The sequence below is a fragment of the Macaca mulatta genome, chromosome 3, assembly GCF_049350105.2.
Source record: "Macaca mulatta isolate MMU2019108-1 chromosome 3, T2T-MMU8v2.0, whole genome shotgun sequence".
NCBI classification, from domain to species: domain Eukaryota; kingdom Metazoa; phylum Chordata; class Mammalia; order Primates; family Cercopithecidae; genus Macaca; species Macaca mulatta.
Window position 1 is genome coordinate 182,565,834 of NC_133408.1, and position 60,948 is coordinate 182,626,781.

Consider the following 60,948-nt stretch of genomic DNA (forward strand, 5'->3'; position numbering starts at 1 on the left):
AAATATAAAAGATACAAAACTGAAAAGAAAATAGATCCTTTATCCAAGGAGCTAAGAGTTTAGCAAGAAAGTAATTACAATAGAATGGAAAATACAATATATATTACTATAATCCGAAGTCATTTGGGAGCTTAAGGGAGGACATGTGCAATTCTGTCTGATTGAATCAGAAAAAGCAAAGAGGAAGTCACATTAGAACTTCACCAGATAGACCTGGTTCTGAATAGGGCATTCTGGGCAAAGAGAACAACTTTTGCAAAGGCATATTAAAGAGTGTGACACTTTGGGGAACAGTTTACAAAGAGAAACAAGATGATCAATTTACATGAATCAAAAGAAATGGAATACATTTGAGGAAGTAGACAGAAAGGAGTTTTTGAAAAAGTTGAATTCTTGGTTCCATGAATATAATAAGTATGAAAGTCCTTTGTAGGCTGTTGCTCAAAAGAGAGAGCTGAAACTTGATTGTCATCAGCAGACAAGCAAACGATACAATTTTTCAGTTTTCCTCATATAACTGTGATCATTTACAAAGGGCACAATTTCAAACAATATGAAATCATGTTAGCAGTGGCAGTTCCCATTTGGGGTAATAGGGTTCAACTGTCTATGAAACAATGAGATAAAAACTAGAAGTAGGCAACTGCATAGACAAGACGTGAAATTGAGAAACCATAAAGCTGGACTAGAGGTTGAGATTCTGCAGATTTCAGCATGTAAATAATTGAAGTATGGGGACAGAAAATTCCACCAAAATATAGATTTAGATCACAGAGATAAAATGCATGGAAATTAAGACTGTGGTATTCTGGTTCCTTATGGAGATTAAAGAAGCCTGAGAGTGAGGAGTGATTAGAACATGGGATGTAAAAACAGAAGAGGGAGAGAGTGAGGGTTTTGTTTTGTCTAGTATTTGACATTTCTAAGAAAATTAGGGAAAAAAATAAAGGTAACCCAGGCAGAAGAAGCCACAAACACTTCTTGGGTAACAGGGAATAGTCAGTAAAATGTTGTATGTTAGTTTACTGAGGTGAACAGAACCTTTTCCATTGAAGTTCCTTTTGGGAAGACATAAGACTTAGCTAAGATTCCAAGAAATCACCAAAGTAGGAAATGAAAAGCCTCCATGAATGAAGTTGCATGAGTCTGCCTACCAGTGGATAAAGGACAGGATAAAAGAATAGCTGCAAAGGATAAAAGAATAGCTGAGGCACTGAAGTAGAAGCTTCAAGTGAGAGGACTAAATATAACAAACATGAAGAATTATTACAAAACCACAATAATAAAAGTGGTGTAATATAGGGGAACTGATATATAAATAGATCCAAGGGAAAAAATACACATGCATAAACACACAGCAATGGTACTGCAATAATCAAAGAATATATCTTTCAACAAATGCTGATGGGAAAATTGGGTATCTATACAAAGAAAAACAAGTGCAATCGGACACATCTCAATACATAGCCAAAATCAATCCCAGCTCTATTAAAAGCATAATTGTAATAAAGTCACAAGGCTTCTAGAATACTGTATAATATAAGAGCACATCTTCATGGTCTTAAAGAAGGGAAAGATTTCTTATTCCCTCAATCAGTAGGGAACAGATTGATAAAAATCACTATATACAAATTAAGATATTGAATTTATCAAAGTTAATTATATAAGAGTGACAGGATTGACTGTATAGTGACATATCATTAAATATATATATATATTTACAACAAATTAATATCTCTATCTATATTTATATATTCAAGAAAAGCTAATATATATAATTTATTTTTTAAAAACCTACAAACTAATTTTTCTACAGATCAATGAGAAAAAGGTAAGTGTCAACAGAAAAAGTGAGTGAAAACCATAAGCACCTAGCAAAATCTCACTGGTCATTAAACATGTAAATGTTGCTAAATTTAATAATCAGGGAAATAGAAATTGAGTCCTATGAAATATATATCCACAAGAATGGCTACGATGATAAAAATAGTAATCTATTGAGTGTTGGCAAGGCAAAGTGTCAACAAGAACTCTCTGCATCACTGGCTAGAGTGTATACAGGTGGATCCATGTTGGAAAACAATTTGGCATTATCTAGTAAAGTTCAACGTGTATGTACCCACTATCCATCAATTCCACCCTTGAGAAAGGCTTTTCTAGAGAAACCCTTCTACAAAAATCAGGACAAGAATATTCACTGTAATACATCTGTAATAGCAAAAAATGTATAAAATATCCAAATGTAACTTAACAGAAGAATAAATCCCGGTCATTATAAAGAAATTACTCAGTAGTGAAAATTCATGAACTAAAATTAAACCCACAAACATGAATGAATTTCACAAATTGGAATGAAAAATTACACTGCAGAAGAAAAGTACAGCATTGTCTCATTTGTGTAAAGTTTGAAAACGTGTAAAACTAAACACTATTTTGTTTGCTTTTGTGGCTATGTATTAAAATATAAAAGAGAAGCAAATAATTACAAAAACAAACACCTCAATAGAGTTAGAGAACAGAGGCATGGAATCTGGGAAGAGAAATAAGAGCTTTCAAATGTTCTGGTAATATTTTATTTCCTGTGCCAAGTTGTTTTTGTAAGTGATCATTCTTTGGTATGTTATCAAGTTATTATCTATATATTCAAAGTCAATTTTGTAATGTGGAGAAAACAACCTCACTGAACAATTAAACAAATAAGGAGAAATCTATGGAAAGATATACATTAAGCTGTTAACATTACTTACCTGAAATGAGGATGAGATGGAGGAAGAAAAAAGTGAAAAAAAAAAATCATCAAAAAATACACTATTTAAAATAAATAGTTACAGAGAGAAAAAGCAAAAAAGGGAGGTTATCTAAAAGAAACATTAGTAAATGAACAAGCTAAAATACACCAGAAAGAGCTAGAAAGTGAAGTATTTTTCAAAGCAGTGCCTAGTTTCAGTATCATAAAGATAGTAATTACAACATAGGTATGTATTATACAAAAAGATAATTAGATAATTAATAGCCAGAAGGAATGCCCAGTCTTGAGTTAGAAACTGATGCTCAAATTAATGGCAAAGGACATTTTTGAAACAACTGTGAAACTTTGCATAAAAACTAAATAGTAGATAAGATGAAAATGCATTGATGAGAAAGGATGATGATCATTAACTGAAAAAAGCTTATCAAACAGAATTTCAAGAATATTGTTTATAAAAAATAATGTGTCTATATATCTGCACATTTATATATGGAGGGAGAGAGGGATCTAGAAAGACCCGCACTAAGGTGTTAACAGTGATAATTGCTTTCCGGCAGTGGCATCACACTTTTATTTTGTTATTTTATTTTCTAACGTTCTAAAATATCAGTGCATTGCTTATATTAGCAAAAACAGACATAAAGTATTTTTAAATGAATACAAAACAATTTAGTTATGTTTACTGAGTTAGGATAAAAGCTTTTTTCCCCGATACCATAAAGTGTTTTTGCTCAGGAACATGAAGCAATAACATGATGATTATAAGTCTGTGGAGGGATCACGTCAAGAAGGTGCAGAGAGGGCATCAAAAGCCTCATCCCTTTGCGATGTCAGTGTGACCATGGGCACCAGGCTCCTCGGCTGTGCAGCCCTGTGTCTCCTGGCAGCAGGTGCGCCCCGAGCACAAAAGAAAAATCCTTGTCCTTGGTTTGCCAACCCCCAAATCCAAGCTTTTGTTTTGTTTTGTTTTGTTTTTTAAGCTCTTTCCTGGACTCTTTCTACAGCATCTGTTTCTTTCTCTTACAGGCTCTTTTCATGCCGAAGTCACACAGACTCCAGGATATTTGGTCAAAGGAAAAGGACAGAAAACAAAGATGGATTGTACCCCCGAAAAAGGACATACTTATGTTTATTGGTATCAACAGAATCAGAATAAAGAGTTTACATTTTTGATTTCCTTTCAGAATGAACAAGTTCTTCAAGAAACGGAGCTGCACAAGAAGCGGTTCTCATCTCAGTGCCCCAAGAACCTACCTTGCAGCCTGGAGATCCCGTCCTCGGAACCAGGAGACACCGCACTCTATCTCTGTGCCAGCAGCCAATCCACAGCATTGAAATGTCAGTTCCTCTTAGCACACAAACTTGTCACAGGCCCAGCTCAGGAAGCGGGTGATGTATTAGGTTGGAACGGAGTAATAGAAAGTAACTGTAGCCAGTTTAAGCCACAGTGGAATTTAACACAAGGATAAAGCGTGTTTAGCAACAGTCAAGAGGCGAGGGACAGACAGTTCTGAAAAGGCACCCTAGGGCTGGGCTCTAGAATGACTCTCTCTCCAGCTCTGATTTTTCTTCAATTTTGGCTGCTGCATGCTTTTATCTCCCGTACACCACCTCTTTCTCTCCAGGCCTCATGGTGAGAATGAGATGGTCACTAAAGATTACAAATTCAGTTGCCATCATTTCCCTACGCTGATAAACACCAGCCCAGCTCTTTCTAAGCCTGAGTTCAAAATCCCAGGAGAAAAAACCAGATCGGTCGTGATCCAGCCATGAACCTTCTCATAGAGCACTCAGCAGTAGGCATGTATGTATGTATTTAAAATCACATAAATGTTACTTTTCCACTCAGCTCAAGCAAGGGAACTGCTCGGTTTTTCGATATGTACATTCGGTCTGTTGCTTCTATATGATAGAGAGTACTCATATCCATATCTTCAGAAACACCCAGATTTTCTCCAGTTTCCTGCCAGAATTGAAAATTCTTTCACAAATACCTTCATAGACTTGTATGATTGCTTATAGGATTATATGCCCAGAGCAAGTCATGATTGCTGAGACATGGAATTCTATGCATATTTTATCTATTTAAATACCACCATGGGTTCTTCAGGATCACTGTACACATCTGCAATCCCACATAAAAGTAAATGGGGTGTTTTCCTACATCCTAATATCTCCTATAATCCTTATCCAGTAATCTAGATTGTTCTCAGTCTAGCAATGTAAAGAGATTCCAATCTCTTTCTCTCTCCACCCACCCCCATCCCCGCCCCACTCACCCACTGCCAGAATATCATCAGAGTTTACCGTAAAGATACAGGTGACAATTTTTTTTAAACTAAATAAACCAATAATTTAAAGGAATTAAGAGATTAGTTTATACCACTATAATAATAACTGGCAACAATCTAGAAAGCTGAATAATGTTCTCTCCCTCCTTTTCTTTCTCTTGCATTTTTCTAATTACTAATGAGTTTGAGCACTTCTTCATGTGATAGTGGTCCTGGATTTCTGTTCTCAAAATGGTCTATCCATATCCTCAGGCAAATTCTCTATTGAGAGTTCTATATTTTCCTCAACAATTTGTAGGAGGTCCTGAGATATACAAGATAATAGTCTCCTTTTTTGAAATGTTAGGCACTGGAAATACCACCACCCAATATGGCACCACTCCTGTCCCAGACTTCAAAGAATCAGTAGATGTGGGAGGAACCAGGTGGTCTCTTACCTTAGCAGGTGCATGCATGTTATCTCCATTATGTGAATGATACTTCTATCTTTCACTTCCACTCTGCTGAATGCTCAACATTCTGTCTCTTCCATTATTACTCATGTCTTTAAGCAGCATAGAAAAGTTACCAGCCATGCCTGTCCCCAAACCACTATCACCCACCAATAACCCTTTCCATCCAGAACTTCTGAAAAAGTGCTTCACTCCATTTTGCTGTGCTTTTTCACAATCTGGGGTAAATTTGATTCAAATTAATTCGTATTGCTCTTTTCTAAGTGGGTTATGCTGTCTGGTTATAGCAAAGGACAGAAAAATTTCACACATCTTTTTGGAAGGCTTAATACTTGCTCACACATTATCTCTTTTAGGGCCAAATTCCAGCCACTGCAAACACCAATCTCCTTGAGCTCTTGATATGACAGCTAATCCATTTTGATTCCACAAATGTTTGCAGAGCAACTCCCATTCACTGAGACATAAAGGCATTGAGAAACTATCAGCTACACTACATGGAATTTTGGTCTCTGGGGAAAGAGAGTAGAGTAAAAAGAACCATAAAAATGTATTTCAAATAATGTGTATAAGGATGACAAAACATAGATTACTTTCATGGAAAACATTAGAATATTATATTCTCTTTGGGAGTGATTTATCAGTGGATAAATTAAAACAAATTCTTGAGGAAGTTTGGGAAAAAAATAAATTTAAGGAAAACAAATTTTAAATGATATCCTGAAAACCATCAGGGTTTACCATAAAGATAACAATCTAAAAAAATCAAACAAACAATTTAATAGTGAATGAGAATATGAATACAGAAAATTCATATGAATATGGAATGAAATATTAGTAAAAATATGTTTGAGAACACTTACAAATGAATTTTGTTGTCCAATTTGATTACGAGTCTAGTCAAAGTGTTAGTCTTTTAAACTACTTATAATAGTGTCAGTTTGAGAATATACAACAAAACTTTTCAAATGTTTATTTTGGGAATTTGGCTTTAAATAAAAATAGTTATTATGTACTTGTTCTATTGCCTTACACCACTATAAAACTTGACAAAAATTGTAAGACAACTATTTTCAGACATCAGACAACAGGCAGTACAGGGTCGCCATCACTGGGAAAGAAGAAACCTAGAAGGGGAATTTCACTATTGTCCTGAGACTGCTTGACATGATTTCTGGGCTGCAGCACAAGGACGTAAAGCCCAAGCAGGGGGCAGGGGTCTGTCCAGCAGAGGGAGGCAGAGATTGAGTTCAGAGCTATGGCCATGGCTGATAGTGATAGGGATGAGCTACTGAAGAGAAGGAAGCTATGCAGAATAAGACCTCCAAATGTTGTATGAGGTCCCCTCAAGTCTTTAGTCAAAAACTAAGCAGAAAATGCATGGGAAACACCTCCATAAGACCTGGCAGAGAGCAGTTGCTGGGTAGCTGTGAGAGAAATAGAGATTCTGACAGTTATATGAACATGGGAGACATGAATCCTGACCGGGCAGAGCTGAGAGGGCTTGCTGAAACCCCTGGGAATGCAGCTGGCACCACATAGGGGTCACATCTCAAGAGAAGGACTACCAAAGTCCTAGAGTAAACCACTCCAGAACTGCCCTAACAAAGCTCAGCAAGTCTCAAAAGGATCTCGTTGATCTGCCAATAAGTTCACTGCCTTTTGAAGAAAAATATCTCAGCACTCTCTAAATAAAAGCAAATATATACATATATAAATATATACTTATATATTTTATATATAAATATATAAAATCTGTAGATATACGTGTCTATGGAGAGATATGTATCTCTAGAGTGTCAACAATGTAGCATCTACAATTTCGATCTTGAAATGAAAAATATATTAAACATGGGAAGAACTAGGAAATGTTACACATGGGGAAAAAATAAACAATAAAAACTAAAATCCAACCCTGAAATAACACAAATGTTGGACATTTCAAATGAGAATTTTTGAGCAGTTATTATAGAAATATGTTCAAGAATTTGGAGGAAAATATGGTCATGATTTAATCAACTGATGAAATTGATTAACCCATAGCAATCAAGACAAAAAGGTGAAAGACACAAATTACCATATCAATGATGAAGGAAATCATATGTCTATAGATACAAAAGACATTAAAATAGTGACAGAATATTGTAAGTATATGCAATACATTATTCAACTTAGATGGAATGAAGTTACTTGAATAACACCACCTACCAAAATGATTCAAAATGAAATAAGAAATGTAAAGAACTTCAAATGAAGGAAGCTAAATTTTTTATCAAAAACCCTCTCTCAAAGGAAACTCCAGACGCAAATTATTTCTTCATGAATTCCATTTTAAAATTAAGGAAAAAAGACTATCAATCTTACATAAACTTTTTCAGAAAATAGAAGAGGAAGAAACACTTCACAACACTTTTATAAACCCAGCAAAACCCTAATGCCAAAATCTGTCAAATGCATCTTTGCAGTATCTTTTATGTCTGTACATGAAAGAAAACTTTTCACAATATATTAACAAATTAAATCCAAATATGTCTCAATAAAATACTGGCAAACTGAATCCAGCAGCACATCAAAAAGCTTATCCACCATGATCAAGTTGGCTTCACTCCCGGGAGGCAAGGCTGGTTCAACGTATGCAAATCAATAAACATAATTCATCACATTAACAGATCTAAAGACAAAAACCACATGATTATCTCAATAGATGCAGACAAGGCCTCCAATAAAATCCAACATCATGTTAAAATCTCTCAATAAACTAGATATTGAGGAACATACCTCAAAATAATAAGAGCTATTTATGACAAACCCACAGCCAATATCATACTGAATGGGCAAAAGTTAGAAGCATTCCCCTTGAAAATGAACATAAGACAAGGATGCACTCTCTCATTACTCCTATTCAACATTACTATTGGAAGTTCTGGCCAGAGCAATCAGGCAGGAGAAAGAAATAAAAGGTATTCAAATAGGAAGGGAGAAAGTCAGATTGTCTTTGTTCGCAGATGACATAATCCTATATCTAGAAAATCCCATTGTCTCAGCTCAAAAGCTTCTTAAACTGATAAGCAGCTTCAGCAAAATCTCAGGATACAAAATCAAAGTACAGATGTCACAAGCATTTCAATACATAAACAACAGGCAAGCAGAGAGCAAAATCATGAATGAACTCCCATTCACAATTGCTACAAAGAGAATAAAATGCATAGGAACATAGCTAACAAAGGAAGTGAAGGACTTCTTCAAGAATAACTACAAACCACTGCTCAAGGAAACCAGAGAGGACACAAACAAATGGAAAAAGATTTAATCCTCATGGATAGGAAGAATCAATATCATGAAAATGGCCATATAGAACATAGTAATTTATAGAGTCAATGCTATTCCCATTAAACTACCATTGACGTTCTTCACAGAATTAGGAAAAACTATTTTAAAATTCATATGGAACCAAAAAAGAGTCCAAATAGCTAAGACAATCATAAGCAAAAAGAACAAAGCTGGAGGCATCATGCTACTGGACTTCAAACTATACTATAAGGCTACAATAACCAAAACAGCATAATACTGGTACAAAAACAGACACATAGACCAATGGAAGAGAGTAGAGAACTCAGAAATGATCACACATCTACACATCTGATCTTCAACAAACCGGACAAAAACAAGCAATGGGGAATGGATTCCCTATTTAATAAAAGGTGCGGGGAGAATTGGCTAACCATTTGCAGAAAATTGAAACTGGACCTCTTCCTCACACCTTATACAAAAACTAAATCAAGATGAATTAAAAACTTACATGTAAAACCTAAAACTATAAAAACCCTAGAATAAAATCTAGGTAATATCATTCAGGATATAGGCACAGACATAGATTTCATAATGAAATCGTCAAAAGCAATTATAACGAAAGCAAAAAATGACAAAGGAATCTAAAGAGTTTCTGCACAGCAAAAGAAATTATCATTATAGTGAACAGGAAACCTACAGAGTGGGAGAAAATTTTGTAGTCTATCCATCTGACAAAGGTCTAATAACCAGAATCTACAAGAAATTCAAACACATTTACAAGGAAAAAACAACCCCATTAAAAAGTGGGCAAAGGACATGAACAGACACTTCTCAAAAGAAGACATTCATGCGGCCAACAAACATACCAAAAAAAATCTCAACACCACTGATCATTAGAGAAATGCAAATCAAAACCACAATGAGATACCATCTCATACCAGTCAGATCAGCCATTATGAATATGCTGGCAAGGTTGTGGAGAAATAGGAATGCTTTTCCACAGGTGGTTAAAACCTAAATTAATTCAACCATTGTGGAAGACAGTGCGGTGCTTTCTCAAAGATCTAGAACCAGAAATACCATTTGACCCAGCAATCCCATTACTGGGTATATACCCAAAGAAATATAAATCATTCTATTACAAAGATACATGCATGCATATGTTCACTGCAGCACTATTCATAATGGCAAAGACATGGAATCAACCCAAATGCCCATCAACAATAGACTGGATAAAGAAAATGTGGTATATGTACAGGAGTACTATGCAGCCATAAAAAGGAATGAGATCATGTCTGTCAGGCCTCTGAGCCCAAGCCAAGCCATCGCATCCCCTGTGACTTGCACATATATACGCCCAGATGGCCTGAAGTAACTGAAGAATCACAAAAGAAGTGCAAATGCCCCGCCTCACCTTAACCAATGACGTTCCACCACAAAAGAAGTGAAAATGGCCGGTCCTTGCCTTTGGCTCAAAAAGCTCCCCCACTGAGCACCTTGTGACCCCCACTCCTGCCCACCAGAGAACAACCCCCCTTTGACTGTAATTTTCCTTTAACTACCCAAATCCTATAAAACGGAGCCACTCTTATCTCCCTTTGCTGACTCTCTTTTTGGACTCAGCCTGCCTGCACTCAGGTGAAATAAACAGCCACGTTGCTCACACAAAGCCTGTTTGGTGGTCTGTTCACACGGACGCACATGATAATGTCCTTTGCAGGGACATGGATGAAGCTGGAAGCCATTATCCTCAACAAACTAACCCAGGAACACAAAAACAAACATTGCATGTTCTCCCTTATAAGTGGGAGCTAAACCAAGAAAACACATGGACACAGGGAGAGAAACAACACACGCTGGGGCCTGTTGTGGGGTGGGGTGGGACGAGGGAGAACATTAGGAAAAACAGGTAATGCATGCTGGACTTAATACCTAGGTGATGGGTTGACAGGTGTAGCAAACTACCATGGCACACGTTTCCCTATGTAACAAACCTGCACATCCTGCACATGTACCCCAGAAATTAAAAAAAATAGAGTTGCTACAAAGTACATCTATTGTGGGGGGGAGGTAACTAGATAATTCACTCAAATTTTGATGAGCAAAAGCTTCCAAAAATTAACTTTCTTCAAAAAATAGAAAATATACTTTTGGATCAAAAATAAATAATACATAAATCCAAATATGAATATACATACATATTTTTGTGCATATATATATATGTGTATATGTGAACAATTCTACAACATGACCAAGTGAGTTTATTGCAGGAAAAACAGTGGTTTAGCTTCCAAAATCAATATATTTTACTATATCAGAATAATAAAGAATAATCACTTGACCCTCTCAATAGATTCGGAGAAACCTTTGACAAAATCAATACTTATCCAAAAGACACACTATCAATAAACTAGTAAGACAGTTATCTTGATTAAAGTTATAAATGAAAAATTTACAAATAACATCTGATTTAATAGTGTGTTGAGCACTTTCCTCCTATAACATAATAAGACACTGAAGGGGTGGCCTGCCCCTCCACACCTGTCGGTGTTTCTCATTAGGTGGAAAGAGAGACTTGAGAAAAGAAATGAGACACAGAGACAAAGTATAGAGAAACAAAAAGTGGGCCCAGGGGACCGGCACTCAGCATACAGAGGACCCTCGCCGGCACCGATCTCCGAGTTCCCTCAGTATTTATTGATCATTATCTTTACCATCTTGGAAAAGGGAAGTAGCAGGATAATAGGATCATCGTAGGGAGAAGGTCAGCAGTAAGACATATGAATAAAGATCTCTGTGACATGAATAAGTTTAAGGAGATGTGCTGTGCCTTGATATGCATATGCAAACATCTCCATAAACGTTTTTAGTGCATAAAGAGCAGCACTGCCGCTAGCATGTCCCATCTTCAGCCCTAAGGCGGTTTTCTCCTATTCAGTAAATAGAACATAAAATCAGAAGTTCCATTGCCCGGGGACGGGCAGGAGACAGATACTTTTCTCTATCTCAACTGCCAAGAGGCCTTCTTTCCTTTTATACTAGTCCTCCTCAGCACAGGTGTCAGGGTGGGGGACAATCAGGTCTTTCCCTTCCCACGAGGCCATATTTCAGACTATCACATGGGGAGAAACCTTGGACAATACCTAGCTTTCCTAGGCAGAGGTCCCTGTGACCTTCCACAGTGTATGTGTCCCTGGGTACTTGAGATTAAGAGAATGGTGATGACTTTTCACAAGCATACTGCCTTCAGGCACTTGTTAACAAAGCACACCCTGCACAGCCCCAAATCCATTAAACCTTGAGTCACCACAGCACATGTCTCTTGCAAGGACAAGGTTGGGGGTAGGGTGACAGAGTAACAGCATCTCAAATACAGAACAAAATGGAGTCTCTTATGTCTACTTCTTTCTATATAGACACAGTAACAGTCTGATCTCTCTTTTCCCCACAGACACAAGCCATGAAGTTTTCTCATTCCTCTTTACTTTATTTTAATTATAGATGAGGTCTCACTATATTCCCCAGGTGGGACTTGAATTCTTGGGCTTAATAAATGCTTGTGCTAAGCTGCTCACTATTTTTATTCAATATTATATGGGAGATCTTAATCAGCATGATAAAGCAACAAAAATAAAAGTTTTAAACATTGAAAAGGAAGAAGTCCAATTATTTGCAGATTACATGACTGTTTACGTAGAAAATCATAAGAAATCAAGGAACAACAATTATAAATAATTAGTGAATTTACCAATATCACAGCACACATCAGTGTTTTAAAAATCAAGTTTTTTTTTTACTAGTTGAAAACAATTGAAACACAAACTTCAGAAAATAATACCATTTACAATAGTACCAATAACAAATTACTTAAGGACAATTTAGCATAGATGTTCAACTAAAAACTACAAAACTCCACAAAGGGAAACTAAAGAAAATATTTTTAAATGGAGAGAGAGATCATGTTTATGGATTGGAAATTTCAATGCATTAAGATGGTAATTTCCAACAAGTATGTTGGAAAAAACTGGATAATCATATGGAAAAAACAAACCTTTACTGTCACCTACCACCATAAATGAAAATTAAATTGAGATGTTTCATAGACATAATTATAAAAGCTGAAACCACAAATATTCTAGAAGAAAACATAGAAAAACATCTTTGTGAGTTGAGAGCAGGCAAAATTCTCTTAGGACACCAAAAACTCTACGCAGTAGTAAAGAAATAAAATTACTTATCCTTTGGCAGCCTTTTATGCCAGAGGATGTGTGTTATACAGATCAATAACTCACACATGGAATGAGGGGTTCAACAGTACTTAGAATCATGTGCATACACACAGCACACAGATGGACATGGTCTGTGGGTAAGACCAAGAAGTCTGTGTCCTGTCTGTGGTAGAGTATAGGTCAGAGCAAATGTGGATTATAAAAACGATTTGAGAGGTGCATGAGCCAGCCCAGAGTAGAGAATATATTGGCCTGTGCCATGAAGAACCCTCTCGTTTTTCCAGAAATTGGGATGCCTTTTTCAATTTCATTTCCGTGCGAATGTGTGTCTCCTCCATTCATTCCTCTGATAATGCTCACTCACTCCTCCTCGGGCATAGATTCTGCTCCCAGAATGATTTCTGCTTCTTCTTTCCTTGCTCTGCACCTACAAACTTCTGTCAGAAATGCCCAGGAAAACGGTCTCTCAACCACTGGGTATCAGTCCTCTTTTCTCTCGACTAACGTGATCACCAAGAATAGTTAATATTCAGCTCTCAATTATTAATTCCACTCAAATTACTGCCCACAGCAGAGGGCACCAAAACAGCATCTTTACTTTAAGAATTGCAAATAAGGGCAATGATTTTTTTTTTTTTTTTTTACATTGAAGACAAACCCCAAATAAAAGTTCTTATGATCATTGTCTTGTTTATATTCATCAGACCCCTGGCTAAGCAGTTTACTGGAACAAATCCACATTTTTATTCATATTGTTAATGGAGAACTTTAACCAGAAAGAGAAGAAGGGAGGGGACACTGGAATATGTTATCGGGAGTGTCGGCAATTGCTGTAAAATGTGCTTGGGTACTCCTAAATAAAGCAACAACTATTCAAAATTACACAGGAGACGCAGAAGTGGTGAAGGAGGTGGTAGATGAACAAGAGAGCCCGTGAGGAGTCGGTAATTACTGAAGATGACTCATGTGAGGACACGAAGGCTCATCATTTTATTAAGCCTACTTTGTATATGTTTGAAATTTTTAGAATTAGAAGTAAAAATATCTAAAAATAAGACTTCACCAATTTGACATGCAGCAGGAATGAGTAGGGTAGGATGCCATGGTGTACCCATGCATGAGGGAGAGCCAGTGATATGGGCAGGAGACAAAAATACTGGGTAGAAGAGGGTGGTTTCTCAGCAAAGGCCCCACCCTCAAGCCTGGTGACCTGCAGCTGTTAATGGGGACAGGCATTCCTGTTTTCATCCCCAAAAAGTTGTCTTTTGATGCACCATGTCCCCTTTCTTGTACCCATATAAACCCCAAACCCCAGGCTTCAGAGGCAGACAAGCAGGTTAGGAGACAAGCAGAGGGAGGGCAGAACGATGTGGCAGAGAAAAAGAGGAGGAACGTCTGAACCCCGATAGGAGTTCAACTGGGGGCTGTCAGAGAAGAGTTCAGTCCCTAGATGGCCAAACTCCAAGGGGAAGATCATCTTCTCACTCCATCCCCACTTCCAGCTCCCCATACATCCTACTGAGAGCCACTACCACCACTCAGTAAAACCCCACATTCATCCTTCAAGCCCGTGTGTGACCCAATTCTTCCAGGATGCTGGGCAAGAGCTCGGGATAGAGAGCTGTCACACTGGCCCTCTGCCCTTGCAGAAAGGCAGAGGGTCCACTGAGCTGGTTAACACTCAAGCCGTGCGCAGATGGCAGAACTATCTGCCCACTTACGCTCCTGCATCTGTCCATCTGCATGCTCTCTTTCCCCTCAGGGGTTTGAGCAGCTGCAGCAACCGAAGAGGTGAGCAACACTCCTGCCGCACGTCCTTCCAGGGGGGTCAGGGAACTCTCCTTTTTCACCAGGACAAGCACAGATCTGGAGCAGCAAAGAGCCAGTTGTCTGTTACATCGGTCACTGTTTCACACTATCACTATAACTATTCTGCACTTGCAATCTGCTGTATTAAATATTAAACTCTTTCCTCCTAAAGTCAGGAATAATTTGTGTTAGAATAAAATGAATTCTTTAATGAACCACTGCATATCCAGCTAATTCAAAACAGGAATGAAAGTGTTAAGTACTTCTTTGAAGCACATACCCACATTTAACTAACACGTTTCTACAATAAACCAATATTTTTAATAAAGTTCTGTGCCCAGAAAACATTGACCAGAAAAGCAGGAGCTACTTAAAAAATAGGAGCAATTTGAAACAAAGTTAGGAATCCTGTCCTTCTTAAAACAGAAAAGTCTCAAACTTTACAAAGAATGTATTCAAATTGCATAAACCAAGAACTGAGTTAGAATAAATGATTAAATGCAGAAAAAAAGGAGAAGAGTTGTATCGTCCTATCATTCAAGTGAGACTACACTCCCTGTATTCAAAATTCAATTTGGTTTTGAATTTTCTCCAGCCTGTATTTTCAGGAGGATGATGTCTCCTTGGACAACTGAAATAGATATGCCCTGAGAAAGGAGAGAGATATAACTCTCTGGTGGTTGTCAGTAAAGCACCAGAAAAAGAAGAGAAGTAGAAGAATTTCAGCATCTGCTAAGAACATATAATACATAAGCCAACATGGCATCTTTCTTAAGACCGAGTACCTTGGGAGGGACAATGACATCACTTCCTGAATCCTCCCAGTTTTCTATTTCCATGCCCTGCTTCCTTCAACATCCAGAGCTTGAAACACCTCCATCCTTCCTCTTTGTGCCATGGCCTCCCTGCTCCTCTTCTGTGTGACCTTTTGTCTCCTGGGAACAGGTGAGTTTGGGAAACAGATGGGGAAATCACTGCCTTAAATTTTCCAGGTTCTGGATTAAGCCTATCCCTAGAGATTGCAGCACGAGGACATTTGCCAGTCTCTGTCTTCAGTTTCTGTCTTATTTCCCCACAGGGTCCATGGATGCTGATGTTACCCAGACCCCAAGGAATAAGATCGCAAAGACAGGAAAGAGGATTATGCTGGAATGTTCTCAGACTAAGGGTCATGATCAAATGTACTGGTATCGACAAGACCCAGGACTGGGGCTACGGTTGATCTATTACTCCTTTGATGTCCAAGATATAAACAAAGGAGAGATCTCCAATGGATACAGTGTCTCTCGACAGGAACAGGCTAAATTCTCCCTGTCCCTAGAGTCTGCCACCCCCAACCAGACAGCTCTTTACTTCTGTGCCACCAGTGATTTGCACAGTGCTTCTTGGCCACCTGCTGTCTACACAGAAAGACAGACACATGGGTGAGTTGTATGCTCTGAAGGGTACCTGTATGTGGGTTGTGGGATGTGGGATGTTTAGAGCTTTCAGTGGTCTTAGGCAGTGTGAACCTCAGTGTAAGCTAAGGGCCACTTTCAATCAATGTCCCTAAGCCATATGATGACTTTGAAACCACAAGCTACACTAAATCAATCTCCCCTATTTAATTTTTCCTAGGGAGCTAGCCCAATGGTGACCTTTCAGGAGAATGAACTTGAGCACTTGACAGAAGCTCATGATTTTCAACAAGAGCATTTCTTATAAGCTCAATACAATGTGGATTTTATAGTCCCTTTGCCATTATCTCCACCCACTTTGCAACATCCCACACTTTGTTCTGTTCCCACTGACAGCTCCTTTATCCTGTCTAACCTTTCTCTGCCCCAGTTCTTCCAAGCTCAACTCCACCATTGAGCTCTATATTTGGTTGCCTTTCTACTAAAAACAAAATAACGAGCCTGTTTTCTACAACTTCACTGTAAGTAAATTTAATTATCATTAAATCTGACTCAGAAGTTAAAGTATCAGAGACTATGATTTACAAAAGTAATTTTTTATCTACTACCCCACGCTTTGATCTCTGCTGAGATTCATTTTTAACCTGCAGGTGCAGATAGACTGCCATTATTATCTGGATGCACTGAATTTCAAAAAATAAAATTCCCTGTCCCTAGTATGAGGTCAAAGCTAGGAGCTTGGAGATGCCCCTTTTCTTTCCAGGCACTGGAATAGTCCCCTGGTTCCCCTGCAGTGGGGATTCTTTTAGGAGCCAGGGAGGCCCAGGCACAAAAATAATTGATCAAGGACTGCCAGAACTTGATGTAAAAGTCTTTTTGCAAGGAAAATGCTTCCATAGCCAGCAAGACGCAGAAAATGCTTTCCAAGAGTTCGTTGAATTCCAAAGCACAGATTTTTATGCCACAGGAATAAACAAACTTATTTCTCATTGGCAAAAAATGTGTTGATTTTAATGGTTCCTATTTTGATTAATAAAGATGTGCTTGAGCCTAGTTATGATTTAAAATTCACCAAAACCGCAATTACTTTTGCACCAACGGAATACCATCGAATCTATATTGCTTTGGCCAGTATGATCATTTTAATGATATTGATTCTTCCTATCCATGTGCATAGAATGTTTTTTGATTTGTTTGTGTCATCTCTGATTTCTTTGAGCAGTGTTTTGTAATTCCTGTTGTAGAGATCTTTCACTTCTCTGGTTAGCTGTATTCTTAGATATTTGTTGTGTGTGGCAATTATGAATGGAATTACATTCCTGATTTGGCTCTTAGCTTGTATGTTTTTTGTGTATTGGAATGCCACTTTTTTAATGTTGATTTTGTATTTTAAAACTGCTAAAGTTGTTTATCAGATCAACCAGCTTTTGGGCAGAGACTATGGGGTTTTCTAGATATAGAATCATGTCATCTGCAAATAGGGATAGTTTGACTTTCTCTCTTCCTATTTGGATGTCTATTTCTTCCTTCTGCCTGATTGCCCTGACCAGGACTCCCAGTACTATGTTGAATAGGAGTGGCAAAAGAGGGTATCTTTGTCTTGTGCTGGTTTTCTTTTCGTACTGGCTCTTCACAAGGTTATATATTCTTTAGTTAAGAGTAGACATCTCGATGGACCAGTGACTATCACCCTATTAACCAGTCATGGGAGCACTGCCATGCATTTGGTATTTTAACTTTCAGGTATGCTATCACTCAGCATCGTGGAAGGCCTGGTCCCCTCCCCATCACCTGCAGCCGGACCTGTGTTTGATCCCTACCAATCACCTATATTAATCGCACCTAAATTCAATATTCTGACCGGGCATAACCACCCTAAGGTGCTACTTAATTCATGCTTGAAGGACATAACAGTAATTAACAGACAAACACACACAGTTGTTCCCCTTATTGGACTTTTAAAATAAAAATCCGCAACTCCCCCTCCCCCATCTCTGACTTCATCAACCCAGGAAAAGAGACACCTTGCCAAGCCCCCAAAACAAGAAAGCCTTAATTCAACTCTGACAGAGCCCAAAATATTTGTATTTTAGCTTTGGGTATCCCCAACAGCTACCCCTCAACTAATGCAAATTTTTTTAGGAAACTAACCTCCCACCAATCGAATTCTACTTTTACAACAATTATATCTAATACGCACGCCCATCCATTACTAAGCCCATACCCTAAATTTACACACCCCAAAAGGCATCATCTGTTACCTTGTACTACACCAACTACTCGCCATTACTAACATCTACTCCACCAACTCCTGCTAACTCAACTTTAAATCCCTGAATCCTACAACTGTGAATATTGCCTGTATCTTCTTCTATACTCCAATTTTACACTTAACATATATACAGTTAATGTAGCTTAATTATTTAAAGCAAGACTCTGAAAATGTCTAGATGGGCTTATACGGCCCCATAAACAGGTTTGGTCCTGGCCTTTCTATTAACTCTTAGTAAGATTACACATGCAAGCATCCTTATCCCAGTGAAAGTACCCTCTAAATCACCTTGATCAAAAGGAATAAGTATCAAGCATGCACAAATGCAGCTCAATACACTTTGCTCAGTCACACCCCCATGGGAAACAGCAGTGATAGACCTTTAGCAATAAACAAAAGTTTAAACTATACTAATATCCAGGGTTGGTTAATTTCATGCCAGCCACCACGGCCGAACTAACAGAACTCGGCATAAAGAGTGTTTTAGATCTATCCTTAATAAAGCTAAGCTTCATCTAAGTTGTAAAAAATCCTAGCCGAAATAAAATAAACTATGAAGGAGGCTTTAATACTTCTGAAAACACAATAGCTAAGACCCAAACTGGGATTAGATACCCCACTATGCTTAGCTCTAAACTCCAATAGTTAAATCAACAAAACTATTCGCCAGAACACTACAAGCAATAGCTTAAAACTCAAAGGACTTGGCGGTGCTTTATATACCTCTAGAGGAGCCTGTTCTATAATGGATAAACCCTGATTTACCTCACCATCTTTTGCTCAGCCTATATACCATCATCTTCAGCAAACCCTAGTAAAGGCCATAAAGTAAGCACAAGTATCTACGTAAAAACGTTAGGTCAAGGTGTAGCCCGTGGGGCGCTAAGAAATGGGCTACATTTTCTACACCCAGAAAATCTCACGACAACCCTTATGGAATCTAAGGGCTCAAGTAGGATTTAGCAGTATATTAAGAGCAGAGTGCTTAATTGAATGAGGCCATAAAGCATGTACACACTGCCCGTCACCCTCCTCAAATATTACTTTAGAGATTAGTTTAACTAAAACCCCTACATATTTATATAGAAGAGACAAGTCATAACATGGTAAGTATACTGGAAAGTGCACTTGGATGAAACAAGGTGTAGCTTAACACAAAGCATCTGGCTCATACCCAGAAAATTTCACCATAATTTGACCACCTTGAGCCAACTCTAGCCCTAAACTTGACTAATACTAGTACTATCAAATAACCTTACTCAAACCATTTACCCAAACAAAAGTATAGGTGATAGAAATTTTACCCTGGCACAATAGACGTGGTACCGTAAGGTAAAGATGAAAAAGTTAACCAAGCATAAAATAGCAAAGATAGGCCCTTATGCCTTCTGCATAATGAATTAACTAGAAATAACTTTACATAGAGAACCAAAGTCAAGGCCCCCAAAACCAGACGAGCTACCTAAGAACAGCTAAAAGAGCACACCATCTATGTAGTAAAATAGTAGGGAGATTCATGAGTAGTGGTGATAAGCCTGCCGAGCCTGGTGATAGCCAGTTGTCCAAGACAGAATCTTAGTTCAACTTTAAATTTACCTACAGAGCCACTCAATCCCCCTGTAAATTTAACTGTTAGTCTAAAGAGGGACAGCTCTTTAGACATTCGGAAACAACCTTCACATAGAGAGTAAAAAACGCTATCCCCATAGTCGGCCCAAAAGCAGTCATCAATTAAGAAAGTGTTCAAGCTCAACATCCAACCACTCTAAATTCTAATCACACCACTGAACTCCTAACACCATATTGGACTAATCTATTATTTTATAGAAGCAATAATGTTAATATAAGTAACATGAAATATTCTCCACTGCATAAGCCTACATCAGACCAGAATAACCCACTGACAATTAACAGCCTAATATTAATAAACAACCAAACAAATTTATTATTACCTATACTGTTAATCCAACACAGCCACGCTCTAAGGAAAGGTTAAAAAAAGGAAAAGGAACTCAGCAAATTTTACCCTGCCTGTTTACCAAAAACATCACCTCTAGCATTATTAGTATTAGAGGCACCACCTGCCCAGTGACATATGTTCAACCTCCGCGGTACCCTGACCATGCAAAGGTAGCATAATCACTTGTTCCTTAAATAGGGACTTGTATGAATGGCCCCATGAGGGTTCAACTCTTACTTCCAACCAGTGAAACTGATCTGCCCATGAAGAGGCGTACGTGAATAAATAAGACGAGAAGACCCTATGGAGCTTTAATTTATTAATGCAAACAAAGCTTAAATAAGCCCACAGGCCTTAAACTACTGTCCCTGCATTAAAAATTTTGTTTGGGGTGACCTCGGAGCATAATTTAACCTTTGAGCAACCTATGCTAAGATACTAAACCAGTTTAAGCAAATTACCATACATATATTGACCCAACAATTTGATCAACGGAACAAGTTACCCTAGGGATAACGGCGCAGTCCTATTCTAGAGTCCATATCAACAAAAGGGTTTACGACCTCGATGTTAGATCAGGACATCCTAATGAGGTAACTGCTATCAAGGGTTCGTATGTTCAACGATTAAAGTCCTATGTGATCTGAGTTCAGACCGTTGCAATCCAGGTCTGGTACATGTGTATTTAAGTCCTCCACACCTCCCATCTACAAGTCTCTTTAAAACAAAGAAATTATGTTTGGTTAAGAGAAGGCTGGAAATGAGAGAGGGGGTTTTACTGGACAAAAACTGTATACAGACTTATGTAACAATTATTGTCTGATATTAATATCTGATGGTAATACATGATTGAGAACTAGGGTGAAGTGACATAATCTCAAACATACATGGGAGAATGTTCGGGGAAATCAAAGCTGTTTTTCTTAATGGAATCAGTTTTGAGAAAGAAGACATGCAAAGAATAATGTGTATATATGAAAATATATGAAAGATTCTGTTTTAATTGTTAACACAAATTTATATACTCATATATTGAAGTGAGTCTATAATATATTCTAATTAGAATATTTAACAAGTTAAGTTTATGCCTGCAGTCCTAGTTTTATTATTACAGAACCCTCAGCCTTTCTCCCTCCTGCCTTGTCTGAAGACAGGTGAGTCCTTTGCCATAATATGAAGTCTTAATTTAGCATGGCCACATTCTGGTTCCAGATCTTTCCCTCCTAGATGAATATTAAGACTGCATTTTGTCTCTTGTCTTTCTTGGTATCTCTTCCCTATGCAAACTTCATGGACACTGGAAGGACTACAAAGTCCTGAGAATCAAGAAGCCTCCATTGAGAAAGGGTGTTTTACTAGAACAAAAATGTATAGAGATATATACAAGAATTATATATAATAATCTTTGTCTTTGTAATTCACACTTAGCAATTCCCAGCACCTTCTCCAGAGACTTCCCTACCTAAACCAGAATGGTAGTCTTTGGGGAAAGTATTTTCATCAATAAAAGGCAAGCTATGCATGAGTTATTCCTGCACTGGGCAGCAAGGAGTGGATAGTTACCTCTGCCTTCGAATACCACTTCATCTGACTAGGACCTGAGACTCTCTCATATCTACTTCCAACCCCAGGTTGAGCACTTCTCTTCTTTCCTTTCTTAGTTACTTCTACTGTGAGGTATAGATTTTACATCCAGTCACTGCCGAAGACTTTCATCAACTCATCACTCATCCTTAAGTCATCTCACACTGAAAACAACTGGGAGCCTCCCTCTTTCCTGTTTCTTTAAAATTTGTCAGAATTTCCCCAAACCTCTAACACCTTTTTTTCAGCAGGGGGCAGTAAAATTCCATTTATTTTTTCTGTTCTCAGCACTTACTATTAAGACCAGATTTCATAGTAAAGTCTAAGGCCAAATCTCGTGAATGATTTTACTGATTACTTTCATCTTAAAGGAGCCACTGATAGGATAGAGTATTTCAGGGTTTGGTAAATCAAAACTGTTATATTCCTTCATGACACATGACAGAGGAAGAGTAAGCAGGGGCCCACAAGTGTTACATGTAAATACATACAGACTTGAAGACATGGTGTTCAAACACTAGAGATATAATCGTAAAAACCCAAACCCCATATCAGCATCATGTGAACAAAAATTTTAGTAAATACCAACAGTAGATCTCAGTGAACTAGGGCAAAGGAAGTGGACAAAGTTGGGAGAAATTCTGGGATTAATCTTTGTATCTCACAATCAAAAACAAAGACTTTTCTGTTAAGAAATGGGGGAAAGGGCGGAGGGAGAATGACACTTGGTTTAGACATTGTTTACTGCAGCAGCACCCAAACAATTTTTAGCAATATTACCAAAGCATGTATTGGATTGTATTTTCTGTTCTGTCATGATTGATAGTGCAATTAAAAGGCAGATGGACTAAAATCATCCTAGGCAAAGGCTCAGCTGATTAAGTTGATAAAGCCTGAATACCAAGTCAGTGAAAAATGAGACTGAGAAAGTTATTATCACACAACAATAACACCATATTTTCTGAGGACTCAATGAATTCCAGTTACTGCTCCAAGCTCTTTACATGTGTCTGTATAAACAGATTGCCCCAATTAATGCTCACAAGTTCTCCTATTCCTTGTCTGATCAAGTCACGTTGTTCACTGGTTCCCTCTTCTGCATGTTCTTCTCTCTTGGGTTTGCAGAGTTCATTCCTGTTCATCCTTCAGAACTCAACTCAAATGCCACTTCCTTTCCCAACCTTTTTAATCAGGTAAAATCCCGCTATTATAGGCATTCAAAGCTATGTAGTTTTTATGTTCATAGCTTATAAAACAGTTGCAATAGAATGTTTTGTAAGAATATTAAAGACTTTAGTTAAGATAAGCAAAGCATCAAGCCTACTTTGGATGAGGGAAGTGAAAAAAATATTAGTCATTTGATGGGTTAAAAGGACACAGATGAAACTGTTTCAATAGGATGGCAGTGGGACCCAGGAAGTTTGCAAGGGCTGTGTCATCACACACACACAATGACTTTATCAAGAGCCCATCCTGCTTCCCCACTCCTGGGAGACATCCTCTCCAGCCCCAACTCTGTGCCATGACTATCAGGCTCCTCTGCCACATGGCCTTTTATTTTCTGGGGGCAGGTAAGTCATAGACACAGTTCCTTCCAAAATCTAGAAGGAACACTTCCTCTGTGTTGGGTTTGTGCCTGGCTCAGCCTCAAAGTTCATTGTGAACTCTGTTGCCAATTTCTGTCTCTTCCCATAGGCCTTACGGAAGCTGATATCTACCAGAACCCAAGACACCGTGTTATAGGGACAGGAAAGAAGATCACTCTGGAATGTTCTCAAACCATGGGCCATGACAAAATGTACTGGTATCAACAAGATCCAGGAATGGAATTACACCTCATCCACTATTCCTATGGGGTTAATTCCACAGAGAGGGGAGATTTTTCCTCTGAGTCAACAGTCTCCAGACTAAGGATAGAGCATTTTCCCCTGACCCTGGAGTCTGCCAGCCCCTCACACACCTCTCAGTACCTCTGTGCCAGCAGTGAATACACAGTGCTACATGGATACCGACACTCTGCACAGAAAGGGTCGCCTCTAAGGTGAGGACATCTTGCCTTCAGAAACCTCATCTTAAACTACAGAAACCCCTGCAAATCGTCCCAGACTCCTCAGCCTTGAGGGACCAGTGTGCTTTAAGTAACAATCTGGACTGAAGACTATCTCTGGCTCAGTCTCTGACAAGCTGAGAAACGACCCAGCCCTGCAGTCATCCTGGCTGACTTCTTCCTTGCATCTAGTTGTTGCCGTTCAATTGAGCTTGCACAAATTTTATCCTTCAAGTTAAATGTGATGATATTTGACAGTTGCCTTATGGCTAGCTGAAGAAAATCTCTGTCAGCTAAGAAACAGGAAAAGGATCCTCTGACTTTCCGCACAGGCTGTCTTTATCTCTGGTTCATGGTTCCTTCTTCATGTTAAACTTGTTCCTTCATACACAGCCACACAAAGTCCCTGCCCTTCCCTGACCCCAGTCCTGCACCTGATGACTTTAGTTCCTCAATCTCTGACTTTGAACTTGGAATACATTTTTATTTTCATTTGAAATAAGTGATTAATGATTATTTTCACTAATCTCCCTCTAAATAAATTTAATTTTAGCTAAATCTGCATGAGGCCTAAGGAAGAGAAAAGCCTCCAAATTTGGCAAATAATAGTCTTCAACAATGTCCCTGGATTCAGCCCTAAATCTCTTTGGAGGCTACCCTAACCATTGGGAGACTATCCTACAGAGAGATGATTCTTCTGTCTTGGATATGCTGAATCTCAGGGAAGTGTTCTCCATCCACATGAGATCAGACCCTGGGACCTTGAATAGATTGATTGATATTTCACAAAAGCATAGACTGCTGTGAGGCCTTGGGTGCTGAGCTCAGATGTGAAATCTCTGTTTTGAGGTTACCAAAAAGTAAAGTCACAGAGTCTCTGATTTTGGATGTCAAGCCAATCTTGACCTGGTGGGATAAATCCCACTTGGTCATAGTATATAATCTTCTCACATATTGCTAATTATATAATCTTTTCACATATTGCTAAATGAGGTTTGCTAATATTTTATGGAGACCATAGACATACTAGTTTGTAGTTTTCTTGTGATTTCTTTTTATTTAGGATCAAAGTAATTCTGACCTGTTAGGCTGGATTAGGAAATTGTGGACTGAACTGGGATAAATTTAGGAATAATCTTATTCTTTATTTTGTGAAAGTTATTTTTTGTAGGAGTGGTATTATTATTTAAATATTTGATGGAATTTACCAGTAAAGTCAGCTAGTCCTGAGCTTTTCTCTATGACATGGACTCACAGACTATTGCTCACATGTTAAAATCAAGCCATGGCCTGTATTTGTATGACTCACGAACTAAGAATAAATTTTATGCTTTTAAACTGTTAGAAGATGGAAGAGGAGGAATAGGAGAAAAAGAACTGACAGAGGTTGCATATGGCCCGAAATATTTACTATCTAGCTCCTTACAGAAAAATTTTGCTGACCTCTGCTCTGTAAGGTGTTATTTTTCTAAAATACTTCTTTACTTGTAATATGTCTATCCAGACATGTGGCTTTCTTTTTTTCTCAAGTTACTCTTATGTCTTTCTAGGAATATGTCTGCTTCATCCAAGCTGTCAAATTCATTGACATAGTGTTGTTCATAACATTTCCATATATTTCTATAGGGTTAGTAATTGTATTCTTCATTTTCACTCCTGATGTTGCAATTTTGATTTTCTTGCTTTTTATCTTGTTCAGTATGACTAAAGCATTATCAATTTTATAGCATTTCAAGTAACCAGGTTGTAGTTCCATTGATTTTCTCTATTGTTTTTCTATTCTCTATTGAATTGATTTTTAATTTGATCTTTATTATTTCTTCCTTATGTTTACTTTTGGTTGACTTTTCTCTTATTTTTCCAGTGTCTTTAGGTAGAAGTTTAGATTATGACGGAAACTTTTGTGGTTGTTTTCCTGATGTAGTTATTTAAAGCTATACATTTCCCTTTAATCATGGCTGCATTCCATGTACATTGATATAGTTTTGGTTTTTTAGTTAAAAGCATAATTACTCTAGAAATTCCTTCTGAAGTCCACAAGTTATTTAGGAGTGTGGTGTTTAATTTCCAAATATATGTGATTTTTTCAGCTTCTTTCTGTTGTTTATTTCTAATTAAATCCCTCTGTGATGAGAGAATATACTTTGAGTTATTTTAATCCTCTTACCTGTATGTTATTATTTAATATATAATCTATATGGGGAAATACTCTATGAGCACTTGAAAACTGTACATTCTGCTGTTGCTGAATAGAGTGTTCTAAAATCATCAATTAAGTCAAATAGTTTAGTAGTGTTTTTCAGGTCTCTTTCACCCTTGTTTACTTTCTGTCTAGTTGGTGTAATCAATTTTTCAGACTGAAGGATTTAAATCACCAACTATAATTTTGATATGTTTATTTTTGTTTCATTTGTCATTTTTACTTTATGTATTTTGAGACTCTGTAGTCAGGCTCCAGGACTTACTCCACAGTGCTGTACAGGCACATGGTTTCTGCACTAAAAGTAACTAAACTTAGAGATTTGTGGGATACCATCAAGCATACCCACATATGTAAAATTGGAGTCTCAGAAAGAGAGAAGTGAGAGAAAGATTAAAAAAAAATGGCCACAAACTTCTCAAATTTGTTAAAAAACATTAATCAAAAGAACCTAGAAGTTTAACATCTCTCAAACAGAGTAAACACAAAGATATCTATGTCTAGATACATTATAGTTAAACCTCAGAAAGTCAAAATTCTGCAAATAATATATTGAAATCAGTATTTTTTCTCAACAAGAGAAAAATGACTCATCATGTGAAAGAGAAGAGCAATAGAATTAACCTGACTTTAAATCAGAAGTCATTGTTTCTGACTTTAAATCAGAAACAATGGAGATCAGAAGATAATGGAGAGGCACTGAAAGGAAAAAAAATTCCACCCAAAATTCTATATCCAGAAAAACTATCCTCTATAAATGAAAATGAAATAAAGACATTCCCAGATAAGCAAGGCTACAGGACTTTGTGGTTAGCAGACCTGTCTTACAAGAAATATTAAAGGAAGTCATCAGGCTGAGAGAAAATGACATTGATAGTAACTAAAATCCATAGTAAGAAATTAAAAGCACCTTAAAGAATAAATATATGTGTGAATAAATATAAAAAATACATACCTACAAACACACATAGAAGGAATATATATTTTGTATATATATATATTTTTTTTTAAAATTTATTTATTATTATTATACTTTAAGTTGTAGGGTACATGTGCATAACGTGCAGGTTTGTTAAGAAAATGTGGCACATATACACCATGGAATACTATGCAGCCATCAAAAAGGATGAGTTTGTGTCCTTTGTAGGGACATGGATGCAGCTGGAAACCATCATTCTTAGCAAACTATCACAAGAACAGAAAACCAAACACCGCATGTTCTCACTCATAGGTGGGAACTGAACAATGAGATCACTTGGACTCAGGAAGGGGAACATCACACACAGGGGCCTATCATGGGGAGGGGGGAGGGGGGAGGGATTGCATTGGAGTTATACCTGATGTAAATGACGAGTTGATGGGTGCAGCACACCACCATGGCACAAGTATACAGACATTTCTCAAAAGAAGACATTCATACAGCCAACAGACACATGAAAAAATGCTCATCATCACTGGCCATCAGAGAAATGCAAATCAAAACCACAATGAGATACCATCTCATACCAGTTAGAATGGCGATCATTAAAAAGTCAGGAAACAACAGGTGCTGGAGAGGATGTGGAGAAATAGGAACACTTTTACACTGTTGGTGGGATTGTAAACTAGTTCAACCATTATGGAAAACAGTATGGCGATTCCTCAAGGATCTAGAACTAGATGTACCATATGACCCAGCCATCCCATTACTGGGTATATACCCAAAGGATTATAAATTATGCTGCTATAAAGACACATGCACACGTATGTTTATTGCAGCACTATTCACAATAGCAAAGACTTGGAATCAACCCAAATGTCCATCAGTGACAGATTGGATTAAGAAAATGTGGCATATATTTTGTATATATTTTTAAGCATTTGATATACATATATAGGTTGAAACTTTAAACATTATGAAGTGTTTGTTTTTCTCTAATAATAATTTTTGCTTTAAAATGTATTTTAAAATGTATTTCTCTGATATTAATATAGCCACTCAAGCTTTTGTGGTTACTACTTATATGACATATGCTTTTCCATACTTTACTTCCAATATATTTGTGTCTAAAAATAAAATCTAAAGTGATTTTCCCATAGTCAGAATATAGTTGAATTTTGGTTTTTCTATTTTACAACATAAAATCAACTCAAAATGAATTAAAGACATAAGCATAAGACCTGAAATCTTTAAAATATTATTAGAAAACATAGGGGAAATGTTTCTTAATACTAGTCTTGGCAAATAATTTTTAGATATTACTGCAAAAGCACAAGCAACAAAAGCCAAAATAGACAAGTGGGATTACATCAAACTAAAAAGCTTCTGCACAGGAAAGGAAAGGAAATAATAAACAGAATAAAAAGACAAGCTACACATTGGGAGAAAATATTTGCAAACCACACATCTGAAAAAGGATTAATATCCAAAATATGTAAGAAACTCAAATAACTCATGATCAAGAAAACAACCCAATTAATATATGGCCAAATGACCTGAATAGACATTTCTCAAGAGAAAGCATACAAATGAAGACATGTTCATCATTGCTAATTATCAGAGAAATATAAATTAAAGCCACAATGAGATATCACTTCACAACTGTTACATTGGCTAATACTACAAAGACAAAGGATAACAAGCATTGATAAAAATGTGGAGAAAAGGGAAGCATGTACATTGTTGGTAGAAATGTGTGATGGTTAATACTGTGTGTCAACTTGGTTGGACTGAAGGATGCAAACTACTGTTCCTGGGTGTGTCTATGATGGTGTTGCCAAAGGAGATTAACATTTGAATCAGTGTACTGGGAAAGGCAGACCACTCTCAATCTGGGTGAGCACAATCTAATCAGCTGCCAGCACGGGTAGAATAAAAGCAGAAGAATGTGGAAGGACTGGCTAAGTCTTCTGGCCTTCATCTTTCTCCCAAGCTGGATGATTCCTGCTCTCAAACATCAGATTCAAAGTTCTTCAGTTTTTGGACTCTTGGACTTAAACCAGTGATTTGCCAGGGGCTCTTGGACCTTCAGCCACAGAATGAAGGTTGCACTCTCAACTTCCCTACTTTTGATGTTTTGGGACTCATACTGGCTTCCTGGCTCCTCAGCTTGCAGAAGACCTATTGTGGGACTTTACCTTGTGCTTGTGTGAGTAAATACTCTTTAATAAACTCCTCTTCATCTATCCTATTAGTTCTGTCCCTTAGAGAACCCTGACTAATACAAAATGTCAATTAGTACAGTCATTTTGACAAACAGTATAGAGGTTCCTCAGAAAATTAAAACTAGAACTACCATATAATCTAGCAATTCCAGTTCTAGATACAAATCCAAAAGATATGAAATTTGTATGTTGAAGAAATATATGCACTCTTATATTCCTTGAAGCATTATTCACATAGCCAAAATACAGAATTAACCTAGGTTTCCACCAACGGATGACTAGATGAAGAATATATAATATATATTCTGTATATGTGTGTGTATATATATTCTCTCTATATATGTATGTGTATACATACACATACACACACATACACACACACGGAGAGAGAGAGAGAGAGAAAATGGAATACTACTCAGCCTACAGAAAAAGGAAATCATATAATTTGCAACAACATGTTTGGACCTGGAGACATTATGCTAAGTGAAAAAAATCCAGGCACAGAAAGACAAATAATGCATGGCCTCACTTATTCATGGAATCCAACAAAGTCGAACCCACAGAAGCAGAGAGTAGAAGGGTAATTGGCAAGCACCGCGATGGGGTTTGAGGAAAGGAGGCATGGGAAATAGGGAAATGTTGGTCAAAGGGTACATGTTTTAATCAGACAGAAAGAAGTTCAAGAGATCTATTATGCAGCATGATTACTAGAGTTAATAATATACGTACTCTTGAAAATTGCTAAAAATGTGGATTTTAAATGTTCCTACAAAAAAAAAGACAAAACAAAATAAGTATGTGAGGTGATGCATATGTTAATTAGCTTGATTTAATTATTCCACAATGTATACATATATCAAAATGTCACAATATCACATTGTATACCATAAATATATATAATTTATATTTGTCCATTTTAAATAAATAAAAAAGAAATGAGATAGCTTTTAACTAAGCTTATATAGTGGTATAATATACAATTTTTTGTAGTAACAAAACTATAGTAATTTTGGCTTATACTGAAATGTGCATTAAACAAGTGTTTGCATAAAATTTAAATTCAAATTACTGTTCACAGCCCACAGAAACCCACGAAAACATGTGTGCCTTACTCTGGATACAGAAACAAATAGCTTGTACTCCTAAGGAAAAAGAAAATTCCTGCCTTTTGATGAGAATTGTTTGAGTTTTATACTTATTTTATGGGTAGCTTTGCTGACCTCTTCATTCTACCATAGCTGGATATTCCTCCCTTGCATGTACTTTTGTTTCCTGGGGGCAGTGAGTCTTGGAAACATTTGGGAAATTCTTATTCTGAGCTTGCCTGGCCACAGCCCAGGTTCCTTCCTGGACACTGCAGCATCAGGCTCTCTCCTCAGCTTTCTCTCTATCTTCTGTCCCCTCAGCTCATAAACCCCAGCTCATAGAAGCTGACATCACCTAGACTCCCAGACACCTGATTGTAGAGACAAGAAAGGAGTTCTCAGGATATGTGCCATAATTTCATACTGGTTTCTACAAGAACCAGGGTTGGAATTAGAGCTGATTCATTATTCAGTTAGCATTGACATTGTTGATTAGAGACATATCCCTGTTGAAAATATTTCCCGGCAAAAAATAGAAGTTCCCTTTGGCTCTGAAATCTGCAAAGCCCTTTCAGATGTCCCTGTGTCCTTGTGCCCTCACTCCACAGCACTGCACAGGCATGTGCTTACCGCACAAAATGGCAGTCTCAAAGGGAGGAGTGCCCACCCACATGAGGCTCCACCCTATTCTGAGAAAGAACCTCTTTCACAGAAGGAGAGAATAGACCTTTCCAGAACCTTTAACATGAGATTTTTTTGTGCGTGAAGTCTGATCTGAGCAGCAACCTTGCATCAGATTTCAAAAGACAATATTTCCCGTATCTCCTTGTGCTGTACTAGTGGGTACAGAAGTCAAGAAAACTTTCCTAAGTCTATGGCCAGTTCAGATGGCATCATTTTCTATTTCTGAGATTAAATTATGTGTATTAAGATCCTTACTCTGCCCTTTCAGGTTTATTGCTCCTCAGACAAGATATCCCCTTTTCAGGCCCCAAACACATTCATTGCAATGCCTTTCCTCATCCTGGTCCCAGTTCTGGCTCTTTCGCTTCTTGAGACGATAATCCACCCTAAGGCATGTTGTGACATGCATCTTCTGCGTCACTGGGATCGCTAAGTGGTACAAGCATTCACTCAATTGCTTTAGCTAGAGTCCCCAGAATATCTGCACCTCCTGTCACACTCTTCTTCCACATTGGTGCATAACCACATCTTTAACGTTTCTGTTTATTAAAACCTCTCAGATTCGACTACCATTTTCTATCCCAACCAATACTGTCTTAGCTCAGGCAACCGCTGTCTTTCACCTGAACTACTTCAACACCTTCCAAATATCCACCTACCTGATGTCTTACTCTCTATTCTAACTCAGTTCATTCTCTGCAACAGAAAACAATTCCTTTCCATTGACTTTAGGGTTATTACCAGTCTTCTTTATATGTAAATGTTAGCCTATAAGTTATTTTTGTGAAAAAAAAAAAAAAAATCTTCCAAACTACAAATTCTTATAACCATCCATGATTTGGCCCTTGCATACCTATCCAGTCTTGTGAAATTCACCTACTCTTTACCCACTTTTTGCATACTTATGCTTTAATAATATTCATAATCCCTCAGCTCTCCCAAAGCTCCATATGCACTTTCTCACTCACTCCTGAGCCTTTACACATGCTGTTCACACTACCTAGAATAATCTTTCTCTCCTTATTTATCTGTACTCCTAATCCTTCATGTTTAAATGGCATAACCATCATGCCTGAGTCTCTGACTGTGGTAAATACCACATGGTACCCAGAGCTTCTACAATCATAGTGTATCACACACTTCATTGTTTAACTTATTATGATAGTTTTTAAAATCATTAATACAAAATATGCTCAATGAGGCCAAGGACCATGTCCAAAGTTTTAATTTTTGTATCTTCAACAGTATTACAGGCTCTGAATAAAGTAGGTGCTGTATAAATATTTATTGAATAAACCAGGGCTGTATCAGGTCTTGCCTTCCTAGCTAAGATATGATCTCAGCGGTCCAAACATTTCTCTCTCAAAAGTATTGCTGCAATTATTTGGAGATTTTCACGTTGTGGTAGACTGAATAATCATCTCCCAAAATGTTCAGATCTGAATCCTTAAAAATTGTGAATATGTACCCTTACGTTGCTGAAATGATTTTGCAGATGTGATTAAGGATCTTGAAATATGAGGCTTTCCTTGATTAGCTGAGTGGGCCCAATATCATCACATCCTTTCCTAAAAAATCTTACCTAAAACTACACCACCTCTGTGAAGCCCTCTCTCTTTTCCCAGCAGATATGGAGGTTTCTTTCTTTATGTGTTTATAACAAATTAAAGAAACTTCAACTTCTATCACTATGTTATGATATTGATGGTCATGTCTGACTCTTCCTAGACTAGTATGGTTTTTGAGGGATTGGACTATATGTTTGTTTACCTTTGTAAATCTAGTATGTATAACTTGTACAATATATTGGATACAGAATTATAAGCCCAATGGGAGCAGAAACCTTTATTTCTTGTTCATGCTTGTATCCCAGAATCTAGTACTATGTCTGGTGCATACAGTAAGAGTGAGGCAAGAGGATGCAAGCCAGAAAAAAGCTATGTGACAATGGAAGTAGAGATCAGAATGACAGACAAACTTTGAAGATGGAGGAAGGGCCCTGAGCCCAGTAGGGCAGATGGTACCTAGAAGCTGGAAAAGGCAAAGAAATGGATTCTCCCATAAAGCCTACAAAAGGAACACCACCTGCTGACACTTTGATTTTTAGCCCCATAAGACTCATTTCAGACTTTTATCCTGAACAGGACGGAACTGATCAACATGAAAGCAGAAGTTAATAAGGTAGAAAATTTTTTAATCATAGAACTAAGAAATAAACAAATGAGATACTTGTTTGGAAAAAATAGAAAACCACTTGCCAGCCAAAAGACAGAGAGGACAAATATACTAAAACAGAAGTGACAAAGGGAAGTATTATGATAAAGTCTATTTTTAAAAACAATATTTTGTATAATTCTCTGCAAACAACCTAAAAGCCTAAATGAAGTGGCTCACATTTTAGGAAGATAAAATTTAACAAAACTGACCCTAATATGGATAAAAAGCCTAAACAAAACAATGGCTACAAAATAAATAAATAAATTTGTAATAGAATTTCCTTACAGAAAAGTGCCAGTCTCATATAGTTTCTTACAGGGGTTTTTTTCCACACATTTTGAAATCAGGGACTTGGAGAATACCTGAAACATTGCAAAGTATAGAACAGTAGGGGACATTTCTAAATTATTTTCATGACATTAGCTTAATATTTATACCAAAACTCAACAAAACTGCACCTTAAAAAAAAAAAAAATCTATAGACTGACCAGGCATGGTGGCTCATGCCGGTAATCCCAACACTGTGGGAGGCCGAGTCGGGGTAGATCACGAGGTCAGGAGATCAAGACCATCCTGGCTAACACAGTGAAACCCCGTCTCTACTAAAAATACAAAAAATTAGCCGGGTGTGGCAGCACGTGCCTGTAGTCCCAGCTACTCAGGAGACTGAGGCAGGAGAATTGCTTGAACCTGGGAAGCAGAGGTTTTAGTGAGCCAAGATTGCGCCACTGCATTCCAGCCTGGGCAACAGAGCGAGACTCTGTCTCAAAAAAAAAAAAAAAAAAAAAAAATCTATAGACTAACATCACTGATTAGTATTGATAAAAAAGTATTCAATAATAGAGAATCAAACAATGACACTAGAAAATAATCTACAAATTAGTGTTTGCTCCAGGATGGTAAGGGTAGTTCAATATTAGTAAACTTACTCATCAAATCCATTATATTAGTCAGTGGGGTTGGCCTGGGCACTGGGAAACCGGTGGGTAGAAAATACTGTCTCAGAAAGGCATTGAGAGAGAACACATCCTAATCCTATCTGGAAATTTATGCTCCTCTTCAGCCATTCACGTCTCTTAACGATACTCTCCAGCTTTGCTGAACTCTTTGCAAACTCCAAAAATATCATATTCTCTTAGATGTTGCACAGGCTGGTCCCCCAGCCTAGTCTACCAGGAAATTATTTTCCTAAAATTCTTACCGAAACCCACACTACCTCTGTGAAGTCCTTTCTTCCCGGGGAGATGTAGAGGTTTCTCTTCCTATGTGCTTACAACAATTTAAAGTCTGTTACTATATTATGGCTTTTTGGTCATGTCTGACTCCTTCTAGGCAAGTATGGTCTTTGAAAGATGGGACTGTATGTCTTTCTACCTTTGTAACTGCAGTAGTAGGACTAGGAATGATATATAGAATACAGAATTATAAGCCCCTATGGGAGAAGAGACCTTCTTTTTGTTATTCATGCTTGTATCCCAGAGTCTAGTACTATGGTCCACATAGATGTATATTTGTTCAATAATATGAAAGACCCAAATATGCCTTTATGGAAGTGACCCTGCACTTATGCCTCACCATCTCCTACCTACCCCGGAATTATTTATTAACTATCTCATGTCTTAGGTCTCATCCCCCTGCGCTAGTTAAGAGTGGGCCCTATTGCTAAGCAAGTTAAAATAGGAGGCTGATGAAGAAAATCTCTGTGGAAAATGCTGAAGAGTAACACAGGAATAAAAATACCCTTACTCTGATGATGCCATATATAAGGGCAGATGCAGTGGGTTTACACTTCTACGTTGGCTAATTTCTATGACTGTCATGCCTCTCAACTTCAGGGACTTCCAATGAGGGGCTTCACAACAATCTCTGGCCTCAGTGGGGAGCTATTCCCTTGGCAAATCGCCTCACTGCCACTCAATGGGCCATCAGGGTGGGTCTTCGCCTCTGCTAAGCCACAGGAATACACCACATCCTGCTCCTAGAGGAAGGGAAAGACAAAGGATCATAGGAAGTAAACCCCTTGAGGAAATTTCAATTTGGAATTTATTCTATTTATAACAAGGCTCAAGTAGCGTATTATTTTTCCCATCTCAGACCGTAACCTCAAGTGAACTTACTCCCAGATTCACACACATAAACATACGCACCAGCACCATCCCAGCAAGGAGGCAGCTACACAAAAAGAAGCAGGTGGGAGAATATTATATTACATATTTAACTACAGGATCACTCCAAGAATTACATTCCCTAAAATTATTCCCTCCATTGGAAGCAGACAAGTAGCCAATAGGAAGAGAAATTGCTAAAACAAAAATGTGTTCAGTTGGATGAAATATTTACTTAAAACAGAAATGTATTTATGAAGACATAATTCTTCAGAATTATATTATGAGCAAAAAATAAAATCCTATACCCACCAACTGACAGAAAGAACCATCTCTAGGACAAGGACACCCCAGAGTAACCTTGAACATTGAGTTCTTGGCCAGGATAGGATGGAGGGGTCAGACACACCTTATTATACCTCTCCCTTGGAGCTGTGATGAGGTTTTCTTGCCTAAAGGCTAAACACAAACCAGCCCTTTCAAAAGACTCCACTGCTAAAAGCAGTGCTGTCCCTCCTTTTTGCCTGGTAAGAGGCCACCAAACGGTGTTTGTGGCCAGTCTATGGAGGACGTGTAGTGAGGCTTTTGATGTCCTTTGCTTCACCTTTTGATATCAGAGAGCTGAAAACTCCACCCCCAGATCATGCTAACATGGCCTTTTTCTTTTCTTTTTTTTACAGGGGTCCCATGAAGGGGCAGGAAACTCAATTGTGATGCACATGTTTTTCCCTTTATTAATGTTCATGACTCCTCCTATAGCTTATTGAATATCTATATTTGGCCATTCCACTCAGTATGTATTTCTTTTCCCTTTGCCACTCCTTAGATGTGTCTGTTTCTGGCTTCTGGCCAGAGGCTGTGCTTCCCAGCCTCTCAGAAAGGCCACACTGCAGGCTGCAACCCTTTATGAGAAATAAAGCTCTCCCTTCCAAATTTGAACCTCCTCATTTTCAGTTGACAATATCATCATTCTTCTAAGAAGATACCAATGAAGTTTCAAGGATGATTCAGCATGATAATGAACTGTTTGTAATCATTCAAGATATACTAAATGCTGAAGGAAGTCAGTTTAGAAATAAGAAGCAGGACAACCAAAGGATAGAACCTAGAAGAGGACAAAGAAAGGATTTTACAGAAACCACTCATGAAAAGAGATCCACCAATTCTGAGATAAAAGAACTGGGTTTGAGTAAGCCACTTGTTATAAGAGTGCTCAAGGTTTTCAGAAAAAAAAATAAACGGAGCTAGTCAATGATACCTGGCAATAAAAGATATTTTGAATTTCAGGTCATTGAAGGTAGCATGCTAAGTATGGTTTTAGTTTTGGGAATTAGAGTAAAATGAAAATAATTTCTGAAGAAGGCTCCAGCCAAACTTTAAAAAGTAAAAGGAAAAAATGCAAGGTATAGAATATTTGAAAAATTATTACTAGTTGAAAGTATATATTTTAGAACTGGACTGATCTGGTCACCATCTAGTTTTGCCATGTTACTTAACCTCTCTAAAATAGTTTCCTAGTCTATAAAAATGGAAATAGTCACACATGGCTCCAAGAGGTTTTATTTAGTTGAGAAAATGTATGTAAATTGCCTGACACAATCCCTAGCACAAGAATAAGACTCAATAATAACTAATGGTGGTAGCAGCAAGACTGCTACTACTAGCTGACCATTCTGAAAACTGAGCCTGAGTGAGTGATTACTATACACTGTGCAGTTGTAACTTAACACATTAATTCATTTAATCTTCACAGCAAATCCATAAGGTTCATACTTTTATTAGTACAACTTACAGAGAGTAAAACTGAAGCATTCACAGTTAACTTACTTGCCTAAAATGAGCTTACGTGGCAGAACCCATATTTAAACCCAGGCCCTCTCTCTCCAGAGCCTTCTTTGTTAGACACTAACCTTGTGGTAGCGCTATCAAGTAAATGGGTTTGCTGTCTGATATGCTCAGAAGCCAATAACCATGGCACCAGCTTTTGAGAAAAGAAAGGTTTTACTGCAAAACTGGTCAGCAAGGAGACATGAGCCGGCTCAAATCTGTCTTCCTGATTTGGGGTCTTGGACAAATTTTTAAGGAACTGACAGAAAGGATTTAGTAATACTTGGTTGATAGGGTCTGATTGGAGGGCTTCAGATTTAACCATTTATGGTAAAGTAGGCTGAGGTAGATTTGAGCCCAGATCTTCCCATCCAATGAACCCATTGCTTCTGAAAGAGTTTTGGCATCTAGGTTCCAGGTATCTTCCTGTCTTCTTGGTTCCGAAGGGAGGAATCATTCGTTCCAGGTGTTGTTCAAGGTCAAAGCTTTTGGCTCTGTTGTGCCTACAATCTAACTCAACATTTTGTTATCCACATAATAGACCCAGTTTGGGCTGATCCTGCAGTTATAAATCCCTCCCTTTTTGTTTAGTTTAGTTCTCAATCTTGAAGGAATTGAGTGTCCACTCTAGGTACTTTTTGTTGAGAAGGGACATAGGTCTGTATCTGAGGAATAAAACTGTTTCATAATTAATTGCAAATATTCATGGGTCCGGGGTGAGGTCAAACAGGTGGGTCAGGGAATTCTTTTGATATTTAATAATTATTTCATGAGCAGGGGGACTTGATTTAAAAAGACAAGATACAGGGCAGGTAGAGACCTTGAGAGAAGGGAGAGAAATCTCAACACATACGCAAATATAATTTTTAGTCTAGTAGTAGCACTCTTACTGCTACCCTCAAAAATAGATCTTATTCCTGAAGAAAATACGTTGTTTACATATTATATCCAGGTGTGTTACAGAACACTAGATGGAGTCAAGTGGCTTTTGGTCTATTGTTATTTGGGTAGGTCTCAACTTTTTTAGAAGTATTAATGTAAAGACAGCATGATGTATTAAAGCATAAACACCTCTTTGTTTAGCCAGTATATAATCTGAGTAATTTTATTATCTAATATTACTTTAGCCAAAGCACCTGGCTCTCTCTGTTGAGCCGCCCCGGCCATTGTGGTCTCCTTGGCAAGATTTTTCAGGGTGATACGAAGCTTTTAAATCATATTTATGAGAAGCAACTCCCCACTATGGCAACAGAGTTTGTCTAAAGAAATATCCTACACCATCTGGTGGGCCACCTGGTAAATATTTACCTGGGAGGAGATTTAGCCTAGATCTTGTGTGAACAGTTTTATGGTGTTAATCTAATGCCTAGCATCATTAATGTCATAGAGAAAAGGAGTGACTAAGTACCCTAGTAAACAGATGTCTTTTGGGTATCAACTGTCAAAGCATTCATAGTCCCAGGTCTGGCTGACTGTTTTATAGACAAAGATATATCCTGAGGAGGCACATAGAATACAGGATATGTTAACATTTAAGTTCTCAGTTTGAGGAATTTTACTTAGGACTTGGTCAGAGTAGGAGTCAGAGTATAGAGGAGTCTAGAAGGAGTTATCTAACTTACAAATTGGTAGGAAAGAGGGCAGTCCTTGAAGGTATACTAGATTCTTTTTATTTAAATCTTGACATAATCATGTAGATCTACAGTTTGAGAATGTATCAGTGTATCTCTCCTGGACCAGAGGATAGAAAACAGTAAGTGGAAAGTAGGTGCGTCAAGTAAACAGGTGATTTCCGTGTCTGCGTTAGCCAATGTCTGGCTTCTGTGGGCATAGGCCCCTTTATCCTCAGTTTTATAGCTGTTAACGCAAGTGTCTTTGCAGGGGATGTTAATGGAAAACAGGGAACTAATGATCCTCCACCAGCAAATCTGACCCTATAGGTTATACCTGTGGATTTTTTGTCATAGGTCACCAGAAAATTAGTCACTTTAGAGAAGTTAGTCACAGAGACAAGCAGCAGATCAGTGTGATCAAGTGCAGAGGGGGTTTTGATGACTTTTCTAACATTTAGACAGATTTCATGAGGTAGGTAGGGATTTTGACATTTTTATCAAGAAATTATCCGTTTGGCTGGACGTGGTGGCTCATGCCTGTAATCCCAGCACTTTGGGAGGCTGAGGTGGGTGGATCACTTGAGGTCAGGAGTTTGAGAGCAGCCTGGCCAACATGGTAAAACCCTGTCTTTACTAAAAATACAAAATTTAGCCAGATGTGTTCACTTGAACTCAGGAGGCAGAGGTTGCAGTGAGCCGAGATCGTGCCACTGCACTCCAGCCTGCACGACAGAGTGGGACTCTGTCTGAAAAAGGAAAAAAAAAAAAAAAAAAAAAAAAAAAAGAAAGAAAGAAATTATCCTTTTAAGTTGAAGTTAAGGCAAGCAAAAGGATATAAAAGGATATAATAGAGGAAAATTGTGGGCATTTTTAACACAGGAAATCGTTTTATTTCCCTGAGACGAGATATTTGGCTGATAGAAGAAAAAGGATTAAAAAAAAATAAACTCTATCCAAGGAAGGGCTATAAGGTCCTAAATAATATTTTTGAGGTTAAATCAAGGAGGTAGAGATGATTAATTTAGTAGCGTAGAATGATATATATGACAACAAGGTAAAAATTAAATTGCACTAATGCAGACCTCACCCGATATCTTGGGCAAGCTGTCTCCTTTAGTGGTTTCCTGTTTCTGCCCTCACAGTTTCATAAGGTGGAGGCTGGTTTTAGACACAGAAATGGATTCTCACTTATCTGGAGAGCCAGGAGCCCTTTTGGTCTTACTGGGTTTTTAAAAAAGTAACTTAAGATCAATTAGGGGTTTCCAAGTTTGTTCCTGGGTGGAAAAGCTGGTTGTGGGCCTCCACAGCCATCTGGTATATAGTCAGTCTGGTCCTTTGGTTTTTCTTATCTGTGAAGGGCATGATCTGTTTGGGAATTTTATAGGGGCCAAGAAGAATCTTCTGAAAATGGGAATAACTTTTACCCATGAACGATGAATTTAGGGCCTCAACCCTTTTAACTTTATTGCTGAATGGATCACTAAAGGAACTTCTTAGGGCCTAATCTATTTGACCTGTAGTTGGTCTTCAGGGTGGTGATTTTTCCAGGTTTTAAGTTGTACTCAGTTTCCTAGACTTAGATAATGTAAAGGAACATCTATAGGAAACATTAAAATAACTAGAAGCGTAATTATGTATAGCAGACAAAGTTATGCCCAGAGACTGTACACATTTTATAGCATCTAACGCATTTACATCATGATCATTTTCAATGTTAAAATAATATTTTGTCTTAAGAAGGGTTGTCCCACGTAGAACTTTGTAGGGGCTAAACTGATGCTTGCTTTTAGGGGTCATTCTTACTCTAAGCAGGGTAAGTGGCAAGATCTTATCCTATGATAAATTGGGTTTTTAACACATTTTGGCAAGTATATTTTTTAAGACATTGTTTATCTTTTCAGTTTTTCTAGTAGACTGGAGCCTCTAAAAGACGCGTCATTTCCACTGTATCCTAAGAGCTCCATAAAATTTTTAGGTAAGTCTGGTATCTCTGTTGTCACTTTGAATTGAAATTGACAATCCGAAGTAAGGAATTATGTCTTTTAATAAAGCTTAAGTTACCTCAGATGCATTTTTTGTTTGACATGGAAAGACCTTGACCCAACTAGTGAAGGTGTCTACAAGTACCAACAGGTATCTATAGTTTCCTCCAGCTCCTGGCATAACTGCAAAGTCTATTTGACAATCTTGTCTTGTTTCTGTTCCTCAGGTTTAGACCCCTTTGCCTACTGGAAGTGGTTCTGTCTTTGGATTCCTTGTAGCACAGATAAAACAATTTTGGAAGACCTTTTGGATAATCTTTTGTACGTGCAGCCTGACTTTGGTAACTAATGATATGTTGTGTTTCTTCTATGAGTTCTTTGATGTAACTGGGAAACAATCCTTTATCAAATGCTCAGGAACAAGAACTATTCCTTGTTCATTGTAAATCTAGACTTCTTTAGTTGTTTTACACTGTTCCCTTTCCAAGTCATGAGTATGAGTATGAAAATCCCTACTGGTTTGCTCTTTTTCGATTTACCTTTGAGTACTGTGTTTAAATAAGGACAGATTCATACTTGGAAAAAGTACCAGAGCCTTTGTTTTAGGCTCTTTTGTCCTGGCTGTATGTTTTTCTGCCTGATCAGCTAGATTTTTGCACTTAGTTTTCTAGCTATCAGTCTCTTGGTGTGCCAGTCAGTGCATTATGGCCATTTTTTTGACAGCAAAATTGAGTCTAATAAGTCTAATATCTCTCTCGTATGTTTAATTTTATTTTTTATGAGGTTAGTGAGTCTCTGTCTTTTCTATGGCTCCATTTACATGCACTACCAAAAAGACATATTTGGAGTCTATATAAATGGTTACCTTTTTATTTGTACTGAGGTGGGAAGCTCGTGTGAGGGCAGTAAGCTCTGCCTTTTGGACAGAGATACCTGGTGGGAAAACCTCAGCTTTTAAGATTTTCTGGTAAGTCACTATGTGTATATCTGGCTTTTCAGGGACCCTGATCCATGAAGCTGTTCACATTGGTAAACAATCTCAGGTCTGGGTATTTCAAAAACTGATTTGTCAAGTCAGGCCTGTTTTTGTAGAGCCTCTTTAGGGATTTCAGGCAGTGGTCCTTCTTCTAATGGTAATAAGGCAACTTGGAGGGTACGGTCTTGCTTAGGAGATACCCTAATATTTACTCATTCTGGTGAAAAATTACTTGTGCATTTAATTTTATTAGCAACTCTTATCCCAACAAAGGTATTGGACATTCAGGCATATATAGGAAGCTATGTTTAAATGGGTTTAATAGGTTTTTCCTCTATGGCATTTGAGTGGCTGAAGGAAAGGCTTGCAAGGATGTTTCCCCAGATACTCCAGTAATAGCAGTGGTCTTTGGGAAGACAGGGACTTGTCTTTGTTTAGGATAGAGTATACAGCTCCATGGTCAACTAGAAAGTCTATGCATCACTTTTCCACACCAATTGTCATCTGCACTTCTTTGTGGGAAATGTTGATAGAGCCAATAGAGTGTATAGAAGTCCCTGGGTCTCATCATTACTGGTTGCTATCAGTAAGCTGTGGCATGTGGTGTGTTGATTTGGGGCGAGTTTTATCTTAAAAGACCATAGACAAGTATGTTATTAAAGTTTCCCATTTTGTATAGAGTTTTATCTGAAATGACTTGTACAACATCCTGTACAAAGGAGGTGTTCTGGGTGTATGATGTGGTGATTATGGGGATTCCTCTTCAGAGAATCGTCAATGGGCTAGATATTCCCTCTTACATGTCTCAGAGGGTCCTAAACACCAAAAGGTATTGGGCCACTGGAGATGTTGGCGTTACCAAGGCCCCTTATATGCTCCTCCTGGATGAGCTGTTGAAGTGCTTTCTAACCCAGGATTGGGCTAGGCTTTTCTGGTGGGATTACCTATAAAATCACCTTATGTCATAAACCAGTGATCTTAACACCTCTGCCAGACTCTTAGTCACCTAGGAACACCCTAAAAGGGCAGGAGAAAGCAATGTATTTCATCTTTGGAATCCAAGGACTTTCATTTAAATAAACTTCTGAGATTCTTGTCACAACCATCAAAACATTTAACCTCTGTTAGGATGAATAATAATGCAAACCAAAATCTCAGAAACACAAAGGAAAACCAAAACCAAGCCAAATTGAGTACTATAACAGTTACAGCATCTTACTATTGCACTTATTCTTTTGGACCCTAACCCAAAGCCAGGACTGAAATAATCTAACCAGGATCTCCCTAGGGTAGGATTCAAACCCATGAAGCTACACAAAAATAGGACTCTAATCTACAGTCCTAGACCAAAGACAATTTAAGGTGTAAGTGCATATTAACAAGGTACTGACTCCAAAAGAAATCTTATCCGGAAGCAATTTCTTTCCTCAAAAGAGAAAGTAGCACTCAAAGGGCCTGAAATGTCATGACAGAGAATAAGGACCTCATAGCTAAGCCTCTGTATAAACTGGTCTAGGTAGCACCACTCAGGGTCAGTGAAGAAACTTTAGTTCCCACTGAGGGACTACAGTGCCTTGGCAGGCACTGGCCTCACATGGGGCACCTATATTTGTTATCAAGCAAATAGGTTTGCACGAAACCAATAACTATGGCACCAGCCTTTGAGAAAAGGAAAGGCTTTATTGAAAAAACAGCGAAAAGAAAGGAGTAGGCTCAAATGTTTCCCTGATTTGGGGTCTAGGGCAGGTTTTAAGGGATTAGAGAGCAAGGGAAAGGATTTAGGAATGTTGATTTGGTAGAGTCTGATTGGAGGGCTTCAAATATGACTATCTATGGCAAGATATGTTAAGACACATTTTAGCCCGGGATCTTCTGGGCCAGTGGACCCCTCACTACTGAAAGAGGTCCGGCTTTCAGGTTCCAGTCATGTCTTGGTCTTCTTGTTTCTAAGGGGAGGAATCTTTGGTTTTGGGTATTGTTAGAGGTCAAAGCTTTTACTATGTCACATGCCTGGGCTACATGGTTTGCAGTTAGGTAGCTGTTGGCAGTGTGAGAGACAAGTGTTGTTTCTCTGGCCAGGAAGTAAATGAAAAGTGCTGGTATCAGAGACTAAATTCATCACAGCACCAAGCAACATCCTACTTTTTGTGTTGCCATGAGCAACAGGCTTCTCTGCTGTGTGATCATTTTTCTCCTAAGAGCAGGTGAGTCCTGGGCACAGGTGAGGAATCTCTATTACTGAATTCACAGGATCTAACTATAAAATGTTTCTTCATAAAAGTCACATTAGTCTCCTCTTTCCCAGGCCCTGTCTTTATTTGATCGCTCATTGTTCCCCCTAACAGGCCTCAAGAATGCTGTAGTTACACAATTCTCAAGACACAGAATCATTGGGACAGGAAAGGAATTCATTCTACAGTGTTCCCAGAATATGAATCATGTTGCAATGTACTGGTATCGACAGGACCCAGGACTTGGACTGAAGCTGGTTTATTATTCACCTGGCCCTGGGATCATTGAAAAAGGAGATGTCTCTGAGGGGTATCACGTTTCTCGAAATACTAGAGCATCTTCTTCCCGACCCTGAAGTCTGCCAGCACCAACCAGACATCTGTGTATCTCTGCACCAGCAGTTCATCCACAGCACCGCATAGCCACATCCTCTCCACACACAAAAAGGTGCCTACCAAAGAGGAAAAACCTGCCCTCAAAATTCCTTGCCCCAAATAAGAGACATTTCCTCACAAGTATTGACAAAAAGAGCCAAACTCTCTAAAATATTTGAAGAGATTTATTTTGAGCCAGACATGAGTGAGCGTGGCCAGAGGCAGAGGCTCAAGAGGGCCTAAGAACACGTGTCCAAGGTGGTCAGGCTACAGTTTGGTTTTATACCTTTTTGGAGACATCAGACATCAACCAATACATGTAAGCTGTACATTGTTTCAATTTGGAAAGGTGGGACAACTCAAAGAGGGGGCTTCCAGGTCACAGGTGGACTCAGAGTTTTCAGACTGGCAGTTGGTTGAAAGAGTTAAGTTATTATCTAAAGACTTGAAATCAATATAAAGGAGTGTCTGGGTTGTAGGAACCAAGGTTCTTATTATGCAGATGAAGTCTCCAGGGAGCAGGCTTCAGAGAGAATAGATTGTGCTTCTTAATCAGACTTTTAAAAGGTGCCAGACTCATAATTCTCTTCTGGATCAGGGAAAAAACTGAAAAGGAAAGAGAATTATCTACAGAATGTAGATTTTCTTCATGATAGACACCTTTGCAGGGCCATTAAAAATATGTCAAAAAATATACTTTGGGGGAAAATATTTTGATTTTTTTTCAGGGCCTGCTATGAGTCATGTTGGTGTCTTATTGCTACAAAGGGTCTGTTCTGTCACTCCTAAGGTCTCCATTCTAATGTTAATCCTGGTTGGTTGTGCCTGAATTCTAAAGTGAAGAGGGTATAATGCGGCATGTCTGACCCCACTTCCCACTAAGACCTGAACTGGTTTTTCAGGTTATCTTTGGAAGGCTCTTGGTCAAGAGAAGGGGTCCACACAGTTGGTTGTGGGGCTTAGGATTTTATTTTTGGTTTACATAAGATTATGCCAAAGCCTTTCCCTAAATTTGATATTCTCTGCTTCCCTCTTTCCATTTTTGTCCTTCTAGGACACCTTTTTGCTTGTGATTAAACCCTTCGTTTCTTGTCAATATCCCACTAGACTATAGGACACCAACAAAATATGAACACTCATCTTGGTTTATTTGTGCTACTATAGCAAAATAACTGAGATTGGATAATTTATATATATAAATTTGTCACAGTTCTGTAGGCTCGGAAGCCCAAGAACAAAGCACCTGAGGTTCAATGTCTGGTGAGGACCTTGGTCTCTGCTTCCAAGATGGCACCTTCAGTGCTATGTCATCACATGAGTAAAGGGCCTAAGCTACTTCTCCAGCCCTTTTATGAGTCACTAATCCATTCATGAAAGCAGAACCCTCATGATCACTTCCCACCTGTTAATGCTGCCACAATGGGGATCACATTTCAAAATGAATTTTAGAAGAAACACATTCAAACCGCAGCACATTTATAGACAAACTTTTAGACACAGATACAGGGAAATTTTAATGAAATTGAATTTTAACCAAGTAAAGACAAATAACCCACAGATTTACAAATACCCTTCAAAGATTCTTCAAAGGGATCTCAATGGTTAATCACATTGTTTATGAAAATGAGAACAGTGACAGCAAGACCTCTTCAGTGGTACAATGGCCTCAGCAGCAGTAAAAGAGGGTAGTAAACATTATGCAGACTTTGTGTGGGCTCAGGATCACTCACAGAGAAGAAAGTTATTTTGTATGTATGTGTGTAACTGTGTGTGTTTAAGAGAAATGAACTATGTTTATTTACAGGGATTATTGAGGAGCAGAACCTCACTTGGGTAGATGCGGGTATAACTTTTAAGATCAATATCCATGGTTTTGAATAGATAGGCTAGAGATACAGCAGATTTACTGAGTAGTTCCCCAAAGATGTTTGTTGGGTGATAACCACCTATATTAGTTTTCCTATTACTGCAAATTTAGCAGGTTAAAGTAACAATTGTCTTATCTCACAGTTCTGTTGTTCTGAAGTCCAGGAAAGTGTGGTTGAATTTTTCTCAGGGTCTCATAAGGTGGAAATCAAGGGGTCAGCTGTCTGCATTCTCATCAGGAGATCGACTCCTCCTCCCAGATTATTCCTAGTATTGGTAGAATTTGGTTCCTGTGACTGCAGGTCTAGGGTCTCCATTTTTTATTGGCTATCACAGACAGCCAATGAGATTGGCCATTAGCTCCTTGCAGTTTCTTTCTGGTCCCCTTGATCTTCAAATGCACATCAAATCTGTCTCATGTTTAAAATCCCTCTGATATCCACTTCTGCTTCAAGACAGAAAACTCTGCATTTAAAGGGCTCCGGTGATTAGGTTAGGCCAACCTGAATAGTATTTATTTTGTCAAATAATGTAACATAATCGTTGGAGTGACATCTCATCATATTTTTAGATTCCACTCATGCTCAAAGTGAAGGACATCATACATGGACATGAGTCATTGGAGGTCATTCTTTGAATTCTGCCTACCATACCAATGGAGATCAAATGCCAGGAAAGTCAGGAATAGAAATTCAGAGGGCATACAATCAAATACATTAAATTAGGATTCAAAACTATTCAAGAGATGTTTCAGAGTTTTGGCCATGCAGTGGATCAAATGTTCTTACTACTGCTTCATCAAGGACACAGTACAGAAGTAGAGTGAATTGGTCTTTATTAAAATGGAGCAAAGACCAGGTTTAGGAAGGAAAGGCAAGAATGTGGAATAAATTTGGCTCTTTCTGGAAGAACACTGGAGATTCAAGACAAGAAACAAAATTGTTTTAGTCCCTGAGTCAACAGAAGAGAAGAAAGATGAGACCAGAACAGTTGTCAATGAAGGAGCAGTGAAGTGGAAAGGCAGAATGGAGTGAGTGTGGAGATCACTTTTCTGAAGAGAATAAACTTAGTTGTCAGATGAAAAGAGATATATAATTAACTTTGTCCTTATAAACTTTGAGGTAACTTGCCATGGAAATATTTTTTCTTATCAGTTAATTTGAGGGGAGGTAGCACAAACCTTCAACATTTCAGTTAATAGAAAACTAGGCTCGACCTCAAGATGAAGCCTTGAAAAAGAAATGTCTGTTAGAATCCAGTTAACAGAAGAACATCTACTGTGACTTTATTATCAGCAACGTGGTGAAAACTTCCTGAAGAAGAAATGTGGGATGATACAGAAACCGATTAAAGTCTCGGAACAGCAAATAGTTTCTCCTCTTGTGAATTAATTCACCTTCTACAATTAAACAGAGATAAAACTCAGGGCACCTCAAATACTGATGAGCTTCACAGAAATGAATTGCCACCCAATTCCATTGATGGAGAAAGATAAAAAATGAGCAAAGAAAAGGTACTCTCAGAGAGAAGAATTGTTGAGAAGGTAGCAGTCCTTTCTCCTTTCTCTTTCCATGAGGTAGTTGCTATTCATTACTCTGTGATGGGGACTGGGAACACAAGAATCACCACTCATGGATTAATGAATTCAAGATCTATACCTTCCATTTTGATTCTAAATTTCAACTTAAATTTATTCAGGACACCAACTGAACACTTCTACCTAAAGGTAAAACTCATATCATATTTCCCTCCCAAGATGCATTTCTTTTGAGTGCCTGACTTGACGGAGTAATTTATTTGTAAAATATATGAACACTGAGAGTCATGCCACATTTCTTTCTCTTTTGCCCTGGACATCCAATTTTTATGCAAGCACTTTCATTTCTAACTCCTAAATATCTTAGTTCTTTGTTTACTATCTCAATCACTGCAACCACTGACATGTTTATGCCCTTTTTACTAGCTTACCAAATAAATATGAAAGTCTCATTAATCTCTCTAGTTCCTTGTTAATCCTCATTTCATCTAATCTAGTATTAGTATAGTACCTAAGTATAATCTTCCAAATTTCAAAAATCTGTTTCTATCACTCTTTCTGCAGCATCCTTCAGTGGCTCCCCCATGGTCTACAATGTATACAATCTAAGTTTATTAAAATGAAAAAAAAAACTTATCACTATCCCTTTAATATTTTGAAAAAAGGAAAATTTGTCCTTTACCAGAAAAAATAGCACTGTATTATAATGTCAAGTTCACACTAGAGTCTAGGATGGTGTCAAAGAGCTCTATATTTTTCTTCTGGAGTCACTTTCATATCCTCCCACAGACCATTACAGTTAGTGTATTAGTCTGTTCCCGCTCTGCTATGAAGAAATACTCGAGACTGTGTAATTTATAAAGCAAAGAGGGTTAATTGATTCACAGCTCCACATTGCTGGGGAGGCCTCAGAAAACTTACAATCATGGTGGAAGGCAAAAGAGGCAGGCACTTTCTTCACAGGGTGGTAGGACAGAGTGACTGCCAACAGGGGAAATGCCAGATACTTATAAAACCATCAGATCTGGTGAGACTCACTCCTTATCATGAGAACAGCATGGGGGAAGCTGTGCCCATGATTGAATTACCTACACCTGGTGCCACCCTTGACACCTGTGGATTATGGAGATTATAATTCAAGGTAAGATTTAGGTGGGGACACAGAGTCAAACCATATCAGTTGGGTACTGGGGAGGACATACTGTATTAATCATGCCTTCTTATTGTCTGTATTTTCTAACGTTTTGACATGCATATTTTCTAATGTTTTGACATGCATATTTTCTGATATTTTGACATCTGGGGACTTGCTGATCTTGGAGGGACTGACCCTCTCAGGGTTAACTCATTCCTAGGGATAGCAAACTACTTTCCCTAGAGCATGCCTTTCGTATCAAATCAACCAATCCAAAGCCTCTACTCCAAACCACCTCCTTTATTGGGCTCTCATACACTGAGCCCCTATTCTCCTACCCTAATTACCACAGGGCCAGGTGCTAAACAACTTGAGATAATCCCTACACTTTGGAGCCTGCTCAAATTTTTAAACTAGCCAATGCTAAAAATACTTAGCCCGCGTACCCTGCCTCACTCATTCATTCAGTGAAAACCACAATAAAGGTTCTTGCCAATGCTTCCTGTCGCTCCTTCTATCTTCCGACCCACTGTTGTGATTCTTATTGCTATGATTTTTTTCTAACTTGGTCTCTCTTTTTAGACTAGCCGTAAACCAATATAGCCACTCTCCAGAAGACCTCTGACTCAAGGGAGGGGGAGTTAGATTCAAGTGTGAGTGTCAGGTGAGACACAGTGGAGAAAGTGAAAACAAAATGCATGAAAGGAAGAAATGTATTACTCACAGAACCCAAAGAGGTTAGACAGGCCTGAGAGAAGTGTGAAGATGGCAGGGAGCTCATCCAGTTGGGGAGGGAAGGGAGGGTACAGGCAAGGGCAGGAGCGAGTGGGTGAGGGCCGGTGAAATATTCCTTAGGCTTTGCTATGGGGGTTCTGGGTCAGCTACTATAAACATTTGGCTTTATCATGGTCAGTAGCTCTGGAATTTGTTGGGTTTTGGGTTAGGGGAATGAGAAATAGACCATATAGCTGACAACCACACAGGGAGAAGTTTAACTGGGGCAAAGGTGACAGAGTATGACTGGGTTTCAAATAATTTGTTTCAGGCCTTAAAAAAAAAAAAAAAAAAACTGGGGCCAGGTGCGGTGGCTCACATCTATAATCCCAGCGCTTTAGGAGACTGAGGCAGGTGGATCAATCTGAGGTCAGGGGTTCTAGACCAGTCGATCAACATGAAGAAATCTCTACTAAAAATACAAAAATTAGGCCGGGCGCAGTGGCTCAAGCCTGTAATCCCAGCACTTTGGGAGGCCAAGGCGCGTGGATCACGAGGTCAGGAGATCAAGACCATCCTGGCTAACATGGTGAAACCCCGTGTCTACTAAAAATACAAAAAACTTAGCCAGGAGTGGTGGCGGGTGCCTGTGGTCCCAGCTACTTGGGAGACTGAGGCAGGAGAATGGCGTGAACCTGGGAGGCAGAGCTTGCAGCGAGCTGAGATGGCCCCACTGCACTCCAGCCTGGGCCACAGAGCAAGACTCCATCTCAAAAAAAATAAATAAATAAAAATACAAAAATTAGCCAGGCATGGTGGTGCACACCTGTAATCCCAGCTACTTGGGAGGCTGAGGCAGGATCGCTTGTTGCAGTGACCCAAGATCATGCCACTACACTCCAGCCTGGGCGACAGAGCGACTCCTTCTCAAGAAAAACAAAACAAAAAAAAACAAAAAACAACTGGGACTCTATGGCCCTGCATAGTGTGTCATGCCCCTTCTTCTTGGGAATTGTAGGTGACAAACTGTATTTTCAGTGGCAGCTGTCTCCTGATCCATTAGCTCCACCATACTTGAATAATAATAGCACTTATATTCTAAAACACTTGCTTCTTATGAGTAGGAAGAATGGGCCAGTGCTTCAGAATCCCAGACATGTCCAAATGAGATGAAGAAAACCAAACGACCAGATCATACCCAGCCTGACTGACACACACACAATATAATCACCCCTTTGTCTCTATGTGTTCACCAACTCTTCAAGTACACCTGTGTATAGTATGCTGACAAGCTCTGTCTTCTTCAATCTGCTAAATCATTTTCTACTTTCCTACATTGCTGCGGGCCAGGAGAGCTCTGGGTGTAGTGGAAAGTGGGGAGGGGTTAAATCCATCTAGGAACAAGATGGGTGGGTGAAAAAAAATTACGTAACATATAGAAAGGTTTCTACAATTACAAGCCTACTATGAAATCCAGTCACACCTACCACTCACAGTGCCACTTACTTTGCTGTAAGCAACACTGAACTCTATCTCCAAACATGCTGTGCATAGTATTTCCCTTACACAGCATACCTGCAAATTTATTCTGCACTTTCAAATAGAACTTAAAACAATAGTACTACATGAAATGTGCCATTTTCCCAAGAAGATTGTAGACCCTTTCCCCTGTATTCTCCATACCTTACACAATTCTCCCTTTCTGCAAATACCAAATTATCATGTTTATTGGTATAGCGATTTTACCATGGGCCTACAAAATCCATGTGGTCAAATGACATGCCTTTCCATTATTCCTTCCCCAGAATCTTCTCCTATGTATGACATCCATGTTTAACGAATGATCAGACACAATTAATAGAGGAACAGGGATGCTGACTTTTGTGTTTATGCCTCTATTCTCAGGGTCTGAAACAGCACCTGATTATTTAACAGGTGTTATGTGTCTGTTAAAGAAAGAAAAAAAAAATCAGCAATGTCTACAGTGATTTGATCCTGGGTCTGCCTCTTCTCTCCTTTTTCCTCCAAAGTATATTTCTTAAATTTAACCACCCTTGCCTTCCTTTTCTGTCTAAGGGCTACTGGTAGGTAGGATAATGACTCTGAAAGGTATCTATGTCCTAAACCTCAGAACCTGTAAATATGTTACCATACATAATAAAAGATAATTAAGTTTGTAGATAGTTTAGTGTGCTAATTAGCTAACCTTGAGGCAGGAAGATTATCCTGACTCATGCAGGTGGGCTCAGAGTAAACACGTAGGTACATAAAAGTGACTATGGTGAGAGTGATGTGAGAACTTTACCTGCTGTTGCTGGCTGAAGATAATGAAAGGGGCCACGAGTCAAGGAATGTGAGAGGCCTCTAGAAGCTAGAAGAGAGAAAAAAATTCTCTTCTACAGCCTCCAAAGAGCAAAGTGCCAATGAGACCCACCCCGGACTTCTAACCAAAAGAATTGTAAGATAATAAGTTTGTTTTGTTTTAAGCCACTAAGTTTGCAGTAATAGGGTACAACAGTAAGAGAAAACTATTATAAGGCTCTATTTCCAAGCAGCTGAAAAAAGGCAGCTGATGAAGGAAATCGCGCTGGGAAGTAGCCTGAGGCAAAAGTACAAAGGCAGGAGTTTGAATCACATGATGCCACTTTTAAGGGTAGATTTGTCAGAGGCATGTGAACCAGAGCAACTCCATCTTAAATAGGAGCTGGGTAAAATGAGGTTGAAACCTACTGGGCTGGATTCCCAGATGGTTAAGGCATTTTAAGTCACAGGATGAGATAGAAGGTCAGCACAAGATACAGGTCATGAAGACCTTGCTGATGAAACAGGTTGTAGTAAAGAAGCTGGCCAAAACCCACCGAAACCAAAATAGTCAGAAGAGTGACCTCTGGTCGTGCCTCCCTGCTACACTCCCACCAGTGCTAGGACACAAATGCCATGACATCAGGAAGTTACCCTAGATGTTCTAAAAACGGGAAGCATGAATAATCCATCCCTTGTTTAGCATGTAAAAGGATATAACCATAAAAATAGGCAACACGCAGCACTTAGGGCTACTGTATAGAGAAGCCATTCTTTTATTCCTTTATTTTCCTAATAAAATTGCTTTCACTTTACCCTATGGACTACCCCTGAATTCTTTCTTGCTTGAGATTCAAGAATCCTCTCTTGGGGTCTGGATAAGGAGCCTTTCCTGTAACAGCTCTCTGGTGATGATGAAGAGAGTGTAGTGAGGAAATCCCGGAACCAAAGGATAACTTTGGGTAAGTGTTGGGGTCCCGTAACATCTTCCTGGCAAACCCTGAAGGGATGATACTAAGGAGACCTCTCCCCAACCCAAGGAAATAGACTGTAGCACTGATTGGACAACTGTGGGTAAGTGGTGGAATACCTACTCAGGTAAAGAATGGGGTTGGGGGCTGGGCGCGGTGGCTCATGCCTGTAATCCTAGCACTTTAGGAGGCCAACGTGGGCAGATCACGAGGTTAGGAGATCGAGACAATCCAGATCACGAGGTTAGGAGATCGAGACAATCCTAGCTAACACGATGAAACCCTGCCTCTACTAAAAATACAAAAAATTAGCTGGGTGTGGTAGATGGTGTGTGTAGTCCCAGCTACTTGGGAAGCTGAGGCAGGAGAATGGTGTGAACCCAGGAGGCAGAGCTTGCAGTGAGCCGAGATTGTGGCAATGCACTCCAGCCTGGGCAACAAGAGTGAAACTCTGTCTCAAAAACAAAACAAAACAAAAAAATTGGGATAGAGGTCCAACTCGGGGGAGTTAGAGTCTCTCCTAAGACAGAGAGGGTTAAAGGCCCCTCTTAATAAAAGGCAAGGACACTTAAATGACCTTGGGTCAGTGGCCCAATTTAGGAGGATTAGAGTCCCTTTCTAAGATTTAGGGGGTTAGTGGCCCCTCTTAGAAAAGTCATTCTTGGTAAAGTCCCTTTGAGCTAAGAATGAGTTTTGCACTATGGGATGTTAACTGCTATTCTCTTTGGATTAATAGGCCTTGAACTCCTTGCTCTCAGCTGTGGGTAACAGGATTAGGCATGTACAGGATCATGGGACATGGAGAACTATTTTCTCCCTAAAATGAAAAACTTGAGAGCTGATGGACCTGCTGGAAAAGATCCTTCACAACCATCAAGCGGCCATCTGAATTGTTCAGTGTCACAATGGGTGGGTCTTTCTCTGGTGTCTCCAAGTACCTCCCCTTCCCCACCCTGCCTCAGACAATGCTTTCCTCTTTCTCTTTCTCCCTCTTTTTCTCTGTGCAAACTGGTTGAATTAATGGTAAAAATCACTGTTTATCTCCTATAAAGTTTTGATTAATGGAAGAAAGGATTTTTGAGACTAGACTTAAGCTGTAGCAAATCTGATGTGCTTTGTGTTTTTCTGTATTATTCTGTCATAAATAGGGGTGCCTTATGATAGAACACTGGCTTAGGACACCTGTAAACCGCTATTCAAGACAGACCAGCAAACTGGTCAGTTACAAACTTTGCTGCAGTTTCCTGAGAAACACTGGATGAGATTTTTTCTTGTCTTGCGTGTCCTTGGGAGCTTGAAGTTGTAACCATGTGGCCATGTTTTCTCATTTCACAATGGCATCCTGTGTTCAGGGTTCAATTCCTTCCCAGGGAATGAGGTTTTTTTAATATTCTTCTGTGTATGTATTTACATGTATTATGTGTATGTGATGTTTATTTCTAAAAGAGCATTGATTAATGGGTTTAATAATGAAAGCTTAAATCAAATATTGTGTCAGAAAAGAAAAAAGTGTAAGGCCTTTTAGTTCATGTGACTTAAGTAATTTTCCAGAAATAAAGACAGTTTTGAAGATTATCGGTAAAATAAAAATATCTTCAAAAATGTAAACATTTAATTAGGCAGGACAGATATTAAGATTGCTAAATGCTTGAAGGTCATAAACTGCTTCTTTAACTTTTGAAAATTGTTCAGTTACCTACCTTGAAGCTATTAGATTCTAGATAAGACCTGGGGACAAGTGGAGTTAGCCATGCCCCTAGCTATGCTGGAGTCAGCTTTTATCTGCACTTCTGCCTGGTGTGTCCCAGGCTAGGCTCCACATTTAGTATATAATTAAAATCCTGAATTTAGCAACTTTTGGTGAAAAATCTTTGTAAGAGTCAACATTATAACATGTAATTGATACTACTGAAGAAACAGTTTTATATGCAAGTTGTATAAAGAAAGCGAAATATATTTTAATTTAAAAAATGTATATATATGAAGTCATGGGAATTTAGATTTTTGCCTAGATTAAAGCATTAAAGGATCATTTCAAGTTAGGATGAAGCTGACTGTTCAAGAAACCTGTGGAAGGCTTGTGAAAAAATAACCATAAAAGAGATTCTATGTGTGAACATTGGCTAAAATTAAAGGGGTATTATTCAGTTATTCTGGAAACTGAACATTGGAATAAAAGCACTACTCTACTATTTAACAAAAACTTGTAAAGTGTTATAAAAGGTTTATAAAAACCTTACCTTATGGTCAACATGATTAAGATTGAATACATTTTTAAATAAGGTTTTACTAAGAATTGGGTTTGACATCAATAATGCACGAACGCAACAGTGACATTTAGCTTATTTAGTATTACAATCATACAAGAAGCATTATCAAATACAAAATGGCATCTGGTTTTTTTGGGGCTGTATTTGTATAAATGTGTTATTGGTACATGTTCCAAAATTATAAAAAAAAAACCTTCTTTAAGCCTGATATGACTTAGTATATGTTATTAATAAATGTTCATTAAAATCATTGCATGCCACAGAGGTAACCACATTTTTCTAGCCAATTTTGGCTTTAATTGTGGCTGTCCTAAGACTTTTGGTCATCCACAGACAATTGTTGTCTCATTTTGGTTCTCTTTAAAAGGTGGTTTAGAATTAACTGTAGGACTCTACTGGTGCTTTTAAATGCAGATTTTCTGGTAAGTTTGGACATTGTGACATCAGAACAGCGGAAAACTTTTCAGGACTCAGGAAGAGCTGAAATGTTTATGAATATCAAGCAGAATGGAAGTTAACTGCATGGACTAAACTAGCAAAAGTCTAAAGTAACTTTTTAAAATTTTTGTGTAAAATGTTGCTGATCTTTTGTATTTCATAGTCAAGGAAACGTTTTGAGCTATTATAACTTTTAGCAATTGAGTAAAGTATACTTGTGTGAACAAAATTGAGAGCATGTTTTTTTCTCTTTACCTGATTTCTCCAGATTTTGGAAACTAGTTGTGAGTATTCTTAATTTATGGCAATATAGTTATTTACATGAGTGTAATAAGAATCTCTTTGGTTTGTTTTGTAATATTATTATTATTATTGGTAACAAGACACAATTGGAGAAGCTGGTTATTTTACCAAGACTTTGATGGAATGCTATACTCTCCTTTAAGGAATCAAACTTGGCTTGCCAAGTCAACAAAAGCCCCTTGGGGAACTGGCCTCCAGCCTTTGCTACGACAGTCCCTGTACGTGATTTCCGACCTGTAATAAGTGAACAATGTCACCTTCTAACAGGTCCAGGAGCCCCAAGTTATCTTGGGACCCCAAGAGGAGAGAAATTTACTCAACTCATAGGTATTTGAGAGTACAAACCCATGGTAGGGCTCGACTCAAAAAGAGTTATCTAAGATTCCTTCTAAGAAACAAAGTTCCATCAAAGCCAGTGTTAAAAGTCTATGTGAAAAACAATTATTTTTGCTGCACTTTTTACAAATAATCAGGCCAAGTATAATAAAGCCAATTGGTCTTACCATGACTTATCTTTAGTGAAAATGGAAAACACGAAAGAGAATATTATGTTTCAAGACCTATGTTACACTTGTTATTAAATTCTGGTCTCATCAGTTGTTAAGTTTGTTTCTGCAGTGTAGGCTAACCCTGCTTGTTCTTGTGAACCAACCAGTGATCTTTACCTGCTACTCTGAAAAAACAAGACATTTTGGTAATGTAAAAATCTGGATCAGTACTCTAATTCTAGGCATGTATTGGAGTTGGCTAGCCACCTCATGTCAGCTTGGTTCCAGTAACTGCCCAGTTCATGAAGAGCCTTCTAATTTAGTTTACTTGGGATAATTTTGCTTATTTTGTTATATTGCTGTTTTACTCTTTGTGTAGGAATGCAGACTAAGCTTACTAAATGTTTTCTTCAGCTGAATACTTATTAATCTTTCAGATATCACCTTTTGTCAGGACTCAAGAGTTCTGAATGGCCTTCATCATACTGGAGCTTTCTGACTAAACTCCCTTCTACCCTGAACACAAAAGACCCTAATAGTTAGGCAGGAATATCATTGCCCCTATTCAGCCTGAAGAAGTTACAGAAGACGAATCTTTGTCCCTCTACAACCTTAAGATTAAGGGTTCTCTTATAAAAGGGAGGGAGGAAATGTCTAAGACATGTGAACTAGAGCAACTTCATCCTGAATAGGAGCTGAGTAAAGTAAGGCTGAAATGTACTGGGTTGCATTCTCAGACAGTTAAGGCATTCTAAGTCACAGGATGAGATAGGAGGTCAGCACAAGATGCAGGTCCTTAAAACCTTGCTGATAAAACAGGTTGCAGTAAATAAACTGGCCAAAACCCACCAAAACCAATATGGCCATGAGAGTGACCTCTGGTCGTCCTCACTGCTACACTCCCACCAGCACCATAATAGTTCACAAATGCCATAGCAACATCAGGATATAACCCCAGATGGCCTAAAAAGGGGAGGCATAAATAATGCACCCCTTGTTTAGCATATAATCAAGAAATCACCATGAAAATAGGCACTAAGCAGCCCTCTGAGCTCTGTCTTTGGAGTAGCCATTCACTTATTCCTCTATTTTCTTAATAAACTTGCTTTCACTTTGCTCAGACTCCCCATGAATTCTTTCTTGCACAAGATCCAAGAACCCTCTCTTGGAGTCTGATTGAGACCTTTTTCTTGTGACAGATTCTGCCAGTTTCTGTTCTTGGCAAGTTCCATTTCTGCAAATTCCTCATCTCTACAGGTTTAGGATCAGAATGTAACAGCAGGGAGCACTACAGCTGTTTCAGTCCTCAGGGAGACTGCTCATCCTGGGAATAATTCCTTCCTTTGTCCTGCCAGCATAATATATATGGACCCTGCTAAGTAGCACCAAGTCATGAAGGTGCTGACACCGAGGAAGTTAAGGAGGTTGTGACAAAAAACACAGAACGTGACCCTCTGAACAGCAGCAGAGTAGAAACCGTTCTTGTCATCAGAAATTTCAGAGGAAGCTCACTCACTGTCCAGCTTCCCTCCCACACAATGGAAGCACAAAAATGGAAAGCCATTTTGCACAAGAAGTTAGCATGTTGTCACTCAAGAGAATTATATCCTATGATGTTTGTTTCTGTAGGAGCATCTAGATAAACAGTTAAAACCATGTACCATTCACAAAAATCTATAAATAAAACTTGAATGTTTAGAAAGTGAACACATTTAGAACAGTATTTGTTTCAATTTAAGATGCCAACCTGGATACAAGTACACATTCAGTTTGACTAAAATTGCTGTAATAGTGTAATCATCTAAAAGCAAAACTAAAGAAGGGTAGAAAAAGAAAGGTAACAGATTCCTGCCGTTGATATGGAAATCATACTTTTAGCATGAAAACAAAGCGAATCCTGCTTGGGAGGTTCACCCTGAGCCTACAAGGAATGTGGGGAGATAGTATGGGACGCCTGGATGTTACAGGTAGTTAGTTAGGCATGAGTGGCACAGGAGAGGACTCCTTTCCTCCCACCGACCAGGAACGTCAGACAATCTGGCATTGGTTCAGAGATTATAACGTTGCCTCTCTAAAAATAATGCATAATTCAGCAGGCTAAGCCAGGGAGAGACAAGCTCCTGCTGATCACAGCTGTTAACATTAAAGTGTCAATTGAATACAGGCACCAGGGAGAAGCAAAGAAGGTTTCCAATAAAATCCCAGGTATTGGGCAAGTGAACCCAGTCATGTGCATTGAGACACAAAAGGGTGGAGCATGACCTTCCAGGGACACTCCAGCAGAAACAGGAAGAAAGCCTCAGATGGGCATGCATACAACTTCCTAAACACACTGCGCATGCTCACTTTCCAAGCATAAGGAGGGCACTGTGCCTTTGGGCAGCCTATCCTAAGGGGAGAATCATGAGAAAGGGGCACAAAATGGCTGCCTATGAAGTCCCAGGATCAAGGTTAAACGCCACACTTGTTTTTCAAGTCACCTGCTTGGATCTTTTCCAAGTGTTCTTTCTTTTCTTTCCTGTTCTAAAGCCTTTTTAATAAGCTTCCACTCCTGCTCTAAAACTTGCCTTGGTCTCTTTTTCTGTTGTATGACCTTCAGTGGAATTTTCTTCTGAGGAGACAAGACCTGAGGTTGCTGCAGACTAGCAGGGATTCATTGCTGATAACTCAGATACCTTCCACCAGTTACTTGGGGATGACAGCAAGAGACAACATAGGCAAAGGAAAGTGTATTAATTCTGTTTTAGGTGTGGAAATTGGAATGATTGGAAAATAATTCCTAAAAGAAATGGAAAAGTCAAACTGTTGAATGGTAAATTCACCATCACATTTACCATAAAGCATGTAGAGAAATGGAAATATTTACACATCATGGTTGAGAATGCAGGATTTGCAGTCAGTTTCTGGCACTTACCAGCTTTAGAAAGTGACTTAAGCCCTCAGTTTTCACATCTATAAAATGAAGTAAATAATATAAGCCTCTCAGAAGTGGGATGAGGGTTGAACAAAACAGTATGTGAGTAGTTTAACACAGAGACTGGCACTGACATAAGAAAGTATTATGATAGAAGCAGTAGTAGAGGAAATATTTTGAATGGTTGTAAGCATGGTGATCTTTTAACCTCTTCATTCATGGCAACTCATTTAATTGCCACAACAAATATGTAAGGTAAGTACTTTTATTATTTCCATTGTTATGGTCTGAGTTGTGCTACCCTCTTCATTTCATATGTTGATGTCCTAAACCCTAGAGTCCCATAATGCGGCTAATTATATTTGGAGATGGGGTCTTTACATCGATAATTAAGTTAAAATTAGGTCGTTAGGGTTGGCCCTAATTCAACATGGCTGGTGTCCTTATCAGGAGGTTAGGACACAAACATGCATAGAGGGAAGACCAGAAAAAAGGGTATAGGAAAAAAAAATGGTTATCTACAAGCCAAGGAAAGAGGCCTCAGAAGAAACCAACTCAACAAATTTTAAAAGATGTATTTTGGAGAACAAAACTGTTAGAAAACATTTAGAACAGAAAAAAACAATTTCTTCTAGAACTGAGTTGGTCTAAAAGTGCATATCTTGGTAAGGCTCTGTGAGGAAACCACCTAATCTGGAGAGAAGCTGTTGGGACACTCATCTGTGGCCTGTGGCTCACATGGGCGGGTATTCTCAGAAAGCACATGGGAAAATCACTATCCCGGTGTATCCAGGCTCTGGGAACAGGCTGTTCCTCGTGGCTTTCACATGGGTTTCCTGGTGGGCTATGCAGTCACTTTCTGCATCCTCCTTTTAAGGGCTCATGAATGTCAAAGTAACACAGACCCTGAGATACCTGGTGAGAGAAGCAGGAAAGTTGTATCGGAATGTTTTCAGATTATCAACCAGACCAAAAGTTCTGGAATCCATAAGATCCAGGGCTGGGGGGATAAATTTAATCTATTATTCTTCTGAAGTCGGCAGCTTTGAAAAACATGCACTGAGTCAACACAGTCATTCCAACAACAACAAAAAAAGGGGAAAATATAATCATCTTTCCCAACCCTTAAATCGTCTAGCACTAACCAGACTCTGAGACCCTCTGCAGCAGCAGTCTATCAGTGCATTCACATCCTCTCTGAGCGGATATGACAAACCCCAGGGGTGCAGCGACCTGACCTATGAGCCCCCACATGCGCTCAAGATGCCCCAGAGACTCTGCACTCCGATATTACTCTTTCCTTTACTGTTTTCATCCTAATTGCTCTCTTACACATTTTTGATCTTGGTGGTTGTATTGGTTTTCTGTTGCTACTATAAAAATTACCACCCATTTAGCAGCTTAAATCAATACAAATGTATCATCTTAAGGCTCTGTAGTTCACAAACCAACATAGGTATCACCCAGCCGAAATCAAGGTGTCGGCAGATC

At 38.6% G+C, this 60,948-nt stretch overlaps 1 long non-coding RNA gene and 2 pseudogenes across 1 annotated transcript; all 3 read left to right on the forward strand.

Moving 5' to 3' along the window:
• Window positions 1-19,159: 19,159 nt before the first annotated feature.
• LOC144340213 (18S ribosomal RNA) lies at window positions 19,160-19,621 on the forward strand (annotated as a pseudogene).
• On the forward strand, window positions 19,731-21,123 carry MTRNR2L6 (MTRNR2-like 6; annotated as a pseudogene).
• On the forward strand, window positions 29,038-36,449 carry LOC144340003 (uncharacterized). The gene is made up of 2 exons (XR_013415672.1): window positions 29,038-29,409; window positions 36,197-36,449. It is a non-coding gene; the product is annotated as an uncharacterized LOC144340003 (long non-coding RNA).
• The last annotated feature ends 24,499 nt before the right edge of the window (window positions 36,450-60,948 follow it).